The sequence below is a fragment of the Gymnoscopelus braueri genome, assembly GCF_963280865.1.
Source record: "Gymnoscopelus braueri genome assembly, chromosome: 11".
NCBI classification, from domain to species: Eukaryota; Metazoa; Chordata; class Actinopteri; order Myctophiformes; family Myctophidae; genus Gymnoscopelus; species Gymnoscopelus braueri.
Genome location: NC_137613.1, coordinates 6,490,190 through 6,562,278, shown reverse-complemented (window position 1 = coordinate 6,562,278; position 72,089 = coordinate 6,490,190). Strand labels below are relative to the sequence as shown.

The following is a 72,089-nucleotide window of genomic DNA, read 5'->3' as shown; positions in this document are numbered from 1 at the left end:
TCTAGTTGAGGAGAGAAGAGAGAAATGACTCAACCAAGAAGGAGCCGATTCTGACCGCACTCAGCCTGTACACACACACGCACACGCACACACACACACACACACACACACACACACACACACACACAAACAAAGTAGACAAAAGGTTAAAACAGCACATTTCAACAAGGCCGTTCAAAGTGCTTAATAAAAGAATACAGGGAAGAGAAATGTGGGCACCATCTTTAGTAGGGGTTAAGTGTCTTGATCAGTGACACTTAAGACACATTGCTGAGAGCCAGTGGTAACTAAATACATTTACTCAAGTTTTATACTTTATTTTGCTGGAGTACTCAGAATTACTACATGGGGGGCACCAAACCTTTCTGTGATAGATTTTTTTTTTTTACATTAACTCTTTGACTGCGGACGACGCGATAACGCGTCAAGTGCTACTTTGTCCAGTTGGCCGTCGACGCGCTCGACGCGCTGGACGCGCGTTCATTGTTTAATCTCTGATTGCGCTATGCTGCTTAATATTCAATGTTATTCTCGAGATCCACTTACTTCACGGACATCTGCATCCGGTTTCATGACCTGGATTCCGTTTCCGGTTTTTGATTCTTTTCCCCAGTCATTTTCGTCCAAAATAGGTAAATAAACGGTCTTTCACACGGTATGACGGACAAACGGACAGTTTCTCTTCTATAATCTATGGTCTGGGTGACGATCAGTCATCGCCGTCGTATATCACAACGTAATTTTCGCCGATCAAAACAATGGGGGGGACGTCACATCCGTTTTCATGTTTTTCCTTGTCTAATCTATGAAGAAGGGTGAGAGAGACCCAACGACATGATCAAAGCTGTCATGTGCTGCGCTCTAGTGGCGGAATTGTGCTGGGTCTTTACATTATGTGTCCTTAAATTATTTTCATGAGAAAAATTCAAAATATAAAAATAAAAAAACACGAAAATTGCTGGCACTGGGGGAGTACTTTATGAAAATACTCTGGCAGTCAAAGAGTTAACCACTTGAACCCTAGCATCCCTATTCTGAGGAGAACTTTAGCCAAAGATAGCAGATCTACAAGCCTCACAACGCCTCGCACTTGCGGCTATTTTTGGCAAAGAGGTTTTGGTGTAGAGGGAAAAAAAGTAAAAAGTGAGCCTGTGTTATTAAATAAAAACGGGCGATAATGGCCAAAACTCAATTCAACTCATTTCAGTTTTACTTCTTTTTTTAAATATACTGTAGAGACAGACACAAAGGAGGAGTGTATGACAAGGCCAAGGCAGGGAGAAGTTTCAGGGGTTCTGGGACACATCAGGGGCAAGGCACAGCAAATTAAGTTCTCTATTTCCGAGTCAGTCAAGTCTGCCTCTGTGATAATCAGGTCTCTTTTTTTTTTATAGACACTAGGAACATGTTGGTTCTCAGCACATACTTTCAAATTGGGGATATTTACAAGACTTATTTTCAAATTATTCGATTTGGGTGCAAAATCTTGCATTAAAAAGCCATTTAAGCATATGGAAGTATTGAATAAGTAAAATAACCTTTCCAATCAATTCCCCATACTTGAATTGTGCAGAAAAGTGTGCTCATAGGTCTCTACACAATAATGGCTCAAAAGTTGATAATATATTTGTTGTAATAATTTGCGTGTGATAATATAGGGGTCCACATATTCAATGCATGATAACTACCACTAAGCTACTAGTCTGCAATGGTTATCATGCACAATTGTAAGGTAGAATTTGCCGAAATGTACAGCAAGTAAAAAAACTACTCATACCTAGCTTTGCCCACCACCCATTTGAGAACCATGGCTCAATTCTAGGGCCCTGCCTCATGTTATCACATTAACATAATAGTGTTTCTGACTGTATCTCTAGAGTTATAACCACATGTTACCACTCAAATTAAAGCTTAGAATGGTGAGCAGTTTTCTATAGCCATTAGGAACATGTTGGTTGCCACTGCCGACGGGACAGTGCTCGAGGTAGTCGAGGACCAGTAGTGGAAAAAGTAATCAAATGTTTTACTTAAGTAAAAGTATTAATACTGTAATGTAGAAATACTCTGTTACAAGTAAAAGTCCGGAATTCAAAATGAACTTGAGTAAAAGTACAAAAGTATTGGCATAAAAATGTAGCAAAAGTAGAAAGTACTCATTATGCAGAATGTCCCATTTCACAAGTTTTCCAATGAATAAAATGTATAAAAATCTTTTGAAAATAGCAGATCTACAAGCTCACAATGCGTCGCTTGTAGATCTAATATTTTCAAATGGCCGAAATGTATATAGGGCTGAAGTGGTTAATGTATAGGGCTGAAGTGGTTAATGTATATTTGGAATAATACTCAAAGTATACATTATTTTTTACAAATTGCAAATGATATATTTATAAATAGCTTATATTTGTACAAATCATAGCACATGTATTTAAATGCCAACTTACAAGTTACAAGTAAGTTTGCAGATAGGAAAATACATTTGTGAAAATGTTCTTAAAAAAGCGGGACGTTTGTCTCAAAATTATGTAACAGGAAAAAGTAATGTATGCGTGTGCTGGTCTACTCACAAATGCAGACTCAACAATTGACACGCAGAATTGATGATTTACACATAATATTGTTTGTGCACACACAAGTACCGTATAATACATTTTTGTAAAAATTGCAAATTCAAATACATGTAATAGTACAGTAGGATTATATTAATCAGTAAATAGTTTAAGCCTCATACATGATATTATTGATCAGTATAAACTCACCTACTCAAGTAGAAGTCTCTAGTTGAGGAGATACGAGAGAAATGACTCAACCAGGAAGGAGCGACAACCAAGAAGGAGCCGATTCTGACCACACTAAGCCTGTACACACCCCCACACACACGCACACGCACACACACACACACACACACACACACACACAGTAGACAAAAGGTTAAAACGGCACATTTCAACAACAAGGCCGTTCAAAGAGCTTAATAAAACAATACAGGGAAGGTGGGCACTAGGTAAAACTGGGCACCATCTTTATTAGGGGTTAAGTGTTGAGAGCCAGTGGTAACTAAATACATTTACTCAAGTACTGCACTATGCTTTACTGGAGTATTTCCAATTTTCAGTACTTTTACTTCTACTCCACTATATCTCAAAGGCAAATATTGTACTTTTACTCAACTACAATTATTTTAAAACTTTAGTTACTAGTTACTTTGAAGATTTTGATTATTATTAACACACATTAAGTGGTTAAATGTCTGAGAATACACATTAACATGAATCCAACACATCACTGATGATAGTGCTGTCATACAGCACAGTTCTGTCAAACTCACAAATCCAGCGACTTCTGAACCGTCAGAAACACTTAAACCTACTCGGCCGGCATGGAAAAGGTTTGATTGATTGATTGAAATTTGTATTAGGCAAAATAATGTAAAACAACACAGTTACATTTATAATGCTTTTGTCTAAAAGGTCCGGCCAAAAAAGTCCTTGCGGACTTGTTTCCGTTGGGGTCCTTGAGTTAATTTCATAGACATATATAGTAGCAACCAAACAGTTCAAAAATCAACATGAAAATACAGATAATACATAAAAAATACCACTATGTACAAAAAAAGCATTTAAAAAATACATGTACAAAAAAAGGGGGGGGGGGAAGCATGGAAAAATAAAAATTATATACAAAAAAAAAGCATGAGGAAATACAAAATATGTACAAAAAGAGGAGGGGGGGGGGTCGTCTGTCTACAGGGAAACTGGTACTAGCTCCTCTTTCGGCCTCCAGAAAGATGGGTTTTTAGGGCTGTTTTGAATGAGCCCAGCGAACTGCATTTTTTGAGGGATGGGGTTAGACTATTCCATTCCCTGGTGGCTGTGCTATAGAAGGAGAATTTGCCCATGTTTGTTTTATGGGTGGGTGGTACCAGATTGTTGTTTACGCTCCCTCTAGTTTCGTGGCTGTGGGTGTCACTAACTTTTTCGAGGTATTTATACAGATATGCGGGTATAGGGGGCATATCGGGCAAATCTGCATTTACAATTTTGAAGACCAGACCCATTTTTAGTTGTTTAACCCTGTCTTCCACCCTGCACTGTAGTACGCCTAAATCTGCTGGTATTCATCCACGCGGCTCACCCATCTGACCACTTAACATGGGTGGGCTCTGATCTGGAAAATGTTGGTAACCACTTGTCTAGATATTCACACAATTGAAATGACAAAGCCTTGATTTACAAAGCCTCAATTCTCCAGATCTGCATGGAGCAAAGGCAGATCTACGGCCCAGATAGTTTCAAGACCCTGTTGTTAGGAATGCAGAGTGAATAGAACCCAATAGCACAGCTACAACAAACAGAAGAGTTCAATCAAAGTATGTATTAATACATGCAGAAAAGGCAAGCCTACAACCGGAGAATTCAGACAGTAAGGTTGTCCATAATGCAAAGAGGGCAAGTCGATTTGTCTCTGCTCCATTTTGTTTTGACAGGCCTAAGTTCGCCGCTGTGCATATCGGCATCATCTTGTTTTGACAAGGTGAAGTTAACGGTTGTGCGTGTGGGTGCAAAATATATGAAACTGCAGATAACAGCTTCTTCTTTATGACCACATCCTCTGCTCTCATGAGAGCACTAGTTATGGAGACAGAATGCGCTGCAAGCTGCAATGGAGCTGTGAGTGGGTACTTGTGTTGTTGTGGAGCATTTCCTATAACAAAGTATAGATAGCCTACAGTAGTGTCATTGCTGTAACTTGTCATCTGGAATGTGATGCTGTTGCTGCAGGGTGAACTATGGGTATCATATAGTATAATGGATGTCTTATTATAGCCCTCCCACCCAAAATCACCACCAGCTGCTTCTGAATAGGACAGTAGCTTACTGTACTAGGAAGTAGGATAGAAAGATGTATAATAGTACAGTAGGATGTTATTAATCAGTACATATTTTAAGCTTCATACATGATATTATTGATCAGTATAAACTCACCTGCCCAAGTAGAAGTCTCTAGTTGAGGAGAGAAGAGAGAAATGACTCAACCAGGAAGGAGCCGATTCTGACCGCACTCAGCCTGCGCACACACACACACACACACACACACACACACACACACACACACACACACACACACACACACACACACACACACACACACACACACACACACACACACACACACACACACACACACACACACACTAGACCTAAGGTTAAAACAGCACATTTCAACAACAAGGCCGTTCAAAGAGCTTTATAAAACAATACAGGGAAGGTGGGCACTAGGGAAAACTGGGCACCATCTTTATTAGGGGTTAAGTCCTCAGAATTACTACAGGGGGGCCACCAAAAAGTTGTGTGGTAGATTTTTTTTACATTAACCACTTGAACCCTAGCATCCCTATTCTGAGGAGAACTTTAGCCAAAAATAGCAGATCTACAAGCTCACAATGCCTCGCACTTGCGAGGCGTTGAGAGCTTAGATCGGCTATTTTTGGCAAAGAGGTTTTGGTGTAGAGGGAAAAGAAGAGCAGACTAAGTAAAAAGTGAAAGGTCATGTTTACTAAGTATTGACGGTTTAAGTGGTTAAATGTAACAAAATACACATTAACATGAATCCAACACAACACTGATGATGCTGTCATACAGCACAGTGCTGTCAAACTCACAAATCCAGCGACCTCTGAACCGTCAGAAACACCTAAACCTACGCGACCAGCATGGAAAGGGTGTCTTTCACTATAGTCCGCCTAAATGTGCTGATATTCATCCATGTGGCTCACCCACCTGACCACTTAACATGGGTGGGCTCTGATCCGGAAAATGTTGGTAACCACTTGTCTAAATATTCACACAATTGAAATGACAAAGCCTTGATTTCCAAAGCCTCAATTCTGCAGATCTGCATGGAGCAGATAGTTTCAATCAGAATCAGAATCAGAATCAGTTTTATTGTCACATTACAGGTTTACAAGGTAAAAAAGTGGGTGAAATTCTTTTTTGTACATCGTTCCCATCGCAACGTTAGTTTCCATAGAAAGAAGAGGGGGGGGGGGGAGAAGAAGAGGGTGGGGGGTAAGTGGGAAGGAGATCAAAACAAGAGAGCAACAGAAGGCCAGACAAGTTATCTACATATTTACAAATTACCTGAGATAATAAAAACTAAAAAAAACTAAACTAAGGTGCCTGAGCATAGCAGCAATGTATTGTATACTGTGCATGTTATACTTATACTGTGCATGATAGACAATGGACGTTAAGGTGCTTAGAGGAAAAGGAGCACAATAAAAAAGACCAAAAAAAGTCAGTGCGTTATACAAGGGATTAAGGTGCAAAGGGTCAGTGCGTGTCCACCTAGAGTGGACCGACCCTAGTATAATCCGCAGGTAGCTCCATGAGGGAGTGCAACAAAAAGTCATTTGTACCTGGTGTAGTCCACAGGTGTGTCCGAGGGGGGGGCTAAAGTCCAAGTCATTGTCCCTGGTATAATCCACAGGTGTGTTCAGGAAGAGCCAGAAAAGTCTGCGCTGCCTGTTGTCAGGCTGCTGAACAAGGCCTATGCCTCATTCAGGCTTATGCCCCATTCAGCATTCTGACAGCAGCCGGATTGAAACTACACCAGTACCTGGTAGTGGAACTCTTGATACTGCGGTAGAGCCCCTTGCCCGGTCGCGGTCGTTGTAGGGGGTTGAACAGTCTGTGACTTGGGTGGTGCTTGTCCTTGATGATGCGCTTGGCTTTGACCACGCACCGCTTTTTGTACAGTTCCTGGAGCGCTGGGAGCTCGATTCCCATTATCCGCTCTGCCGATCGCACTACTCGTTGTAGGCTGATCTTTTCTCGGGCAGTGCAGTTCCCGTACCAGGCCGTGACACAGCCTGTTAGGATGCCTTCGACAGAACTGTTGTAGTACAGCCTGAGGATGCGACGTCCTACTCCGAGCTTCTTCAGGCGGCGGAGCCAGTACAGTCGCTGCTGAGCCTTTTTCCTCACGTGTGTGGAGTGCGTCTCCCATTTGAGGTCCTCCTCGATGTGTACTCCGAGGAACTTGAACTCGCTGACCCTTTCCACTGCAGCACCGTCGATGAGGATGGGCGCATGGTCTCTCCGCGGCCTCCTGAAGTCCACGATCAGTTCTTTGGTCTTGTCGACGTTAAGAGAGAGGTTGTTCTCCCGGCACCAGCGTGCTAGTGATTTGATCTCCTCTCTGTAGTCAGACTCGTCGTTGTTGACGATTCGGCCTATCACTGTCGTGTCGTCCGCGTACTTTATGATGGTGTTGGAGACATGTGTGGCTATGCAGTCATACGTGTACAGGGAGTAGAGGAGAGGGCTCAGCACGCATCCCTGGGGTGCTCCGGTGTTGAGGGTCCGGGGGTCGGATGTGATGCTGCCCATTCTCACCACCTGATGTCGGTTGGACAAGAAGTCCTGTATCCAGTCGCACATGCTTGGGTGTAGCCCTAGGTCTCTGAGCTTTTTGTCAAGTATTGCTGGGACAATGGTGTTGAATGCTGAGCTGTAGTCCACGAACAGCATACGTACATATTTGTCCTTCAGCAGCTTGTTGTCCATGTGCGAGAGGACGGTGTGGAGAGCCATGGCAATAGCGTCGTCAGTGGATCTGTTTTTGCGGTATGCATACTGCCACGGATCCAGCGAGGCAGGTAGCGTGGAGCTGATGTATTCCCTCACCAGTTTCTCGAAACACTTGCTGACGATCGGGGTGAGAGCAACAGGTCTCCAGTCGTTCAGGCATGTCACTTTGGCCTTTTTGGGAATGGGCACAATGGTTGACATTTTGAACCCTGCAGGGACCACAGCCAGGGAGAGGGAGAGGTTAAAGATGTCAGCGAAGACACCCGCCAGCTGGTCTGCACATGTCTTAAGGACCCGGCCTGGAATCCCATCAGGTCCGGCTGCCTTGTGGATGTTGACCCGTGTGAAGGCTGTACGCACTTCTCTCTCCGAGATGGTTAGAGGGTTCACCTCTGCTGGTGCTGCTGATGGCCCCGCTTGGCTGCCGCGGTTGGAGCTGATCTCAAACCGGCCGTAGAAAGTGTTCAGTTCGTTGGGGAGGCAGGCAGGCGGGTTCACCTCGCTTCTGGTTCTTGTTTTGCAGTCTGTCAAGGTGTGTACCGCCTGCCATGTGCTCCTGATGTCGCCATTGCTGAGTTTGTCTTGCATCTTTTTTGTGTAGGCCTTTTTCGCCTTCCTGATGGCGCTGTTTAGGGCCGCGCGCGTCGTGTTGCGCGTTTCCACGTCGCCAGATTTGAAACCAGCATCCCGTTCATGCAGATGTGCACGTACTCCGCTGTCCATCCATGGTTTCTGATTGGGATAGATCCGAACTGTCTTTTTTGGGACTATGTCATCTATGCACTTGCTGATAAAGCCAGTGACTGAGTCTGAGAGTTCGTTGATGTTATTCCCAGCGGCGTTCTTAAACATCCCCCAGTCAGTCTGGTAGAAGCAGGATTGTAGCATAGCGTCTGTGTCCTCAGACCAGATTCGGATTTCCTTCTCAACGACCGGCTCCCTTTTTAGCCTCTGTTTGTAGGCAGGTAGCAGCTGGATGGCGTCGTGGTCAGAGCTTCCTAGCGGTGGGCGTCGGAGGGCTTTGTATCCATCCTTGAAGGGCGTGTAGCAGTGGTCAAGAATATTGTCACCACGGGTACTGCAGGCGACATGCTGGTGGAATTTGGGAAAGACCTTTTTTAAGTCTGTCCGGTTGAAGTCGCCTAGGCAGATGACTGCGCAGTCCGGGTGGCGATTTTCTTGTGCACTGATCGCCTGGTGTAATTCCCTCATAGCTGTGTCCTTATTAGCTCCAGGATGAATGTAAACAACGGCTACAATCACAATGCTGAAGTCGCGTGGTAGGTAGAAAGGACGGCAGGCTATGATTAAAAGTTCAAGGTCTGGTGAGCAGTGACTATCTAGGATTTTAACATCTTTGCACCAGTTGTTGTTGATCAAGGCACAAACTCCCCCCCCACGTTGCTTACCGCTCAGTACAGGGTCTCTGTCCTTCCTATACGCGGTGAAGCCAGGAGGAGTGATGGAAGAATCAGATGCTAACTCCGTTAGCCACGTCTCTGTTAGCACAACAATACAAGTGCTCCTCGTCTCTGCGTTGTATTTAACGCGCGCTAGTAAGTCGTCCATAGTGGTCACAGTTCTTGATTCACACAGAGATCTAACGTTCGCTAGCAGGATTGAAGGCAGTGCAGGTTTATATCCACGTTTTGTTGTTCTTACGAGTAGACCTGCTCTTGTCCCTCGTCGTCCAGGTCTTTTTCGCCGCCTCGGGTAACTTTTTGTTCCAGCCGGAACAAAGGGAACCCCTCCCCCCACCCAGCCGAGTGGAAGGTTTTCGGCAAAAAAGTCCGGAATTCTGTGTGTAATCGCTGTGCTGATGTCCATAAGTGCTTGTCTGTCATAACTCCTTAGACACGCGACGGTGTAGGGAAAAAAGAGAAGGCTAAAAAATACTAAAAAGATGGAAAAACGTTGCGATGTTACGGAGCGCGTACGGATGCGGCCGTCCTTCATGGCGCTCCCAGTACATATGTGATATTATATCATAGCCAACCTGGAAGGCCATTGTGGTACAGTCAGGAGAGGAGAGAGGTATGTTTCCTGGTCAAAAGTGACATTCACACTGAGCAGCACTATAACTATAACGATAACTATAACTATATCGTTCACCATTATATATATGCTTTTCAGTCGGTGTGAACTCTGCCATCCGCTTGACTTAGAGCGATTTTAAAACTGTATATTTTTTAACTATATGCCTTAGGCGGCATAACATCGACTAAATATACAGTCTATTAGAGAGACACAATTAAGTCTCTATTGCAGTTTAAAAGATTTTTAAACAATTTAAATGCACATTCTTGATGTTTGTGCCGATCTGCACCTTTGGTTCAGGAGAGTCACCACATTGTGAAATTGCATTAAACTAATGGTGCCTTATAGGATAGTAGGACAGTAGGTTACTGCACTAGGAAGGATAGAAAGATTAATAATAGTACAGTAGAATGTTATTAATCAGTAAATATTTTATGCTTCATACATGATATTGATCAGTATAAACTCACCTGCGCAGGTAGACGTCTCTATGATTGAGGAGATACGAGAGAAGTAAAGAGACAAAATTAGGAAGGAGCCGTTTTTTTTCTTTCTAATCCACACACACACACACACACACACACACACACACACACACACACACACACAAAAAAGGTTAAAACAGCACATTTTAACAACAAGGAAGTTCAAAGTGCTTTACATAAAAGCATTAAGACAGCAAAATAAACACATTATGAAACATTTGAAAAGTAAAAAATTATAAAAAATAAAACGGAACGGATTCAGCTATAATTCCGGTGGATCATCTGTTTCATCGGCTTCTGCATGTTCTCACCATCTTCCTCAGTCACTCCAGCCACCTGCATGTCCTCTCTCACTGAAACCTCCTCTTTGGCTTTCCTCTTCTCCTCTTGCCTGGCAGCTCCATCTTCACCATCCGTCTCCCAATGTAGCCCTCGTCCCTCCTCTGCACATACTGTAAGAGTGGCCCTTACAGAGTATTTGTGCCAAATTTCATCCCTGTATCACAACCTGAAAGATAATATTACTATCTGCTCCGCTACGGTGACGGCTATCTTGAAAAAATGGTCGCCATCTTGGATATTTGAGTGGCCAGCACCTTTTTCCATAAGAGTGACCGTACCCGAGTATTTGTGGCACATTTCATGCGTGCATCACAATGTGAATGATTCTTATGAAATATGCCTTTAGTTCCACGTGTGTCATCAGGCCTGTCTCTCATCTTATGCAACTGCTTGGCAATATAGAGCCAGTATTATTGCCCAGCCCAACCAATGTTAATTTTGACAGCAAATTATTATTTAGTCTTAGTCTTTTGAATAACACATCATTTAGTTTTAGTCCTATTCTAGTCTTCTGAAATTGATCAGTCTTAGTCGACTAAATATCTAAATCTTAGTCTTTCAGTCTATATGTCAACAAAATTAACACTGTGCCCAACACACACTGTGCCCAACACAGCGTCTCCACTCTGCACTGTGTGTAGACTGTAGAGAGAAGGGAAGTGGGCCGCGCCCCCCAAGCCTTTATAACATTCCCTGATACATTATAAGCACTGTGACTGAGCTGCACATAGTAAACTAGAAAAAGTGCTCCTCGGAGCACAGGTCTCCGCCAGGTCAGGTAGGTTATTGTGGCCTCCTGGTGGCGCTACAATAGGCCAATGTCAAAAGGGTGCCATTTGTTCTTAGGTCTTGCACGGCAATCGGACACTGCTTTCATGATTTGAGGCATTTTGTTCGAAAAAAAATGTTTTGCTAAATTAGACCTGCTGGTGGCGCTATAACAGACCAATGTTAAAAGGTAGCATGTGTTCCTCAACATAGTGTGAATGTGCGCGCAAAGTTTGACCGCAATCGGCCGCTGCATTCATGATTTGCGGCATTTTGTTCTAAACATGCAAACTTTAGATGTGAATCTTAGCCAATCGGGATGGAATATGAAAAATTAAACAGATCCATCTTGATCACATGACTATAGACATCATGTGTACCGATTTGCGTGAAATTTGGATAAAATCGGAAGGAGTAATGTAAAGAAATATGTTTTACATAAGTCGGCCTCCTGGTGGCGCTATAAAGGCAGATGTGAAAAATGCAGGGCAAAGGTTTTTCTTTGACCTCTAGGGAGTGCACATACAAAATTTTACACAGATTGGTGCAGTTATAGGTAAAAACACGAATCGGGCTGTTATAGCGCCACCATGAGGCTGATTAGAAAAATCTCAAGTGGAATTTCTTCCTCTATGAAAAACTGCCACCCATTCAGCTGCTCAACCGTTAAGCCAGGTGTGATCCACAAATAAACAAAATAACATAAGTAACCAAATCAGATATTAAACCTCTAGTCTTTCTCTACCCCCCCCCCCCCCCCCCTCTCTCTCTTATCTGTTTGTTGGATAGTCAAATATATGCTTCAGAGTGAAGCAGGAACATTAGTTTGAACCCACAACCTTTGGATCATGTAGACATTGGTCCCAACAAAGTGAGCTACTACTCTATGCTGCCTGCACCTTGCCCTTTCCTTCTGCTCTGAGTAACAAACAACAATGCAAACAAAATACACAATATGAAGTTTAATTTTTTTTTTTTTTAACTTATTGTTTGTTGTGAAAATCTTTTACACATTCTGAACACTTTTGAAAGTTTTAAACAAATCTTTTAAAACCCTCAATACATAGGAAAACGTGACCTTTGGCTCCATTTTCTCTCTACACCAAACCTCTTTGCAGAAAGTATCAGATCTACAAGCTGACAACGCGCCGATGTGTTGTCAGTTTGTAGATCTGCTTTTTTCTGCTAACGTTCCCCCCAGAATACAGATGCTAGGGTTCAAGTGGTTAATGTAAAAAAAGGACCCCCTAGGGGTCCCGGACCCCCTGTTGTAGACCCATGATGTAGTAGACAATTTATGAAAAACATAAATACAGAGGGTGAGTGCAGCCTTTGTTTCTCAACAAACCCGTATTAATATCTACTGTATAGGATGTGAAACTTGCAACTAATAATAAAAGAAAATGCCAAATTAATAAACTGCTTCAACTGCTTTGATCACTGCTGCTCTCTTTCATCAATCTATTGTCTCAGACCGCTGACAATTATATTCCTCTCCATAAACTGTCTAGAGTAAAGCATTGCCCATTCATCAATCCACTTATTAGAATATAAAGAGGAATGTACAGTGGTTGGCAGGGTGTGACTATGAACTCACATAACCTTGCAGAGTCATAAAACACTCAGTGTGAGAGAAGCTGTGTGAACAATAATGCAATAGAGAGGAGTCTGTTAACTCAGTTAATGAATGAATTTATGCTGAAATGTAATGTGATGAAAGTAACGTTAGGTGACCACTTTTGAGAAGTGGGTCGATCAAGGCATTACATGCCAGGGCCAACTTTTTGTCCCGGTACAGGCCTGGATAGTGCAAAATACCATATAACAAAACACATGCCTTTATTGGTCCAACTGTCTCCTGACATTCATCACATGTCCTATAGGGAAATCATACATTTTCCACAGGTAGCCTATACTGCCTGGTGAAAGCCTGGTGACGGGAGGTTACAAACATTCTGATCATGTACAATGTACATGAAGTCAGAATGTTTACAATATCTCTTGTGGGAGACTGCTGGTTCCCACTGTTCTGACACACAGCTCCCCAAGGATTCTGTAGGCTAGACTGGACTGGAGTAGGCTATATCTAATAAAAAACATTCATTTCTTTGTGCATTCAATAGAATCATATCATATCGTATTGTCTACTGTGCTTTGGGTTGGGCTAATGTCATGACAGAAAAAAAGCCTCTTCATAACAGCCCCTGGGCATTAGAGCAAGAGAGAGGGAGGGGTGGCAAGCAAGAGAAAGGGCGAGGGAGAGCGTGCACATATTTTACAGTCCGTAATACACACACTGGGCAACTGATTGATTGATTGATTGAATAGTTTAAAAGTTTGCAAAAACAAGGCACGATGGTACAGATTTATACAAATGAATGCTAAAAGGATAACCCAGCCCTCAGGGCTTGTTTCCATTAAGATCCTCTGTATTCAACTCATCGAGACATTTAAAGACAAACAATAATATACAATACAAATCCCTGTGCATTTTTAAGTCTGCTAGAGCAGCCATTCCCAAATGGTGGGTGGCAGACACACATTGACAAACATGTCAGAAAAAATGCCAGAGTATATACGTATAGACTAGAGCCTACAAGGCTACAGAGAGACAACTTAACTTGTTTGGTGAGGATAGATTACAATAGGCTACAAATGAATGAAGCTGCCATCCCACACACAGTCAGCTGCTCAACCCCTAGCCAGGTATGCTCCACAAATAAACACAAAAACATAAGTAAAGTAACCTCTAGTCTCATCTCCCCCATCTCTCTATCTCCCCCCCCCCCCTCCTCTCTCTCTCTCTCTCTCTCTCTCTCTCTCTCTCTCCCTCTGTGATCGTTGGCTAGGTGACCATATATAGTCAGCAGCACACGTTCGTAGCGCCCATTCATGCACTTACACATGTATTAAGCAATACAGGCAACCTGTGTGTGTGTGTGTGTGTGTGTGTGTGTGTGTGTGTGTGTGGTGTGTGTGTGTGTGTGTGTGTGAGAGTGAGAGAGAGAGAGAGAGACTGTGACTGAGTGTGAGTGAGTGAGTGAGTGAGTGAGTGAGTGAGAGAGAATTAACAGACGTAAAAGAACACCTTTGTGACTCTCACTCCCTCAACCAAAACTTGTTCAATAAAAATTACATAAATATTAAATACTGTTCACGCTACACAGAGAGTGTACCAATGGAACCGTAAGGGTCCATTGGTACAGGTACAGGTTTTGTAGGTGTAACCAGGACACTACAGGCCCAGAACAGCATACCAGACTACTGTACGCCACCCTGTCAGTTTCACCCAGAGAATGAATCAACCCATTAAGACCGGGGAAAGCATCCGTGTCATTTTTACATTTCTCTGGCCACGCTATGAGCTATGAGATATCTGCTATTTTTTTTTAAATAGTGAACATTTGTGCAAATCTTTGAATATATATATTTTCAAAGTGAACATTTGTAACTCAAATCTTTGCTTCTGGTGAAGTAAAAAAAAAAAAAAACATATGCTGTAATATCAGTGGTTCTCACACTTTTTCATGTCAAGGACCCCCAAAAGGACATGTATTTGTCCACGGATCCCCATCTGAAAAGATTGTTTTTCAAGGAATCCCCCCGCTTTAAAAAATATATATATTCAAAGATTTTTTTAAAGTTTCACAATAAAAATAGCCGAAGAAATCTAAAATGACACAGATGCGTTCCCGGACTTAATGGATTAAGCAATTGAGAGGGTTTGCTTTACCTTGATTATTGGCAACACACCAGTGGTGAGGTCAGGAAGGAGGCGGAGCAGAGTTCATCAAGCATCACGGTAAAGCACACCCTCCTGTGTAACATTGCGATTATATAACAGTTATCATAAAAATAAAACTTATCAAAATTCATATTGCGGGACATTTCTCTTTAAAAATAACTATAAATAGGCTATGTTGCTTTTGGAGTAGAGGTGGAATAGAGCAGTGGTTCTCAAACTGTGGGTCAGGACCCCCAGGGTGGTCTCCAAATGATTTTGGGGGGTCCCCAGATGATTTTCAATATCGTTTTCTCAACAGTACACAAACCAACAGTTACAGTATAAGTGTGTATAGGGTATCTGCACAATTTAAGGACCTTTAAATACTTTTTAATACGTCTAAAATTAAAATAAATGAGACCATTACTGCATCAAAAGCAATCAACAAACTATACTATACAAATTGTCAGATATTGGCCAAATATCAAATGTCAAATATTAAGACAGAGGCAAACATTTTGAAAACAGCCGATCTACAAACTCACAATGCCTTGTAGATCGCTTGTAGATGTAGATTTTCACATTATCATCTATAGGGGCGGCAGTGGCTCAGGGGTAGAGTTAGTGTCGACGTGTCCTTGGGCAAGACACTGAACCCTACATTGGCCCCAATGAGTCGGTAGGCGCTAGCTTGCCACCATTGGTGTGAGAATGTGGTGACTTGTTCACCGCCAGCCAAGTCAAACTACTCAACTCCTAAACCTACAGGGTGGGGGGTCCCCAGCTCAAATATGATTGAGGGGAGGGCTGGAAAGTTTGAGAACCACTGGATTAGAGGCAGAATATCAAGGCACATTAATCATGTAAAAAATGTATTATAACACGTTACTGTTACTACCCAACTGGTGGTCGCATAGATACAGCATCCACGTTAGCTTGCCTACGGCACCTCCACACACTTACGTTTGTAAGTGTCGTTTCTGGATGTTAGTCTTCAAAATATGCTTCAGAGTACTACTATTGTATGCTGCCTGCACCTTCCCCTCTCCTTCTGCTCCAAGTAACAAACTACGATACAAACAAAATGTGAAGTTAGAATTATTATTTTTTAAATGGTTGTGAAAATCTTTTACAAATTCTGAATACTTTTGAAAGTGTTACACAAATCTTTTAAACCCTCAATACATAGGAACACGTGACCTTTGGCTCTGTACTTGGTCCACTCCTTTGTCTCTCTACACCTCTTTGCCGAAAATAGCAGATCTACAAGCTGACGTGTCAACACTTTGTCAGCTTGTAGATCTTCTATTTTCTGCTAAACGTTCCCCCCAGAATACAGATGCTAGGTTCAAGTGGTTAATGTAAGAAAAGGACCCCCTAGGGGTCCCGGACCCCCTGTTAAAGATCCATGATGTAGTAGACAATTTATGAAACACAGAGGAATACAGAGGGTGAGTGTGTAGCCTTTGTTTTATTCATAAAAATAAAGACATGAATTTATTGTATAGGATGTGAAACTTGCAACTAATAGAAAATGCCAAATTAATAAACTGCTTCAACTGTTCAGAGCTCTCTTTCATCAATCTATCGTCTCAGACTGCTGACAATGACATTCCTCTCCATAAACTGTCTAGAGTAAAGCATTGCCCATTCATCAATCCACTTATTAGAACATAAAGCAGATTCATGTTTTGTCGGCTCAAAATCATTCCTTTGATTTCTGCGAGGCTAAGCGGCGACTTTTGGTTCCCATCTCCCGGACAGCGTAGTTTACATCCCATAGCCAGAGGAGATGTTGGGCTGTACTAGTAGCCAATAACTATAAATAGGTTTAAATTCTTACATCACTAATTCTGACAAAAAGGGTAGATCCACTTGATCTACCCTCGTCTCAAGCACCTTGCAGAGCCTCCTCTCCTCTCTTTCAGCTCCTCTAGAAGCAAATTACAACGTGGGACGTTGTAATTTCGTTGTAATATGTAACATAATTAGGGTTAATTTAAACACTTATTTATTTTTTTTTACTTTACTTGAAAATTCTGGGGCTGTGAGATATGGAGATACCTCAATATTTATGCCAAATATCTCAATAGCTAATATACTGTATGACATTTTATTTTTATAGCGAACTAAAGACAGTTGCTTCCCCCACTCAAACTCACTTGCCCATCGGGCAACCTGAAAGCAAACGACACTTGCCCAAACGTTTTCTTTACTTGCCACGGGCAGTCGGGCAACCGTTAGTGTCAACCCCTGGATGATTAAACTGTGGCTGGTAAATGCCACAAAGCACCAGAGGATTTCTAGAAGGGACAATGTTACCCAGAACATTACTGCGGCTGCTGTTCTCATGGCATGTCAGGCCAGGCTTCTGCAGGTGGATTGGTGGTGTAGGCGCCTCCAGGAATCACATACTGTCCTGTCCCTTGCTGAGGAGGGGTCTGGACTGGGTTCAATCCTCCAGTAGAGCCAACACTGTAGTTTACATACTGTGAGAACACAGGGTGCTGCTCTGGAGCTCGGTGAATACCTGCAGGTCCAGTTCCGTACGGATGCCCATGTGTGAAGTAAGGGTTCTGGGTACCAGTTCCGGATGGATACCCATGTGTGAAATACGGGTTGTGGGTGAGTTGACTGTAAGGATAAACGGGCGTCCCATAGTAGCCTGCTGCTGGCAGGGAGACACTGGGGTTTAACATGGCTACGGTGGGCTGGTTGATGCTGTAATCAGAACCAGGAAACTGCTGGCTAGCGGGGTTTGGGCTGACCGCGGTGATGGAACCGATATTAAAAGGAGAGGCCGTGGTGTTATAGATACAGGCCTGTGATGCTAGAGCAGGGTTTGTATTAACGGCGCTGGGTTCACCCACACTGAAGTTCTGATTACAGTCCAGCTGTGGGCTGGAGGCAACAGGAAGGTCTTCCCCCGCTGCAGCAGGGTGGGCTGCTCTGTAGTAGCTTTCCGGAGGCTGGTCATAATCGATGACGTCGGCGGCCTGGCTTTCCGACGTGAACTGCCGGTCGGCGTAGCTCGTGACGATGTTGTCGACAGGCTTCGGGGACGTTTGCGTCCTGGGCTCAGTGAACCAAGGCTCAGAAGATGCAGCCGAGACTGGACTTAATGGAGGAGATTCAAGGTTGAAGTTGGAGGACGCTAATATTTTAAGTGAGTTCAAGACCAGCTCCAATTTTCTCCCATCGGGAGACTTTGAAATTCTTCTCCGTTTGTTGCCCGTCTCTCCATCTTCATTTGAGGACACGTCATCCAAACCATGTTTCACTGCCTTTCTCATTTCTGGGGGGGGGGGGGGGGGGGGGGAACAGACACGTTCAGATACAACATAGATATGTTCAGATACATACAGTACCAGACTGTCACACACCAGGAGACACAAGCACGTCAAACATTACTTCCATACAGATACGACTGCAGAGGATATTTAAATTGTCTGTAACACATTTCTGCCACTTAATAAAAACCCCTCTGGGAGTCGGGGAGTCAATTCCATTTAAAGTAACCTCTGCTTTTCTATGATAGTAAGACATCAGGGTTATCAGGAAAACAAAACAAGTTGTGTTCCAGTAGGCGTCAGTATCTACCAGTATGTCCAGAGAAACAGCTGTGGGTGTGGTCTTCCTGTTTCACCTCCTGTTTAATGGTGACTGGAAACAACAGAGAGACAATTAGACATGGTTTTATATTCAACATTCTACAGTATGTGTCGGGGGAGTAATGTTGACCTCACACACCTGTTATGGTGGAGTTGTGAGTGTTCATGGTTGCCACACGCTCTGGGTGTGGTCTGTCTGACATGTGCTCTGTGACCGGCTCAGTCTTCACTATGTTGTCCGTCTCTTCTGAATTGGGAACAAGGATGGTTAAAGATTATGAACGTCAACAGTGGTCTCTAGCTGGGACATATCTGTGTGTGTGTGATGGTTGGTTCAGTATACCGTTATCTGTGCTCTTGTCTGCCTCTGGTGGCCTGCATGACTCCAGTATGTGGATGCCTACAGACAACAATCAGACCACTACAGTTACAACACCACACATTCACAGAGCTGTGGATGGACATTGTCATTTTTACTGACACCGATATGGTACAATATGGTCCACCTAGGGTTGCCAACCGTCCCGTAAAATACGGAATCGTTCCTTATTTGGAAACTAAAAGACGTGTTCCGTATTGAACTGTTACGGGACGCACTATGTTCGGTATTTTGGGGTCGTGGAATGACGGCGCGATTTTTATATGAGAGAGAGTATTTCTCACTCACACTCACACACACAAACGAGACGGGGCAGCCGCCCGTCCTGTCTCTTCTCTGTGTGAGTGAGAGCTCAGTCCGGGTGTCAGTCAGTGTTGTTGCCAGGTATAGTGAGAGAAATGAGCCAGCCGACCTACAAAAACAAGCCAAAAACAAGCCAAATTTTGTTCCAGGGAAGTTGCGGGAAATAAGTAGACTTGGCAACGCTGGCTATGAAGCCATTGTCTGGGAGTGCGCTCAGCAGCTCATTGGCTCATTACTCATAACACGACCAATGAGAGTTAGCGCTTTCACGTTGCTAGGATACGTTCTGCCCTAGGCTGCGCTGCCTCACTGTGACATGGTTCAGCGCGCACGGTGGACTGGTTGACATCAAGTGTCACAGTTCTTCATTACTAAAACATCTCCTGAGATCGATTCGGTATGGGATATTACATCTTATTTATCTGGTTGTGTTTTTTAGCAAGATGTCAGTATTTCTATTTACCTGCCCTGGCAGCCTACATATTGGCTGCTGATGGGCATAGTCTAGGCTATTTCAGTAGACTAATATGGTTGATTGTTTATTAATGTTGAGTTTTTCAAGTCTAATAAATAAACATTCATTTAATATATATTAATCAATATAATTAAATAGTGTGCCCATTTAAAGGGTCTACACCATGAAAATCACTTTTTTCTTGTTTTTTTGTATTTTTTGGAGTCCCCAGTGTCTCTTGTACCCAAAAAAAAATGTTTTCTTTAAATTCAGTCATTCCTTCTCATTTCATGGATTTCCAGAATGGGCGTGTCTGAACAGGCGATCTCAGAATGGCAATGTTTATGATGTCACAAACATTTTTGATGGCAAACCCAATGTTAAATGAAAAGTGCCCGAATCGCTCCAAAACTTTTTCTACCCCCCCTAAGTGGGGGTCTACGAACAAATACTATATTTTGGCTCCGCCCCCCGGAAGTGGGTGAAACAGGCACCTCAAACACTTGGTGGAATTGTTCAAAAATGTTCAAAGTGTTTTTTTTTTCGATTTTGTATTTTTCTTAGATGCTTCTTTTTATGCAGAATTTTTCCTTTTTTTTTTTTTTAATATTTTTTTTTATTAACTAAATGTATTAACTGAACAGAATTGCTCAGTAGCCCCCCCCAGCCCAAGAGGACGTTTTGGTATTGCAGCTGAAAGTGCTGTATAAGCCAGAGACAATTGACTTGGGATGAGTATATCTGAGTGATGATTTAGGCTCAAACCTTTTGAAAAAGGTTTGAGGGACATACACCATATGATATTAAATAAAAAAATAAAAAATTAAATTCATGGTGTAGCTCCTTTAAAGAATAACTCTTATATATATTAATCAATATAATTAAATAGTGTGCCCATTTAAAGAATAACCCTTATATATATTAATCAATATAATTAAATAGTGTGCCCATTTAAAGAATAACTCTTATGTTGTTATGCTCATCTGGAAAACGGAATTCTTCATAATGGATTAACAGTTAATAAATACATTAATAATATAATTAATATATAATAATTCAATATAATTAATATAAATTTCATAGATTTTTTTATTTAGATTTCATAGATTTCTATGCATTTCAAGAGTTTGGGGGGCTGGCTCCCCCAAAATAATTAAATAACCCTAACAACCCTAACCCTAAAACCGAATTAAAGTATCAAAAAACTCCCCAAAAAAAGAATTAAATAACCCTAACAACCCTAACCCTAAAACCGGAATAAAGTATAAAAAAAAATCCCAAATCCGCGCAAAACCGCAAAAAAAATCACGCGCGCACGTGTGATTTTTTTTGCACAACCGACACAACCGACGCAATGGAAAAACGGGACACAGAACAGAGGAGAAGCACTTTAAGCGCATTAACAGGAATCACACCCTGTCCTGCTCCCTGCTGAGGGGGAGTCTGGACCAATCTTTATGGATTGCGAGTAAATATCCCCTTTTTTGTTTCGAACTTTTAAGAAAAATATATATACATTTCAAAAGATTTAAAAAAGTTTAAACAAAAAAAGAAAAATCGCCACTTTATCAATTAAAAACAATTCCAAAATGTTTCTAAAGTATTTAATAAAGCTTGCAACGCGGCATGAAGCGATGCGTTGTGAGCTTGTAGATCTGCTTTTTTCACTAGTTTGGGTCCTGGGCAAATTTATTTTTTATTATTTTAGGATGTTTTGGGAACCACTGGTATATCTCTGCTGTTCGGCCGGAACCAGCTAAATCCAAAATGGTAATTGTTCAGGAAATGAAAAACAAAATATCAATTTTTCAGAAAATGAAGAAAACCTTATATTTTTAAAACAAAGCAATACTGCCTCATCAAACTTGGTATTGTGACTTTATATATTATCAGATACTTGCATGTGTCATTATATTATCACCACTTTACCCAAATCCAGTGCAAGTGGAGTTAGGAGGTTTTGGCCATCATTGATAAGAACAGCTGGCAATGGATCTCAAAGCTCACAACACATCACAACGCATTGTGAGCTTGGAGATCAGCTATTTATGGTGAGCGCCATCCTCATATACTATAGATCAAGCTGAATTCTGTACTTAAACAACTTTTATTTTAACATGCATTGTAAACAACCATGGATCTAACTGTTACCACTGTTGTTCTTCTACAGTTGAGTGCAACAAACAATTCTGCCTCAATACTCAATCATGTATTTAACAAAAGCGATCATGGCACACCAACAATAAAAAAATGGCATATAAATACAAAATACATTCATGAAAAATAGAATCTTTAGCCTATCAAATCTGTAGCCTACTGCACTAACAATAACAACCACAGTTGAATTTACCTATCATATACCTATCAACATTTTATTATCACTGTAGTGTGTTGTGTGTTGCGTGTGTGTGGTGGGTGTTTCTTAGTGCTTTAGATTGTCATAAAAGCTGTGAAAGTCTTTTGGCATGATCTCCTTGAGCTCTTGGAGATGTTTGAAACAAACTCCTGCACACACTCATTCTCTGTCCATTAACATTTAAAAAGAAAACACGAGCAGATGACCTTTGTGAAGACACCCTTCTCCTCTTTACTGGGGTGACATCTATCAAACCTTGCACATACATTCTCTTCTCTTCCCAGTTTATGTTCTCCCAAAAGCATTGAAAAATCTTCTCCCTGTCTGCCTCATACAGAGCAGAGCTTCTCGAGAGCCTGAGAGGAGGGGGGAGTTGTTTGTTTTTGACGGACAGTTTGAGGGTCCAATGGAGTTAGGAGTTTTCGTCAGAGGCGCTTTTTAATACTTTTCATATGTTATTATTAAAAAAAAAATTACACAGATGTAGAGGGGGTTCAAAAGCGTTGATTTATGAAAAAAAAAAAAAAAACTGAAAAAGGAGTTAGCTGGTCCCGGCTGGACACTGACGATATGGGAATCACAGGTGAATGATATCATGATTCATGATTATTCATAAGGTCTTGCTGATGTAATCACGCATAATTTTTTTTGACAGGAAGTAATTAAAATTTCATTTTTAGGGACTTTAGGGGGGAAACAAAGTTTAAGAACTACTGTACCTTCATTGAATGAAGCCACACGAACACGATGATACGAGTCCTTGTCAAGCAGTATAACCTTGACAAGAGAAAATAGGTAAAACATAAACATTATAGTTGAGACAGACAATACAAGTTTAAAAATGTATCAGGCTGTCACTCATAAGGAGAAAAGTCACATATTTTGTTCTCTCTAATCTACACAATGTTATTAAGATGCCCGGAGTTGTCCTGACAGGTCAGTGTATGGACAACAATTTATTCACAACCACAAGTAGCCCCTGCCCTGCATAATGTGTAGCTTAATAACAAGACCTCCACTTGAATTAGTAAATAGCCATTTCAGCAGAAAATACGGAGGTAAAACCTCTGCCTCATTTCTTCTGATTTCAGCGACGTTCCAAATTTGAGTTGGTATTTTTGCCCTTTGAACCTGTAGGTGGGCACCAGGGACATCTGGGCACCTCGGTGTAAAATTGTCTATTTTGTCCAAAATGTTGACATTTTTTATATTTGGAAAATGTTTTAAAGTATTTCTACAATTATATTTCAACAATTGCTACAAATTGCTACAAAACCAGTATATCCAGTCATTTTGGGGCATAAACACGAAGTTGAAGATTAAAATTAAGTCTGATAATGATGTACCGTGCATGTTCACATCATGTATACTTTACATTACTTAAGACCATTTTTTCAAATATAAATTTATTTTAACATTTTGGTCAAAATAGGCAATTTTACATCGAGATGCCTAGATGTCCCTAGTGCCCACCTATCCTGTATCCGTATAGTTCCATTACAGTTTCACCACCACCTGTAGCACAACGGTGAACCCACAGCAGAGATTAACTTCATGGAAAAGTAACAAACAGTATCAAACTAAGTTACCTCAGCATCCATTTGGTAAAGCTGTTCCTGCTCAGCAATTCTGTTGACCATAACCTCAAAGTCATCCATCTTGTCTTTCTCACTCAAGTCCTCCAGATTCCAGATTCCAGCCATCATCTTGGGGTACTTCTCCCACTAACACAAACATAACGGCAGACATTTCAGACTGTAGCTCAACACTGCCACTGCATTATTTGAATAATACAAATATATTCCAATATGCTTATTGGTTAATTTAATGAAGATTTTTTTAAAGACAATGTTATGTAAATAAATGTAACCAACCACTTGGTGAGTTAGCATGACTTGAATTAGACATGACCAAGACAAGAGTCTTGAATCAGAGACAAAGTTGCAAAGCATTATAAAAGGTTTAAAACAGGGGTTTTGAACATTTTGTCAGGCCAAGGACCCCCTTAGATGAGAGAGAGACAAAGCAGGGACCCCCCATATTGAATACAATTATTTTGCATATTAAAGGTTTTCATACATTTCATAAATGCATGTCCCACCCGGTTATTCAATACCTGTCGTACCCGTCTGTCTGTCTGTGTCCCTTTCATGCCCATATATAGGTATGTCTTTGTTTTTCTGCCTGTGTCCCTTTTATGCCCATGTGTGCGTGTTTGGCATGCTAAAATAAGGAGTCAAGGCCGCGAATGCTTTTAAGATTTTAAGAAGTTTGGCACTGAATGAGTTAATGGGTTAAAACCAAATATTATACCAAGCAGGTGCATAGGCCTTCTAATATAAGGTCAGCTTACTGTAGTAAAAATGGTCATACTGTATGTGAGAAGTACCGGAGAGGACACTGACCATGTACTTGAGCTGATGATCGAGGCTGATGATGTGTCCAATAATGTTTTGCAGCTGGAAAGTCTTTAGACAGCTACAACACAAATAAAATGGGGCCAGTCGCTCATTCTTAGATATGTCTCCACACTGACACTCCAGCACTGAGCCCAGACCTGAAAAAAACACACACACACACACACACACACACACACACAGGTTGAGGTGAGAACTCCATTCAGGTGACTAAAGACTCTTTCCCCAAGTCCACTGAAAGCCGTTAATCCACTGGTAAGGTTTCATGTTGGCATAATAATGTTTACACGCAAAGATCATCAACAATTGACCAAGTACATTTCTCATTCTATTAACGACGTCCACTTTCAGTTGAGGCTCAACATGGACATGATGATTTATGATGACTTGAATGAAGGCTTGAATTGACTTGTGGGCGTGTGACTTGGAGTAAAAAAACTCATTTGAAGCCCAATAGTCAGGTGTTGGGCCTCGACTTTGGCTCATTGACTTGGGACTTACTTAAGACTGATGATGTAAAACGTACTTGATACTCGATTCTAAAATACTTCAATCCTTGCAGACACCACTGCAGCCAAATCTCGACACCGCAAAGCAGTTTTCATTTGTGCACAAAGGTCAAACAAACACTCACCTACGACTCGCTTTCTCTCAGCTTCTGACAGCTTCACATTGAGGAAGAGGGACACACGGCTGGCAATCATTTCCCCTGTGTGTGTGAGTGACAGACAGACAAGTCAACCGATAGACCAGTGTTGATTTCGTCGACTAAAACTATGACGAAAATTGTTCTTCGACTACCTTTTTTCACTGACAAAAACTAAGCTACGACGACTAAAACTAAGACTACGGTAAATATATTGACATTTCGTCAACAAATAAAAACTACACTAAAATGTTAACGAGGGACGAGTGGAGAAGAGATCCAGTATAACTAAAAGTAATTTTACGTTTGGTTGCGCTCGGGTGTTGCACTCTGAAAATAGCCAATCTACAAGCTCACAACGCGTCGTGCTGCGACGCGTTGTGAGCTTGTAGATCGGCTATTTTCAGCATGCAACCAAGTGTAAAATCTGCCATTACGACGCCATCAAGGCACCGCCAAAATACATTTTAGTCGACTAAATCAACTGTAGATTTAGTCAACTATAATCTCATGATATTTTGTCGACTAAAACTAGACAAAAACTAAAACATTTCAGATGACTAAAATATGACTAAAACTAAATCAAAATGTGGTGTCAAAATCAACACTGCGATAGACACAAACCTACACAGAAAGTAATCCATAAAATAAACATAAATAAATGCAGTGATTCAATCCACACACACACATACCTGCCGAGTTGCTTTGACACACCGGTGGCTCTGGGTCCAAGAACGTCTGTCTGTCTGAACACGCCAGTGGCTTCTGTGTTTCCTCTAGTTTGATGCCTCTTCTGTCCCTCGGTTCTTCTGGGTTCTGTGGTTGAATACCACCGGGGTCTTGAGGTGCCGACTGGTACCAGGGTGCTGAGGAGGAGTACTGAGGAGCCCAGGGTTGTGTGTCACAATCCCGGGGAGCCTGCTGCCACGTACCAGGGATCTGAGGAGCCCATGGCTGGGCCATAGGGTCGTGGGGAGCCCATGGCTGGGCCATAGGGTCATGGGGAGCCCATGGCTGGGTCATGAGGTCATGGGGAGCCCTTGACTGGGTCATAGGGTCATGGGGAGCCCATGGCTGGGTTCTTCTGGGGTCCTCATAACTCTCTGGCTGAACATCACAGCTCTGTGGGCTTTCTGGCTGGGTGTCAGGGGGTAAGATGTGCATCGGTGAGGATTGTGAGCCTTGATTTATTCCATTACCTACAGTATGGATAGAGGAAAGGTTGGTGGATGAGTGCAAATAAACGATGGTCAGAAACAGATGGAGATGAGGAACTGACAACAAGTGGATGGATATGAATAAGGCATCATCACTTCAAATGACATTTCAGTACATCTTGTGATAGAAAATGTTCATTCTGTTTAAAAGCATACAGTACATGTGTAAAACTCATAATCTTTTACAAGGATGCTACCCATCTAACACAGGGGTACTGTAGGCAAAGTAAGGCATAATATTTATTTAAATAAAATGTATGTTTTTAATGTAGTCAATTAAATTAAGTCCCCTCACATCTGTGTGCAAATTAAAATCCTGCACATAATTCTACATTCATTCAAACTCTGAACTCTGACTGGGGAGGGAGTCTGGGAGATAGCTGGGTTATTCTAATGATCATTAGGATGTCCTGATGTGAAAGAAAATATTTCAAAAGAAGAAACAAATCAGGTTGTTATGAATATGGGAATCAAAATCTGTTAGAAATATTTTATTTTGATGTGGTGTCATCATAATAAAATGTAATATTGATACGGCACACTGACTATCAAGAAAATAAAAACATGGCACTTCATGTCAAAAAGTTTGCCGACACCTGTTTGTGCAACATACCATGTTAAGATTAACCTCACTCCGTCAAATGGAAGAAGCTTGCGACACACATTTTGTTTCACAGCGTACTTGCATCTGAGACTTCGGGCGCAGAATCGATGACAGACGGAGTTTCATTTTTTCAAGCTACTAGGCAGGTGATTGGATGATCCCGCCCCTAGCAGCCGCTGATTGGTTCGTATGCGCAGCGGTTCGGGCAGCTTTACTCTGTGAGCAATCCCAGACCCTCCTTCCTGAAACCAAATGCAATGCAATGCATGAGATTTCCGGAGGGAGGGGGTGTTTACCAGGCTATGTTAAGATGACCACAGGTCACGTTCATACTGTCCTTCAGAAAAGCGTTTTGATTTTTATTCATAAAAAAGGTGGACAGTGTGAACCAAGTTTGTGTTTCAACCAAGTAAGTAGTGCCTGTATTTGTATAAAAGATTACAACGAGGTAAATGTTTTGAAGAATGTTGCATATTATACTGACATGCCCAAAACAGATACGCCAGGGTTAAAATGGTTGAAAAAGTAATACTGACCCTGTGTAGGTTTGGAGATGGAGACAGTTTGGGATGTATCTTCAGTTAGGCAGCTCTTGGATGTATCTTCAGTTAGGCAGCTCTTAGATGTATCTTCAGTTAGGCAGCTCTTGGACAGTTCAGTTAATTCCGCCACAGTCTTGGAGATGAGAATCATTTTGAGGTCTTCGTTCATTTTAAGAGAAACATCCGTCGTTTTGCTTGTGACTCGTGCTTTCAAAGGGGATTTGGCAGTAGCTTTCGGGGACTGGCTCGTGGATGACCTCATCACCGTCACCTTTAAAATGGCAAACAATATTATGTTAGTCACTGCTTATTTAACACCTTTCAAGTTAGAACATGATATCATTATAGTATTCCCTCCATTTCAAATACTGCTACAGCTTTTCAGAATCATGTTTACAAACAGTACATCTTGGGAAATGGCTGTTTAAATATGAGAGTTCTGAACCTCTACAATGCGAGTCATTTTAGATTTCAGTTTTTCAGAAAACTTCAGGTCTAAAGGCTTCAGGTCTAAAGGGGTTTAATCTTTATTTTGTTTATACATTTCATACACGGTCAAATTTGAACTTTATTGGAAAGCATTGAATCTCCAAGTTGTATAATCACAATAACATACTGCTATGCTAGGTGGTGGTTAACAACAGTTGATAATAGATTGAGGAATTAAATCGCTAGTTATGTCCACAATTACCTCATTTTGCCATGTTTTAAGTCTCTGAATTCTAACCTCAAAATATGGAATAGCTTAAATGCCCCAATACCCAGTAATGTGATCTATAAGCATTCCTGGTCACTATATCAATACAGTAATGGTCACTGCACTCCAGTAGCCAAGCAATCAGCTAAGTGGTAAAACATTTAAGTTAAAAGAAATGACCTTCAATCTTCCCCATCCCTCATCTCTCTCCACCTGTTGGGCCAGGTCTCTCAGCTCTCTAGGACGATCATTAGGTTCCACACTGCTTGGCCAATCACGGACCATACGAGGACGCGCCTTTTTCTGCAAAAACACAAAGTAGAGAGTGAGTCACTGTTTAGTTTGAATCAGTAACCATGTACGAGTGTTTCTCTCTTGTTACTCATTCAAACACACTTGCAAGCGGGCACAAACCAACCACCGACATTACAGAGTCTCAGGCTGAATGAGCAACTTTCCTCCAGTGAGTTCCCCCTTTATGCCTAGGGGTCACCAGGTGTCACATAAAAGATGGACTCCCTCCTCCCCAGTCCCCAAACAAACAGTCAGTCCACACAGGTTTAAAATTCCCAAAATCAAGCATTTAGTTTATATTTGAGATAAAAATCAGTGTAAAAATCATGTATCACTTTATTTCACCATGTCACTTTTTGCACTTTTCTAAGTAAAATAATTTTATTAATTAAGAGCCTCTATGTTCATTTTTTCAGTGTGTGAGCGTTTTTGTTGTTTATGGACTTTCATGTTGGCCTGTCGCACCAGTCTTCAGCCCTGGTAAGCCTCGAGTTTAGAGCGGCAAACTTCCCTACCTCTTTTACCTAACATAAAGGAAACAAAAACACAAGTATCTTACCTAATAAAAACTGACAGTAAAACAGAACTAATAACAAAGAGGTCACCCACCCCTACACTCCCAAGGCATTACATTATCCAGAACTTTAACCCATGGTAGTTCTAGCACAAGAGTGCTGGAGGAAGACATCTAATCAACTGAAGGCAGGAAGCTTTATAGTCCAGTCAATGAAGACAGGAGCCAATCACCTGCGAGGTTCAACCTACTAGTTAGTTACCAGTCAGTCATCATTCACACCAGCTGGTGCTCAATCAGTCACTCACCACCACCATTCATTCACACACACACACCAATGATGGGAGAGGACAGGCATGGGGCAAAACAGTACCAGCAAATACACGTATGACCATAGACATATAAAGGTAGACGCCTCCTCTGGCTGTGAAGCATCTGCACTGTATGGCGGGCGCGCTTCCGCTTCTGGGGTGCAGCTGGAAATTTCCGTGTGCGTCACAGAAGGGGGCGTTCAGTAGGCCAATTAGAGGCAGGTGGGGGCGGGACAACTAGATTCTGACAAGTCCTGGAAAAGACGCGCTGTGATTGGCCAGTAGTCAACACGCTGTGATTGGCCAGTGCCCGTGCCCCCCGTAAATATGGCGGCCACCATACCAAACAGGTCGCTCCAACGAACTGCAGAGGCCAATGAGGTATCTAGGTTTCTATATCTATGCGTATGACCCTATGGCATACATGGGCTACTGCCTGGCGGCCCCCACCTTCACTTATTGCAGCCCGCAGGTTAATATCGGAATACTGATATATTATTGATTTCAGCTGTTACAATTCCAAAACATGACCCGCTTTAATTACTTCAGTTTAGTAGCTTAATGACTAGTATTAAAATTCTATTGTCTTTTTTATGTCCAATGTATTTGTATTTAAGTTAATAAAGTAACAAATAAGTATAACAAAATGCATTTGAAATTAAATAAAAACGTTACTTTTCAGGATTCCAATTCAAAAATAGCAAAACATTATTCAGGATTCCAATAAAAAAATTGCAAATATAGCCGATCTACAAGCTCAAAACGTGTCGCACTGCGATTCTTTTTGAGCTTGTAGATCTGCTATTTTTGCGACATAGAATGACAAAGTAGGGCAGTAATTAAGAAAAAAGTTAAAATACGGAGATAAGAGGTTTCTGTGCAATGTGGCCCTCTGGAGTGAGTGTGGAAATATAGTTGCCCTCTCCATCATCAAAGTTGCATCACCCCTGCCCTAGGGTCATAACAATGCACAAAGCATACAATGTAGTGACACAGTACAGTTAAGCAACAACATAGATCTTGTCTGTCATTAATGTGCAGCTCTAGGTCGGGCCAAGTCCAGCCAAAACAAGCCTCAACCTTCCACAGGCTGTTTAGGGGTTTTACTGCTCAATAACTTTGTGCTCTTTTTGCCATAGTTACTGGCGAATCCTCAAGCAGGTCCCATTTCTCTAATACGTAAACTGCACTTTATCTAAACCTAAATGACCATACTGTACTGTCTAAAAACATCATTATCTGCTCACAGCATGTGCATGCAAAGTTTTACGGCAACCGGACACTACGTTCATTTTGTTCAAAACAGGCCACTCCTGCAAACTTTAGAAGACAATCTTAGCCAATCAGGATAGAATATGAAAAATCACATGACTATAGAGGTAATGTAAATGGTAAATGGTGCATTTATATAATGTAGCGCCTTTATCCAAAGCGCTTTACAATGTGTATTACATTCACACACCGATGGCGGAGGAAACCATGCAAGGCACCAACCTGCTCATCGGGAACAATGAGGGGTTCAGTGTCTTGCTCAAGGACACTTCGACACCAACTAATCGAACTGGAAACCTTCCGGTTCCCAAGAGGCAGCTCTACCTCCTGAGCCACTGCCGCCCCTTTGTGTACAGTACCGATTTGCGTGATGTTTCGACAAAATCTGTGTTTTGCATGAAGTATATTCTTCACTGCCGACAACCCATATGAAGTATCTCTTCCACGGCCTTAAAGGCTCTATTGAGTTGCCAACAACGCCATATTGTAGATAAGTTTGTTGTTCCAGAGATGAGAATGAATGGTTGTAGAATGAATGGAGTCATCACTAGTCAGTGAGGTGTCTTTGCTTCCAGTTTATTACAGCAGCCAACCATCTCCACAGCCTAACGGCCGGGAGTCGCACACACACTACAAGCTTACATGTCATAGTCTATATAGCAGTGGTCACATTGAATAAGGGGCTGGGGGTCAGCCTCCAAAGGTGAGACCCCGCCCAGACAAACAATAGATCCCCCTTTTAGTCCCTGGTTCAATTTGCAACTGTATAGGCAGGAAAGGGGGATGGGGAACACATGCTCTCTCTCCCAGGTAAGCAACAAAGAGAATGTTAATAGTACCCCCACACCCCGGTCAGCCAACAGCTGTCTCAATCCGCTCTTCTGTCTGTATGCTCCCTGTGAAATATGGCTTACATGTATATCATGTTATTAAATATACTCCAGACCCCCCATGGGAGACATTAAAACGTCTTCCACAAACACGTATATTTCAAAAGAACCACAAAGAACCCGCCCCCCATGAAAAGCGACCGGAACACCAACTAGGACAAAAAGAAACATTCAGGAAAACTAAAACAGCACACAACATCAACACAGAAAAATGCACATACAAAAACCAAGATGACATAGTACAGCGACACGGTGAATTACATCAAATAGACACATCCCCCAAAACTAATTAGCGTGCAGGATCCCTCTGTTAGCCTTTTAAACTCCAGGATAAAACATTACACAGCCCCCACCCAGTGGAAGCTGACAGCACACAGTCAAATCACGCCCACCAAGCGATAGCACCACCCCCCAAGATCAATGTCCCCCCCGCCTAGTCACCAAAATATACTCAAAGATAGCCTAATACTTATCCCTAAGTTTTACACCGTACCATCAAGCATATATGACAACTACCACGGAAGTGCCTACACGGAGAAAAGAAGGCAGTGTACCCCCCAATGAAACAATAATCCACAAAGTAAACTCACATTAAACACAGGAGACCAGAAAGTAAAAAAATACCCTCGCATCACTTCCCCTGGCAGCCATAGCCCCATAGTTTAACCCACCCTTATCACAAAAACATAACCCCAGGTCCCATATGCGCAGTGTTCCGCTCGATAATGCCTCTCTTGTAGTCTCCCTCAATGTCATCTTCTCACCCCAGCCGTGCTCCAGCACCGTACCCAGATTGTCCAACAGATAGCTGCATTTTAACAACAGAGCGCTCCACTAGCGACCGCTGAAGACGTATTACCACACTCTCCACGAAGAACCCCTTCATCGCAAGTTCTCCGCTCTGCCGGCACCCGCTGTCCTCTCCCCACAACATACCCGCTACGAAGAACCCCGTCCATCCATAAGTTCCCCGCACCGCCGTCAGCACCGCAGCGCGCTCCTTTAGCGATCGCAGAAGATATGTTGTGCAGCCAGATGAGTCGTGCAGCCGTCCTAGATCTGGTCATGAGATCCTCTCCTTGTAGATTCTCGAAAAGTTGTCGTCATGTCGTGCCGATGTCCAAGACGAACCTCCACGGTGGTCCCCCCACGTCTCAGGAAGAAAACACGATCCGTCCACCCACCGCAAGGCAAAGACTCAGACATCACCGCCCGCCGCCGCACGTTCTTTCGACGCCTGGCTTAGCATCCCTGGAGACTTGCGCCCCCAAGAAACAAACCAACGCGACTGCCGACTTTGACGCCATATGAAGTATATTCTTCACTGCCGACAACCCATATGAAGTATCTCTTCCACGGCCTTAAAGGCTCTATTGAGTTGCCAACAACGCCATATTGTAGATAAGTTTGTTGTTCCAGAGATGAGAATGAATGGTTGTAGAATGAATGGAGTCATCACTAGTCAGTGAGGTGTCTTTGCTTCCAGTTTATTACAGCAGCCAACCATCTCCACAGCCTAACGGCCGGGAGTCGCACACACACTACAAGCTTACATGTCATAGTCTATATAGCAGTGGTCACATTGAATAAGGGGCTGGGGGTCAGCCTCCAAAGGTGAGACCCCGCCCAGACAAACAATAGATCCCCCTTTTAGTCCCTGGTTCGATTTGCAACTGTATAGGCAGGAAAGGGGGATGGGGAACACATGCTCTCTCTCCCAGGTAAGCAACAAAGAGAATGTTAATAGTACCCCCACACCCCGGTCAGCCAACAGCTGTCTCAATCCGCTCTTCTGTCTGTATGCTCCCTGTGAAATATGGCTTACATGTATATCATGTTATTAAATATACTCCATGCAAAAACCGACCTCCTGGTGGTACTATAACAGGCTAATGTGAGAAATTTGGGGCAGAGGTTTTTACTTGGCCTTGCAAGGAGTATGCGTGCACAGTTTCATGCTAATCTGTCCAACGGTGCCGGAGATTAGCTGCTCACAGACAGACGGACGGACGGACGGACGGACGGACGGATGGACGGACAGACGGACACACACAGACAAAATTACAAAGAGTTTCCTTGCCACCACCACCGGCTCAGATACTCACTATGTAGTTGTAGCGGTGTTTGGCAGATATGATGTGAGACATGTGTTGGGAACGGATGATGTCTCTGGAACAGCAGTGACAACGGAAATAGTTGAGGGCGTTGTTCTCCATCGGCCACATGTCTGTCATCATGCTCAGCCCTGGACCACAGTGTCACACAACAGTCACATAGTAAACACAACGGAAAGTAGAAGATGATAGTGAATTATTATCACATTATCTGAACCAAAACAAGAGAGGGCATAATAACGTTGTGGATACTGGGTGTAGCTATATCAATAAGCTGCTAGGTGTGCAGTTTCTGAACCAAACATAAATGATGACATGATACATTGCTAAGCTGATTAGTTAATTACTAAAATGATACATTGATTAGCTCAATTTATCATTTCACCTGTACAATGAAATATTCATGTGAAGATATCTCAGGCTGAGTAAAGCCTGATTTCGGCATGAGACACCACCATACGATGAGGTATAAATCAGACTTAAGTCTGAGCCAGGGTTGCATTGCTCATGGGACGGCTTTGCAGGCCGTGCAGGAACCTATTTGACCAGGCGCACGCGCAGGCACACGCATAGATTTAAAACAACTTTAAATTCACACCTCAACAAAGTTTACAAAGGCTCCCGACTCACACCAGGTGAATTAACATAGGAATGAGCCTATAGATGCATATCAATTGTCCATTGTGTTGTGCCAGGGTTTTTAATCATTTATTTATAGAAAAAAATTGAATTATTTTTCCGTTTATTTTTTAACATTGAAGTGAATGGATTTTTTTTTTATTTTTTTTTATATCTCCTAATTCGTTAGGGTTAGGGTTATAAATGTATACTCAAAAATTAGAGAAACATTTTAGGAATTCAAAAACAAAATAAAAAATAATAATTAAAAGGGGAGAATTCTCCCCTTTGGCGGTGAATGTGGCGACGTGCGCGTCACGTCATTAAAATACAGTACAACCACGTTCCAATTCAGCATTGCAACACTCGTCTGAGCAGGACAAACTAAACACATCCATTCAAGTATGCATGCAATGGACATACGATCATCACCTAAAATAAGCTATCTAGCTCAATATCGCACTATAATAAACTCTCTCATAATGTCATAAACCAAATATTTCAAGACATAGTTAGTAGGAACATTTAAGACAATACAAAAAATGCTGACCAATGACTGGCTCTGTTCTTTCAGTGTTGTTGAGGTAGTGCCACAGGGCTGTGTTTGTAACTGTGGGGTCCATTTCCTCTGGAGTGACCTGGGGGTGACAGTGACACCTGCTGGTCGGTGCCTGAACTTGGTGCTGCTGGAGTTCAGCACTGAATGGCTCGTCCTGGACGTCAGAGATGAGTGCACTTGGCCGGGGCTGACAGTCAGATGTGGACGGAGGGGTTCGAAGGCCCTGGGGAGGCGTGGGGCTGACCTGGACGCTGTGGGTCATCTCAGAAGCAGCTGGGGCGTCTGCAGGTTGTGGAGGAGCTTTTGGTTGGAGTCCATGCAAAGTGTCTTGTTCAGCAACGAGCTCCTTCTCTTTCCTTAAGTCTGTCAACACACACAGAACATACAGTAATGGATTCAAACACCTACTAAGAATACTAAGATGTGATTATCTTAGTTGTGCAGTTACTTAACTTCCTGTACAAACCCTTCAAACTTCAAACTCCATTTGAATCATGATAGACTCATTGAAAACACCGTCCTTGGTTCTGGTGACTCATACCGCCCTCCTAAAACTTTTTCACTTATTTTGTATTAATAAAAAGAATGACACTAGTAATACTTAAACAACCGTGCCATAATTCACAAATTAACTAATGCAGCTGTATTCTTTCTCTCTCCTTCTCTCAAACATTTGCCTACAAGCTTACAACGCGTCACTTTGTGGCTCCTTGTAAGCTTCTAGATCTGCTATTTCTGCTTTTTTTTTTACATTTGAAAATGTATGAACATATCAACAATCATTGTGATCAGACGATTATGTAATAATTGTGACAATAACAGGTCTATACCGTGGAGGACTCTCCCGTCGGGTTCATGGACACGGGGATCTTTCTCAGGTACAGCTTCCTGTTCCAGGGTGGAGTGTGGTGGGGTGTGATTGACATCTCTCCTGACCAATGGCCAGACCCCTTGCAGGACGTCCGGCCAGTCGGCTGGCGCTGCGTCTTCTTCCCTCCTTTTCTGCCTTTTCCTCTCCGACGTCCCGCTCTCCGTCTCCGAGCCGAGGTCTAGAGCTGTGTCACCATAACAACATTTAAGTTGACCATTCATTAGTCACACAAATAATTGAGATTAACGATTTAATTGTGTTTTTTGGTTGAACATATGAATACAATTTCAATTTCTGTTTGTTTTTTTAGGCTTCATAATCACAAATTGCACAGGGAAGAAATGACAAATAACTTAAATATACAGAGAAATTACTGACAAATGTAATCATTTTATACAAAAATATATATATACATTGCAGAAATCGCAATTCAATCCAATCCAAAAATTCAATCCAAAAATAGCAGAAATAATAGATCTACAAAGCTTACAACATATGACGTGTTGTAAGCTTGTAGAACTACTATTTCTGCTATTTTTGGAAAAAAAGAAAATGATAATTAATTTTTCAACGCGGAAACGATTGTGACGATTATGCAAAATAATTGCTTTTATCTCAAATAATTGCGATTAGGCGATTACATAATAACATGTAACAGGCCTACCGAGGTCTCTCCCGACCCTCCTTGGCGTGGCGTCCTCTCTAGTCGCACCGCTTTCCGTTTCGTCCTCTTCTCCTGCGTCGCCCTTTCTTTTACGGGACGTGTCCTGAACCCCCGACCTCTGCCTTCTTCCCGTCACCTTCACAGCCTCAGCCATAGCCATCACTCCTGTCACCTTCACAGCCTCAGCCATCACTCCTGTCACCTTCACAGCCTCAGCCATCACTCCTGTCACCTTCACAGCCTCAGCCATCACTCCTGTCACCTTCACAGCCTCAGCCATCACTCCTGTCACCTTCACAGCCTCAGCCATCACTCCTGCAGTGGTGGAAAAAGTACTCAAATGTTTTACTTAGTTAAAGTATCAATACTGCAATGTAGAAGTACTCTGTTGCAAGTAAAAGTCCGGAAAAGTACAAAATCTATCCAAATGTATTTAAAATACCAAAAGTAAAAGTACTAAAATGTTTGAAAATAGCAGATCTACAAGCTCACAACGCGTCGCATCGCGACGCGTTGTAGATCGGCTATTTTCAAATTGCCTATGTATAAAATAGGGCTAAAGTGGTTAATGTATGTTTTACAATGCAATAATATATATCTGAAAAGTAATTAGTAACTAAAGTTTTCAAATGTTTTAGTGGAGTAAAAGTACAATATTTTCCTCTGAGATGTAGTGGAGTAGAAGTACAAGTATAGACAATTGGAAATACTCCAGTAAAGTAAAAGTACCTAGAGTAAATGTACTTAGTTACTTTACACCACTCCTGTCATCTTCAAAGCCTCACCCATCACTCGGTCCTTTTCAGCGGCCGGCCTCTGGACCCACTCAGCACATGGTTCAGAGTGGGTTTCTTCTTCTTTGCCTTTTTCAGGGTCTTGTTCTTCTGTACTTTGTGTCAGAGTGTCTGTGTCTGCTCTACGTTCCACAGAGGTGTTCTGAGTGGGACACTTCTTCTCCTCCTCAGGTTTATGGACGCAGGAATCATCCACAGGCACTGCTTCCTTTTCCACTGGAACGGGCTGTGGAGTGAGACCCTTCACATCTGGATGCTGTGGAGTTTCTGCTGGGACTGAGAAACAACACAAAGGTAATACAGGCAACTGACAAAAAAGCAAAAAAAACCTCAGTAAATAAGGTGTAATAAGGAGCAGGGTTCATCAGATTAGCTTCGCTTCATGTTTTTGTTTCACCATTTGTCACATGGTTGCAGGTGGAAATCAGAAGACACGGCGCTATGGCGACCGGGCGGACTTGGTGGACTAGACAGACACCCACACAGTTCAAGGTCAAAGCGTTATTGTCCCGTTAAGAGATGTTGAAGTAAAAATCTCATTCAAAGTGAGCACTGTCTCAGCGTGTAAATGGTAAATGGTGCATTTATATAGCGCTTCTATCCGAAGCGCTTTACATTGATTGTGCCATTAACCCATTCACACACACATTCATACACCGATGGCGGAGGAAACCATGCAAGGCACCAACCTGCTCATCGGGAGCAATTAGGGGTTCAGCATCTTGCTCAAGGACACTTCGACACTAACTCTAGGGGAGTGCCCCAGCCCGGGATCGAACTGGGAACCTTGCGGTTTTCCAGTTCACTCTACCCGGCCACTCTACCCCTGAGCCACTGCCGCCCCTAGCGTGTAGTTATGAGGAGGAAGAGGTGCTCTAATCCACCTTCAAGTATGAAATCAAATCAATTCCAAAACTACCATTTAAAAAATACACTTATTTGTAAAAAATATAGAAAACATTAAAGCTACATTAAAGCTTTTTTGGTGAATAAAATGTTATTTTGACAAATCTGTATGGTAGAGTATGTTAATATTAAATAACTACCACAACTTCACTGGTTGTATTTCTTTTCTCTCCCTGCTCTTCTATTGACACATTTAGATCCTGCAGTGACCTCTACTGGTTGATAAGTGGTACTGCCTGAAATAGATGTGCTCTATTAGCTCAGTGGTAAAAATGTCAGAACCTGTATTCCAATGTCCGGTAGCACACGAAAATTGCAGAGTGCAGCTTTAACTGACCACACTTAAGCCTGTTTTATACGAGTGGCGGTTTCACACAGTGAAAATAGCTGCTTTACGGTCTCACAACGTGTCGCATCACGATGCGCTGTGAGCTTGTCTGCTTTTTTCGCTGCCCAACACCAGCCTAGAGCAGAGTACATAAAGAGGGTATTTTTGAGAATTTTCGCCTACAATGACATGCGTAAAATAGGGATGCCAGGGTTAATGTTGTTTTAAACAGCTGAAAGGTTACTGCGTGAGGGCTTTAAATAAGACCCTGTGGACCGAAACATTTCACAAATAATGATGACATGCCCAAAATGTTGTTAATTAGCTTCTATAAGAGTGTAACATTGTTACTGTGCAGGTCCAGCTCATCACACATGAACACTATACCTGTTGATATATAGGCCTCTTTTCCACCGGGGTTCAACCGGTTCCGTTCTTTTTTCTCGCCTAATTCTGAACCAGTTCAGAGTGTTTCCACTGAAAATGAATTGGTTCAGAATCCTAAAAGTTGGTTCGGTTCGGTTTTTCTTGCCCTGAACTGGAAACCCAAGTGGGCGTGTCACTATTCTACAGGTTGTAAGATGCAGATAAGATATAAACAATGGCAAAAGCAAGCAAAAAATCATCATAAAAAAAAGAACTGTAACCGCCACTGAAGATTGAATTTCCCCTGGCCAGGCCTGGAATCGAACCTGGGGCAAACTGGGGACTCCTGCTGCCTAACTACAATGGTGCTTTAAACTGGTGGAAACGGCCGGTTCCGTGAAAGCACCACGGTTCCAAGGATCTAGAACGGAACCAGCTCTAGAAACCAAAGTTATTTTGGTGTAAAAGGTTCAAGAGGCTACAGTGGTACTCACCCAGCTGAGGAGATGTGAGGCTGTCCTGCAGCTCATCAAGTGAGACCATGTTTGGCTCTATATGCATAAATAAACTCAACAACAGAACATGTCAGAATAAAACACAAACGTTATTTAGCTAATGAAGCGTTACATGAAAACCACTGACCTTCATGTTGCCAGTCTTTGCGGAAGAGCTCGTCAAGAATCTGGCAGACTGTTAAAGGATCATTAGAAACCATTAGAACAGTGTAGGACATTGGTTCTCAAAGTGGGGTCCGTGAGGGAGTTCTAGGGGGTCCCCAGCTAAATGAGGGATAGTTAGGAACCAAATGGACCCTTGTGGCTCTGTAACTCTGAGAGTGTACAAATGGACCCTTGTGGCTCTGTAACTCTGAGAGTGTACATTTGTTCACTCTCAGAGTTAAATTAACATTGAATGTATTACTATATTGTAAATTAACATTTACAATATAAATTGGGGTCTCAGAGATAGAAATGCCATTAACTGGGGGTCCGTAGCGTAAGGCATGTCAAACTTGGGGGTCCTTGAAATTAAAATGGTTGAAAATCACTGCTAGAGCCGTACAAATCTTCTGTTATGGGGGTCCCTGCCATATCTTTTCAAATGGGGGTCCACGGGGCGGGCTAATATGTGTCAATTTGGGGGTCCTTGACATGAAAAAGTTTGAGAACCACTGGTGTAGGACAGAGGGGTGGAGGTGGGCCACTCGCTGACAAGCCCCCTATATAGTCTCTGTCGGGTGGAAACCTCATATGTCCAAAACTGTTACTTTTCAGAATTCAAGTTCAACAACGGCAAAAGTAGCAGATCTACAAGCTACAAAACGCGTCGATCTACGCAGCGTTTCGAGCTTGAGGATCTGCTGCTTTTGAGGCTTTTGTGGGGGAAAGTAAGAGCATTAATTGACAAAAAAAAACACAAAAGGTTAGAATATGGAGATGGGAGGTTTCTGCCCCGACAGCAACGATATGTTTGATGCAGTGTTGGTTCCGTCGACTAAAACTATGACGAAAAATGTTGGTCGACTTTTTTCACTGACGAAAACTAAATAAAAACTAAATAAAAACTAAGCTATGATGACTAAAACTAAGACTAAATATATTGACAATTTCGTCAACAAATAAAAACTAGACTAGAGTGAGGGACGAGTGTAGAAGAGATCCAGTAGAACTAAGACAAGTCATTTTATGTTGTTTGCGCTCGGGTGTTGCGCTGTGAAAATAGCAGATTTACAAGCTCACAACGTGTCGCGATGCGACGCGTTGTGAGCTTGTAGATCGGCTATTTTCAGCATGCAACCAAGTGTAAAATCAGCCATTACGACGTCATCAAGGCACCCACAAAATACATTTTAGTCGAGTAAATCAACTGTAGATTTAGTCGACTAAAATCTTATGATATTTAGTAGACTAAAACTAGACTAAAAGTAAAACATTTCAGATTACTAAAATATGACTAAAACTAAATGGAATTTTATTCAAAAGACTATGACTAAAACTAAATAAAGACTGGTTTGATGACATGGTCAGTACTCACCATGCTGATAGTCGTCACTGAGCATGTAGAAAATGCTGCACGGGAGATCAATTATCTGAAAGAAATACAATAAATGTGTCAAGTTTTACAGCACTGACTGCAATACATCCCACCCAGCCTCACATAAGGATCAATGACTTCCAATGTGCTTTATTTGCCATTTTACCTTGATCACCATGTGTTCAGCTCCTTGAGCGTTCTCCTCCTGCCAGGCCAAAGATGTCAGGACCTCTTCACACTCGCTTCCATTCCAGGCAGATGGTAATCGAGCAGGACTCTGGTGCATCTAGAGCACAGATTGAAGTAGAAAGACCCATGGAGTCATTTTACGACAATAATGACAGTGTGTGTTGAGGACATTTCTTTTTACAAATAAAATGTGCAAGGTTTCTTTGAAGTTGCTATTATACTGTAGGTGCTACCCGGTTAAAACAAATATTGTGAAGTTTAACACATTGAGTGCCAGGGTTTTTTTAAAACAGGGTACAGTCAGTGCCTGGATTTTTTACAAATTTTGAACCTTTTTCAAGTAGTCACAAAATATTTTCAGTGATCACCGTCCTCACGGTGATCACCTCATTACACACATAGAGGTCTCGTACAATCGGGGGGAAAAAATTAAAAACATTTGGTAATCCGTTCCATAGTTGCAGCCAGTTGAAAATAGTCAAAAATAGTCAAAATACATAGTAAAAAAAAAGGACACAGGAGCCGAGATACAGGCTTTTGAAGTCATAAGTTAACCAGGAAGTGGATTAAAGTCTAAATCTTCGAAAAATGATATCTCCTGGTGCTGTGAAGGGGAACATTTTTTTATTTTTTTTCCCCCCAAAAAAACTGTTATAACCGTTTTTGGCACACCTCGTTTGGATTATGAAAAACGGCCCGGACCGTTTTTGGCACTCAATGTGTTAAGACTGACACACTTCTGCTCAGGAATATGTTCCTCTAATCTCCATTCTGTTGGTACTATAGGACCTGGTGACCTAGAAGTTGTCCGTTCCAATTTTCAATGATAAAATTATCTTGCCAACTCTGACCTAACACTATGACTTTCTTGCTAAGCATAACTGTTGGTGCAACAGAGCTAAATGTACGCTTGTGAGAGAGAGCATACTGTAAGTGATGATACAAACGGGGTCTTTTTTAATGCACATTCAACTTCAACTCACAATTTTACTCAACTCAAGATGAATGAACAGAAACAAAGGACTCACCAGAGTGTGTTTGATGTGTCTTGGATCACACAGGTGGGCTTTGAAGTCGGAGGCAGGGAACGTACACTTACAAACCAGGCACAGGTAATGAGGCGTGCAGTTAGTGCGGGCGCTGACGCACATCACGACATGAAGCAGACCTTTACCAAAGAAAATGCTACGTTCATTATTGATCAAGGACAACAGTCACTTGTGTTTGCAACTGTGTGACAAAGTACATTTTCATTAACAATAACTACTATACAAAAAAATGGCATCACAAAGTGATTATACTGTAGTACCGATACCAAATGATTGAGCCCAACTCACCGATGACTGGTTCAGCCCGCTGTTCTTTCTTGATGTACTGGCATTCAGTCAGGATAGAACTGTATAACACTGAGATGAAAGCAAGCTTCTATTAAGCTTTACAATACAACACAATACTGCTTCATCAAAGTTGGTACGGTGACTTCATACATTGCCAAAATGTGTCCTTATATTATCATCACTTTACACAAATACAGCTCAATGGAGTTAGGAGGTTTTTGAACATTAATGCGGAAATAGTTTTTTTTTCTCCGTCTGACTTCGTCATTCTCCACAAGTTGGAGTTAGATGGTTTGAGGATCCAATGGAGTTAGGAGGTTTAGCCAGAAGAGCTTTTTATATATTATATTGGTTCAATATTTGTAAAACCCACACATATACCTAAAGGGTGTTCAATCAATAGCACTAGTTTAAAAATGTTTTCTGTTTTCTGCCTGACAGCGACAATATAAAAGTAGAATAATAATGAATCATACCTCGTCCTTTCTCTACTTCATCTGCTGTGATTGTAGAACAGAGGGTTAAGAATAAACAAGATGCATTAATGTCACATACAGTACATGTGGACAACAACAGACCATGAGATAACAGGGTTTACTGTAGTACCTTCTGTCACAAAGATAGTCTTCATTTTCTGTAGACAGACAGAAGGAAAGAACACACACACACACACACACACACACACACACACACACACACACACACACACACACACACACACACGCACGTACGTACACACACACACACACACGCGTACACACACACACACACGCACACGCACACGTTATTGGAAGGTTCTGATGAAGTAAATTCATTAATATTCTAACTTGTGGAACATAATAAAATAATTACGTCTCACCTGCTTGTGTTCTCCTCCTTTCACGTGAGAAAAGTATTGCCATGTGGTCTGGAATTTCATATTGCAGACCTGATGGGGAGTTAAAATAAATGTGTATCAGCATCATTAGTCCATTGGGTTATCTTACACTGTGCTTCATACGTTCATAGGAGTATAGAAAGAGCCAAGCAAGTACAGGGTGGTGATGATGTCAATGACGATAGAGAATTCATATTCACCTGGCAGCTCAGTACGCAAAACATTACTGGATGCTTTGCTGCGCAAAAAAAAGATAAAAGGAAAGAAATATGCAGATATTAGAGAACTAGATAATAACACCAGTGTTGATTTTGACAGCACATTTTGATTTAGTTTTAGTCAGTCCTTTGAATAAAATTCCATTTAGTTTTAGTCATATTTTAGTCATCTGAAATGTTTTACTGTTAGTCTGGTTTTAGTCGACTATAAAATCATAAGATTATAGTGGACTAAAACTACAGTTGATTTAGTCGACTAAAATGTATTTTGTCGGTGCCTTGATGGCGTCATAATGGCTGATTTTACACTTGGTTGCATGCTGAAAATAGCCGATCTACAAGCCCATGCTCTGAAAATAGCAGATCTTCGAGCTCATAACGCGTTGCGCTGCGACGCGTTATGAGCTTGAAGATCTGCTATTTTCAGAGCGCAACACCCAAGCGCAAACAAGCATAAAATGACTTGTCTTTCAGTTCTGCTGGATCTCTTCTCCACTAGATCCCTCACTAACATTTGAGTCTAGTTTTTATTTGTTGACGAAATTGTCAATATGTTTAATAGTTTTAGTCATAGGTTAGTTTTTATTTAGTTTTCGTCAGTGAAAAAAGGTAGTCGACCAACATTTTAGTCGACAAAATTAACACTGAATAACACAATACATGAAAATTAACAGAGATGATTAAAACAACACAACACAACACAACACAACACAACACAACACAACACAACACAACACAACACAACACAACACAACACACACCTTCCAGCTTAGAGACTGCAGTTGGAGGCTCTGTATTGGTGGGATGCTGTGCTGTCATTTCACCACCAGGGGGCTCAGCAGTAGCTTTAAAATGATAAACAGAAAAGGAAAATTACAACTGAGTCAGTCCAACGGTTCTACTAAAACACACTGACTGGCATGATGACAAACAGAGGGGAAAGGGGTTTAACGTTGACACTGTTAGAAAGAATGCTTCCAATTCATGTTTTCCCACATTTTATCTTGGCATATTGCTGAGCCTGCAAGCTTACCACATTTAGCTGAGCTAGACTGATGGTGGGGTGTCTCTGACTCCGAGGGTCCCTGAGCACCCAGGGGTGTCTCTGACTCTGAGGGTCCCTGAGCACCCAGGGGTGTCTCTGACTGCGAGGGTCCCTTAACAGCCAAGGGTGTCTCTGACTCCGGGGGTCCCTGAGCACCCAGGGGTGTCTCTGACTGTGAGGGTCCCTTAAGACCCGCCGGTGTTGTTGACTCCGAAGGGCCCTGAACACCCAGGGGTGTCTCTGACTGCGAGGGTCTCTGAGCACCCAGGGGTGTTGGTGACTGCGAGGGTCCCTGAACACCCACCGGTGTTGTTGACTCCGAAGGGCCCTGAGCACCCGGAGGTGTCTGTGACTCCGAGGGTCCCTGAGCACCCATGGGTGTCTGTGACTCCGAGGGTCCCTGAACACCCATGGGTGTCTCTGACTGTGAGGGTCCCTGAACAGCCAGGGGCGTCTCTGACTCCGAAGGGCCATGAGCACCCAGGGGTGTCTGTGACTCCGAGGGTCCCTGAACACCCAGGGGTGTCTGTGACTCAGAGGGTCCCTGAGCAGCTGGGAACGTCTGTGGCTGTGATGAACCCTGAATAGCTGGATTATTATGAAATTATTAGAATGCATCAAAACTATGAGCATTTATCTATCATTTATTTATCTTTTTTGTTTATTTATCTTGAGATTTTTAGAGGAAACATTTAGGGTGCGTTCGGAAATTACGCACCGGAGCACACTCGCCTATTAGTTTGTATTGGCCAGTGCGCTCAGTGCTGTATTTTCGAACGCACCCTTAGTCACAGAGTAAAACTATGAGCATTATAATATTCAATGATCCTGGCTCCCTATGAAGCCGATGTCTATAATGCATTATAAACATGCTTATAATGTATTATAATCTGCTTAACACAGTATAGTTATAGTTATAAGAACTCAAATATATTAATACCTGTGAAGGTACTGTTGGTACTCAGTACTCAGTATTAATACCTGTGAAGGTACTGTTGGTACTCAGTACTCAGTATTAATACCTGTGAAGGTACTGTTGGTACTCAGTACTCAGTATTAATACCTGTGAAGGTACTGTTGGTACTCAGTACTCAGTATTAATTCCTGTGAAGGTACTGTTGGTACTCAGTACTCAGTATTAATACCTGTGAAGGTACTGTTGGTACTCAGTACTCAGTATTAATACCTGTGAAGGTACTGTTGGTACTCAGTACTCAGTATTAATACCTGTGAAGGTACTGTTGGTACTCAGTACTCAGTATTAATACCTGTGAAGGTACTGTTGGTACTCAGTACTCACCCAGCTGAGGAGATTGTTGATTGACAGTGAGGCTGTCCTGCAGCTCATCCAGTGTGACCACCATGTTTGGAACTATGCATACACACCAACACAGAACACGTCATTATAAAACACAAACCTTATTTAGCTAATGAAGTGTTATATTAAAACCACTAACCTTCATGTTGCCAGTCTTTGCGGAAGTACGTGTTGAGAATCTGGCAGACTGTAAAAGAATCATTAAAAAAGCATTTAGATATACGTAGTACAAGACAGTGGGGTGGAGGTGGGCCTTTAGATATACGTAGTACAGGACAGTGGGGTGGAGGTGGGCCTTTAGATATACGTAGTACAGGACAGTGGGGCGGAGGTGGGCCACGCCCTGACAAGCCTGACATCATTTGATGGCAAAGGCCAGTACTCACCGTGCGAATAGTCGTTACTGAGCATGGCAAAAATCCTGTTTGGGAGCTCAATTATCTGGAAGGGAAGAAGAAAGGAAGAAAGAAAGAAAGAGAGAAAGAAAGAAAAAAAAAAGTGTGAAGTTGCAGTAATTCTGGTCTCTATACTGCCTCTCCCTGGTCAGCCGGGGTGCCTGATGGAGGGGAAAGGAACTGGTTGGAATAACGTGTTCCTTCCACGCGCTACGTCCTACCGGGGAAACTCCTCCCCTGTCGGGTGATAAGAATCGGCCTGCTCACTCCTCATGCATTGAAGGAAGCATGAGGTCAGTTCAGGGCTCTCCCCCGGCTGGCAGAGGGAGAGTAGCGCCCAGGATTACTTAGGCAATTGGCACTGTGTGAAAAAATGGGTTACAAAAACCGTGGAATAAGAGCTTAAAAACTTAAGTGTCAAGTTTTAGTGGACTGACTGGCTGCAATACATCAAGGATCGCCCGACAACCTCACATTTGCTTTGTCTGCCATTTTACCTTGAGCACCATGGTTCCAGCTCCTTGAGCGTTCTCCTGCTTCCAGGCCAGTGATGTCAGGACCCTTTCACTCACATGTGGATTTGTGACTGAATTGATATTCTGGTGCGTCTAGAACACAAAAGACAACACATACAAAGTCCCGTGGTTAGGTATTATTGTCCCACCATAATGATGACAGGTTGTCAAGGAGATTCTTTCTTACAAATAAATGTGTGAGGTTTCTTTGAAGTTGCTACATACAGTAGATACAGAAGATTACCTAGATCTGTGTTTCTCAAAGTGGGGTCCAGGGACCCCCAGGGGTCTTTGAGGGGGTGCCCAGCAAAATGATTGATAGTTAGGAACCAAATGGACCCTTATGGAGCTATAACTCTGAGAGTGTACAAATGGAACAGAACGGACCTGTAAGGGTCCATTTGGTTCCATTTTGCCCTCGAGTGGGTTCCGGGAGGTCCCCAGCAAAATGAGTTGATATCAATATCAGTTTAACCACTTTAACGCTAATATATACAAACGGCTATTTTCAAAAATGTTTGAATATCTTTCATTTTGGTGGGATGATCTTTTCATCTTTTTCATCATTTTTAACACCACAAATCTTGTATGGGGGTCCTTGGCACAAAAGATTTTCAGATGGGGGTCCGCGGCCAAATCCACATTCATTTAGGGGTCCCTTGGCATGAAAACGTTTCAGAGGTGGAAGACATACTCAGATATTTTACTTTAGTAAAAGTAGCAATACCACAATATAAAAACTACCACAATATAAAAACACTCTTTTACAAGTAAAAGGCCTGTGTTCATAATGTTACTTGAGTAAAAGTAAAAAAGCATTGGCCTCAACATATACTTAAAGTACCAAAAGTAAAAGTACTAAAATGTTTGAAAATAGCCTAGGTATAAAATTTATATCTGCAAAGTAACTAGTAGCTTAAGTTTTCAAATAATTGTAGTGGAGTAAAAGTACAATATTTGCCTCTGAGATGTAGTGGAGTAGAAGTAAAAGTGTTGCAAATTGGAAATACTCTAGTAAAGTAAAAAGTAACTCAAAATTGTAAAGTAAAGTACTTTACTGCCACTGACCCAGCAGATGTGGTTCTGAGAGGACTCACCAGAGTCTCCTGGATGTGTATAGGATGACACATATGGGCTCTGAAGTAGGAGGCGAGGAACGCACAGCGGCAGACGCTGCACACGCTCAGAGGAACGCCGTCACCTCGGCTGCTGACACACGTCACAATATGAAGCAGACCTGGACAAAAGAAAACGCTCCATTCATTATTAATGAAGGAAAAGAGTCATTTGAGTTTTTTCATTTGTTTTTCTTTTCGTGGAAGCACAGTGAAACACCCAGTGATTACCAACTATCAGGGGATTGAGCATAATGGAGATACATATTCTATGGCTACCTCAAAAGGTAAGAAAATCGAAAAAATCACTGGCAGTGGGTGCACGCAGCCAGAAATAAGTCTGACAGTGAAAGAGTTAAATGGCATCATATCACATACCTGTCTGCAGTGATTCTACAGATAATGGAGCCCAACTCACCGATGACTGGTTCTGCCCGCTGTGTGCTCTTGAGGTACGATAGTATCTCTTGACACGTGGAAATATCGTAGAGCACTGAGGTGAAAGGAAAGCTTCAATTGAGTTCAATTTAAAGTCTACAGTCAATGACAAAAGAATGACAGAATTATGATCGTCTGCTATAGTTTAAGCAGCACTCCTCCACTATCACATGAAATCCTCTCCACAGCATCTCTGATAACCCAACATATGAAACAAGTAATACATAAAAACAATAATAAATCATACCTCGTCCTTTCTCCAGTTCACCTGCTGTGATTGTAGAACAGAGGGTTAAGAATAAACAAGATGCATCAATGTCACATACAGTACATGTGGACAACAACAGACCATGAGATAAGCAAGGGATAATTGATCACATAATCACATAATCATCAATTATCCCGCTTTTGGGGAACCGAAGTCTGACGTAATTTACACATCCTACCTGGGTCGCGTTTTTTCCCCCCCGTTCTGAATTCCCATAGACGTGTGTAATATAGTGTCAAATAAGAACTGTGTTCCAAAAATAAACAAATGACCCCGGTGGTTTTACTCTTATGGATATGAAGCATCAACTGACGGTGAGAAAACGCTAATGTTACTTCCGCCGAATTAGTAAAATCTTCGCCAGAAACGGACTGTTTCAAATATGAGTGACTGACTATCATAAACGATACAGAGTCACCTCCCTGACAATATCGCCGAGACGGTTTGTTAATTTTTGGACCTCAATTCTTATATGAGACGATTCTATGATGACCCAATGTTATTCTCCATAGAGAAATGACTTTACGACCCAGGGGATGGACGAGTGACGTCAGGACTTCTGTACTACTTCATAAATAAATAAATAAATTGACCCAAAAGTAACAACAAAACGAAGTATTTCCTTGCTTACGGAAAAAGTATTCACTGGGCGGACACGGTCGCCTTGGAAAACAAGGAAGTGTAGTAGATCAAATACAATACATTTTTGGTTACTGCATCGTCTATTTCTCGCTTCAAATGTTTTCGAAAACATTCTTGAGAGCAATCTTTAGCTGCAAATGACACGGTGTGTTTGTTTACATGGCTGTCATTTTGGATACAGCATAAAGTCAAGCAGCGCAGGTTGATATGAGCAGGTGCTCTGAGTCTTTGATTAGACAGGTTGGTATGAGCAGGTGCTCTGAGTCTTTGATTAGACAGGTTGATATGAGCAGGTGCTCTGAGTCTTTGATTAGACAGGTTGATATGAGCAGGTGCTCTGAGTCTTTGATTAGACAGGTTGATATGAGCAGGTGCTCTGAGTCTTTGATTAGACAGGTTGATATGAGCAGGTGCTCTGAGTCTTTGATTAGACAGGTTGATATGAGCAGGTGCTCTGAGTCTTTGATTAGACAGGTTGATATGAGCAGGTGCTCTGAGTCTTTGATTAGACAGGTTGATATGAGCAGGTGCTCTGAGTCTTTGATTAGACAGGTTGATATGAGCAGGTGCTCTGAGTCTTTGATTAGACAGGTTGATATGAGCAGGTGCTCTGAGTCTTTGATTAGACAGGTTGATATGAGCAGGTGCTCTGAGTATTTGATTAGACATCGGTCTGTTATTGAGCTCATCGGTCATTATCCAGAAATAACACACAGCTGAATTCAACCAAGCCGTGTAATAACAAGGTATACTGTATTACCTTCTGTCACAAAGATCGTCTTCATTCTCTGTGGACAGACAGACAGACAGGTTTTTGAGCGGGGTATACAGTATATAAAGCAGTGCTTCTCAAACTTTTTCATGTCAAGGACCCCCAAAATGATATGCATCAACCCCCATCTCTAATATTTTGTTCCAGGGACCCCCCAAAAGCAAGGATTTGAGTTAAAAATGTTCGCTCAAAGATATATATATCTTCTACATCTACAAGCTCATAGCGCGGCAGTGTGCCGTGCTATGAGCTTGTAGATCTGCTATTTTTGAATAGCCAAAGTATAAAAGGTAAAACTTATTGTGATGCTATATTAACACATTTTGCTGGGGACCCCCTGGAACCCCCCCAAGGACCCCAGGTCCTCAATTTAAGAACCAATGATATAAAGTACGGTACATTCTTATGCACTCTACTGTACTGTATGCGTTTCTTTTTCTATATTTGCATTCTCTCTTCCCTACTTCTCTTTTTTCTTTGCAATAGTGCGAGCCTCCACAAACAAGAATGTCACCCACTTTTAACTGTGACGTGACAATAACGTTGGTGGATAGATGGATGGATGGATGGAGGAATCAGATCATTTCATTCATATTCATAACTTGTGAACATATGAAAATATGTCTCACCTGCTTGTGCTTCCGTCCTTGAACGTGAGCACAATAATCCTTTTTGTTCTCCACCGTCCAATTGCAGACCTCAAAATAAATTCACATCAGCATCATTTTTCTTTAGTCCACTGGATTATCTTACATTATTGTACTTCACAGAATTATAGAGAGAGGCAAGCAGTTACAGTGTGGTGATTGATTGATTTATTGATTGATTGAATACTTTATTAGTCAGAAATAGGATGATGCCAAGATTACGGTGGTGAGAATAGAATTCATATTCACCTGGCAGCTCAGTACGCCAAATCCTGGTGACTTTCCTGTCAAATAAAATACAAACAGGGCTGTTATGATTATGAACATGTAGGGCTGTCATAAGGCTGTCATGATTATGACATTTTACATGTCGACTAATTGTCACACAAATAATTGCGATTAACGGTTTAATTGTGTTTTTGTCGTTGAACATATGAATAACAAATTACATTTGGATTTTTAGGCTTTGCAGTTGTACAGGGCAGACATGGCAAATGACCTAAATACACAAAGAAATGACTGACATATTATTTAATAACTTTATACTTTAAAAAAAACTCACTAAATAAATTCACAGGAGGAAGAAAGAAGAGAATCTCAGATGATAGAAGACATTTTGTTTGTGCAAAAAAAAAGGCTCACTTTCTTCTTTCTTTTTCTGCTTCTTTTTGCTTTTGTAGGTTTCTCTGGCCTCTGCCACTGCCTTATCTGTTGAAACGTCACTCTGTCTCATGGTGGACACTGGGTCGTGAAGGGGGGTGATGCTGTTGTTCTGCTTCTCTGTTGAAACGTCACTCTGTCTCATGGTGGACACTGGGTTGTGATGTGGGGAGCTGCTGGTGTTCTGCTTCTCTGTTGAAACATCACCCTGTCTACTGGTGGACACTGGGTTGTGATGTGGGGAGCTGCTGGTGTTCTGTTTCTCTGTTGAAACATCACTCTGACAGAGTTCTGTCTGCTCGCCAGGGACGTGAACTGAAAAAAGAACACAGCTGTGATGATTTTGACAGCAAACTTTGATTTAGTTTTTGAGTAAAATAGAGTTTTAGTCATCTGAAATGTTTCAGTTTTTGTCCCGTTTTAGTCAACTAAATCTACAGTTGATTCAGTCGACTAAAATGTATTCTGGCGGTGCCTTGATGGCAGCAATGGCTGTCAGCAATGGCTGATTTTACACTTGGTTGCATGCTGAAAATAGCCGATCTACAAGCTCACAACTTGTTGTGTGAGCTTGTAGATCTGCTATTTTCAGAGCGCAACACCCGAGCGCAACCAAGCATAAAATGACTTGCCCTCCATGTCTCGTCTGTCAGACTGGAGATAGACTCTTCAGATATCTTCCCAAATCTGAGTGTGTTGCTGGGATAGAGAAAAGTCGCTAACCAAGTTGATTTTCTCCTGATTCCTTTAAATATAAGACATTTTAGTATGAAAATCTAGTAAATGTTATGTGTCTTGTGACGATTAGGTCCAATATTTAGTTCAGTGACCATGGGGCTAAAGAATGGTTCAGAAGCTGTGTTCTTCCATTGGAATGAATAGACTCCAACCTGCTTCCGCTCTCCTAAAAAGGCGTCCACCTACGTCACGCAGATACGGGAAGTAAACCGGAGATGGTATGTCTTGCTATTTCCGTCTTGGGTGGTACTCACCCTGCTGAGGAGATGTGTGGCTGACCTGCAGCTCGTCAAGTGTGACGATGTTTGGATCTATATTACATACACACGGAAACATAACATGTCATAATAAAACACAAGCATTATTTAGCTGATGAACTGTTATATTATAAAACCACTAACCTTCAGGTTGCCAGTCTTTGCATAAGTACTCATCAAGCGTCTTGCAGACTGTCAAATAATCATTAAGAAACCGTTAAATGGTGTAAAGGTGGGCCTCAGATAGTCCCTCCCTGACAAGTTCCAATATGTTTGATAACATATGGTCAGTTATACTCACCATGCTGATAGTCATCGTTGAGCATGCCAAAGATCCTGCTTGGGAGATCAATTATCTGGAAAATAAAACGTGTCAGGTTTTACAGCACTGACTGCAATACATCGCAAAACACACAATGTGCTTTGTTTGCCATTTTACCTTCAGCATCATGTGAGCATTCTCCTCCTCCCTGACCTGGGGTTTTAGGACCCCTTCACTCACAACTGGTAACTGAGCAGCATTCTGGTGCACCTATCCAAGAGAACAAAGTAGAAACCTCTAGTTTGTTAAAACCGAGGACATTACATTACATTGCAGTCATTTAGCAGATGCTTTTATTCAAAGCGACTTACAATAAGTGCATTCAACATAGGTAGGGAACGAAACTACTAATCACCAGAAGTCTTAAGTGCATTCTCTTCTCAAACAAGCAACCAAGAGTACACCTAGCGCTAAGGTAAAAGTGCAATACATCAGCTAACTACTTTTTTAAACGGATGAGACAAATAGGAAAATCAAATGAGCAAGAGATAAAACCAATAAGTGTATCAAATAAACAAGATCCAATAAAACAAGAGCTCGTACAAATAATTGTCAACAAGTAGGCAAGGCTAAGAGGAAGGGTCAGGGTAGTGTTTCCTAGAGGTGGGTTTTCAGCCTGCGGCGAAAGATGGGCAGTGACTCTGCTGTCCTGACATCAGTGGGGAGTTCATTCCACCACTGTGGGGCCAGAACAGAGATCGTTCAGAAGGACCACTGAGCGACGGGGAAACCAGTCGCCTCGAGGCGGCAGACCGAAGTGGTCGGGAAGGGGTGTAGGCTTGATAGCCTGGAGGTAGGAAGGAGCTGTTCTTTTCACTGCCCTATAGGCTAGCACCAGGGTCTTAAACTGGATGCGAGCCGCTACGGGGAGCCAGTGTAGAGAACGGAGAAGGATAGTTGTGTGGGAGAACTTGGGGCGGTTGAACACCAGACGAGCTGCAGCTTTCTGAACAAGTCTACCTAGGAAGGTGTGCTCCTCAGAGCGCAGAGATGGTACGACAGATGGTGTGCAAATAACTGTCAGTTGTACAATCAATCAGTCAGTCAGTCAGTCAGTCAGTCAGTCAGTCAGTCAGTCAGTCAGTCAGTCAGTCAAGGACATTCCAGGCCAGTCCCAGGGTCCGGCAAAATGTTAAATTAATAAAATGTGATCTTACACATGGGGGTCTCTTTGATATACAGTAGTAATAGACTTTAAATCAAATCAAAACATACAAACACACATTATACACAACCAGAACTGGACAGAAACAAAGGACTCACCACAGTGTGTTTGATGTGTGTTTGATCACCCAGATGGGCTCTGAACTTGGAGCCGGGGAAGGTAGACTGGCAGACGCAGCACACACACAGAGGCATGCTATTAGCACGGCTGCAGACGCACGTCACAACATGATGAAGACCTATCCCAGAGGATATGCTCCATTCATTATTATACATATATGATGAAGACCTATCCCAGAGGAAATGATCCATTCATTATTATACATATATGATGGAGACCTATCCCAGAGGAAACGCTCCATTCATTATTATACATATTATACATATATGAAGGAGACCTATCCCAGAGGAAACGCTCCATTCATTATTATACATATTATACATATATGATGGAGACCTATCCCAGAGGAAATGCTCCATTCATTATTATTGAAGACAAGAGTCATTTGTGTTTGCAAACTGTGGAACAAGATTACCTTTTCATTACAATAAGTACAAAACAAATGTAGCAAAATGTAGCTCTTGAATGGCATCATACTGGCATAATATATTTATTCCACATAATGCAGTAACTACTGTAACTCACCTTTGACCCCATGTCTTTTCTTGATGTACTGGCATTCATTCAAGATAGTACTGTAGTACACTAAGATGAGAGAAAGCTTCAGTTAAGATAGTACTGTAGTACACTAAGATGAGAGAAAGCTTCAGTTAAGATAGTACTGTAGTACACTAAGATGAGAGAAAGCTTCAGTTAAGATAGTACTGTAGTACACTAAGATGAGAGAGAAAGCTTCAGTTAAGATAGTACTGTAGTTCACGATCAATAAAATAAAATCGACTACCTTTTTTCACTGAGGAAAACGAAATATAAACTAAATAAAAACTAAGCTACGACGACTAAAACTAAGACTAAATATATTGACAATTTCGTCAACAAATAAAAACTTGACTAAAATGTTAGTGAGGAACTAGTGGAGAAGAGATCCAGTAGAACTAAAAGACAAGGCATTTTATGTTTGGTTGCGCTCAGGTGTTGCGCTCTGAAAATAGCAGATCAACAAGCTCACAACGAGTCGCATTGTGAGCTTGTAGATCGGCTATTTTCAGTAAGCAACCGAGTAATCAGCCATTACGACCCATCAAGGCACCGCCAAAATACATCTGAGTCGACTAAATCAACTCTAGATTTAGTCAACTATAATCTTATGATATTTAGTCAACTAAAACTAGACTAACAGTAAAACATTTCAGATGACTAAAATATGACTAAAAAACAAAATCAAAATGCAACATATCAACACTACATATGATTGTCTGCTAGTTTACAAGAGCTTGGTTTGAAATCCTCTCCAACATATAGAACAAGTATAATAATAATAAATCATACCTCGTCCATTCTCCAGTTCATCTGCTGTGATTGTAGAACAGAGGGTTAAGAATAAACAAGATGCATTAATGTCACATACAGTACATGTGGACAACAACAGACCATGAGATAACAGGGTTTACTGTAGTACCTTCTGTCACAAAGATAGTCTTCATTTTCTGTGGACGGACAGACAGACAGACAGACAGACAGACAGACAGACAGACAGACAGACAGACATTTTATTAGGACACATTTAATCAAGTTCTGGGCAAGTAAATTCATTAATATTCTAACTTGTGAACAACATATGAAAATATGTCTCACCTGCTTGTGTTCCTCTCCTTTCACGTGATTAGAATATTGCGATGTGGTTTCGAATTTCATACTGCAGACCTGACCGGGCAGACAAAATTAATGAATATCAGCATCATCTTTACTTATTTTACATTGTACTTTATCATCGTTTTAGAAAGAGGCAAGTATACAGTGTTGGTGATGATGTCAAGATTATGGTGGTGAGATTAGAATTCATATTCACCTGGCAGCTCAGTATGTAATAGTAGTATATGTCTGGATGCAAAACAACAAAATACAAAAAGAAAAGAAAGAAATATGAGTATGTGGATAAAGAACCAGATGGTAACACAAGACATGAAACACAGATGTTTAACCCATTAAGACCGGGAACGCATCTGTGTCATTTCAAGATTTCTTTGGCTATTCAAAAATAGCAGATCTACAAGCTGCAGTATTTTTTATATATATATATACACACACACACACACACACACACACACACACACACACACACACACACACACACACACACACACACACACACACACACACACACACACACACACACACACACACACACACACACACACACACACACACACACACACACACACACACACACAGATTAGCAAAATCTTTCAACATTTTTCAGAACTTTTCAGATCTTTGTGGGGTCCTCTTTCCTGACCTGAAAATGTATTTTTATTTATTTTATACATAACCACAGAAGAACGTACAGCATGCCCCTTGTTTCATTCGGGTGGTTGCGATGCGGCTCACATCATTTTTTATGTTAATAATTGCAGTCTGCAGCTGAATATATATGAATAGAGCTTCCATAGTGAAAAAGTGGCCTGTCAATGACGCTTTCAGGAGTGCCACGCTATGAGCTTGTAGATCTACTATTTAAAAATAAATCCCTGGCACAAAATATTTTTGAGATGGGGGTCCGCAGCCAAATACATATCATTTTGGGGGTCCTTGACATGAACAAGTTTGAGAACCACTGCTATAGTGTGCACACAGATTATAGATTTTTGGCCGGTGAAAACGCCCCTATATGTGAGGTTTGGACATTGCACCCCCCCAACCCTGCGCTGTGATTGGCCACCAGTGTACCCCCCTAACCCTGCACCGTGATTGGCCAATCACAGTCTATTCAGGACTGTGATTGGCTAGTGAAACATGACACATGTGCATAGCCCTATAAATAGGACTATGCACTATACACATTTATGTTTAGGGGTGTACAATGGTTGGTCCACAATATTACTTTTCTTTAAGTGAACTTCCATCACTGTGATGACCACTGTGACCACACCGCCCACTTCACACTGGGTGTGATTTTTTAAATTATACTGTTTAGACTGATGATAGGTTCTTGGTTTACCTATGATCCTAGATCATACTATTTCTATGCATTTGACGTACTACCTGGTGTTTTCCTTGTTTACTGTAAATCGCTCTGGATTAAGAGCATCTGCTAAACACCTAAATTGTTGATTGTAAATTGATGAAGCAGCTTACCACCACGTGTGGCCGCACTGGATGCAGACTGGTGCTGGGGCGTCTGTGACCAAGATGGTCTCTTAGCAACCAGGGGTGTCTGTGTCTGCGAGGGTCTCTTAACAGCAATGGGTGTCTGTGGTTGCGATGGTCCCTTAGAAGCCAAGGGTGTCTGTGACTGTGATGGTCTCTTAGCAACCAGGGGTGTCTGTGACTGTAAGGGTCTCTTAGCAACCAGGGGTGTCTGTGGTTGCGAGGGTCCCTTAGCAGCCAGGTGTGACTGCGAGGGTCTGAGAACAATCCGGGGCTCCTGGGGAAAATAATCAAGCCATTAAAAACAGTAAAGCGGTTGCTTGTTTGACACTAGTGATGGCTGCCACTAGATACTGTTGTACTGACGTGTTAAACTTACAAAAAACAAGAACTCTGGATTCGTCTGGGCCGCAGGACAATTTCTCAGCTCTATCAAAAAATCCCTTGTGTAGGAAATTCTTCCTAAAGGGGAAAGGAAGTTATTATAAGTGCTTATAATACATAATACAATTATTGTGTATATTACAACTATGACATTATAATAATACACTATGATCCTTGCAAAAAATTATGAAGTATTACATTTTTAATACTTGACGATATAAGTCTTTATAAAATGCTTTATTATCAACTATAATCAATAAATGATTATTGATCATAGTTACAAAGCAATGAAAGCATTATGAATAATTATGAGTGCTTGAAACTATAATTCTACAGTGTTATAAGGATACCATGAATGGAGAAAGTGTTTTATAAACCAGACACAATTCTGATGGCTGTATCAGTGTCGATTTTGACAGCAAATTTTGATTTAGTTTTGGTCATAGTCTTTTGAAAAGAAATCCATTTTGTTTTAGTCATATTTTAGTCATCTGAAAGGCTTTAGTTTTTGTCTAGTTTTAGTCGACTAAATATCATAAAATTATAGTCGCTTAATCTACAGTTGATTTAGTCCACTAAAATGTATGTTGCCGTGCCTTGATGGCTGATTTTACACATGGTTGCATGCTGAAAATAGCCGATCCATATATTTAGTCTTAGTTTTAGTCATCGTAGCTTAGTTTTTATTTCGTTTTAGTCAGTGAAAAAAAATCAATTCCTCATAGTTTTAATGGACGAAATCAACACTGGGCTGTACCCCTCAATCAAATGTACAGCAGTAAGAAAGAAGAGAACGTCAGATGATCTGTGTTTATGAAGTCATTTTCTTGTATGCTACAAAAAAAGCTCACTTTTTGGAGAGGTGCTGCTGAGGTTCAACTGGTCAGGGACATGAACTGAAAAACATACAGACAACACTGAAAAAAAAGACAAGGATTCTTAGAAGAATAGGTTCTGAGAGGAACAGGGAACCTTAAACTTTACATAGAACACATGAGACAAACCATATTCCTTCAGTCTAATACTTACACAGCTTGCAGTGGTGGAAAGTAACTAAGTACATGTACTTAAGTACTGTACTTAAGTACAACTTTGAGGTCGTTTTACTTCACTGGAGTATTTCCAATTTTCAGTACTTTTACTTCTACTCCACTACATCTCAGAGGCAAATATTGTACTTTTACTCCACTACAATTATTTGAAAACTTGAGTTACTAGTTACCATTATAAAACATACATTAACCACTTCAGCCCTATATACATTTCGGCCATTTGAAAATAGCCGATCTACAAGCTCAAAATGCTTGTAGATCAGCCATTTTCAAAAGATTTTGATACAGTTTGAAAACTTGAAATGGGACATTCTGCGTGATGAGTACTTTTACTTTTGGTACATCATATTATTCCTTCAGTGTAATACTTACCCAGCTTGTCTCCTGGTGTGATGCTGGTCATCAAGCTGCTCTCCTTGCGTTCCTTCCTCCAGTTTTCCAGCATCTTCAAGGCTACACATGGTCAGTGAGGGTTACATGGTTACATATAGGGACATGTTTTTTTTAAATATAATTTCCTCTGCACTGTAATTCTATTATCTTATTTTGGTTTCATTTAAAACAAAACACAAATAATTGTACTAAATGCTTTTATACGGATTGTGATGTTGTTATTTAATGCTCCGTGTCATAATATCTTAATGCTTTTGAACCAAAGGTTACTGGACATTCAACACGTTCACAAACACACATTAGATATACCAGTCCACGTAAGAGCATAAGACATTTAGGGTGCTTCTTGAGGACACACTACATAGTGACTGCACCTGCTTCATGTAACACTATGTTTATTTGCATCTGTGACATTGTAATGTGATTCAAATGTTTGTTATTGTTTCTCATTATGTATGTATTTTATATGTTGTTATCAGGGCGTCCATGAAAAAGAGAGCTTGCTCTCAATGGGCTTCCCTGAATAAATAAAGGAAAAAGAAAGAAAGAAAAATAATGTTTTGTGTAAAGCACTCTGAATTGCCTCCTCTAAGCTCTATTAAAAATAAATTCAATGCCCTGAACGTGACCAACAGGAGGAATAATAATGTGAATAGTGTTTCTGACTCTGGAACTAAAACTAAAACTAAATAAAAACATACCCTCTGCGTAGTAAGTATCTTCCACTGATGAGAACAAAGCAGGCTTCAGGACCACTTTCTATAAACACAAGGCCTTACAATTATTAAAACTGACATACAGTGCACTACCAGAGCATCTTAGGAAATGTATTTCTGATGATCATTTACTTCTAGAGTGTTACTGTACTTCATTACCTTCATATCAGTGATGGTCGTTCCATGGATTTCTTCCATCTGTTTAGCTAAATCCCGCATCATGTTGTGAAACATGTGATTGTAGGTGTAGGAACTGTAGAACTGCAGAGTAGAGGGATGCCATGCATTCTGGAGACACAAACCACACCCAGGTCAATGTAGTAGGCTACCCAACAACACTCGTACAAGGCCTTAAAATCTCCTCGGTTTGCTCATTTGAAAGACTGGACTGTGGTCTGGTGACACATGAAGAAAGGCACAGGTGGTCATCGAGATCAAATGAATGGAAATTCAGGCATTAGTTTCCAATCGTCGCTGTTGTGCAGAAACCTTGCATCTAAACTTTGACCATTTGTTGAAACCTATAACCTATAATAACAGGCCCAAAATAGGAACACCAGTTTGAAAGGTTTAAAGTAACAAGGAGTAAATAAGTCAAGTTAAAGGGATATTTCAATGAAAAAAAATGTTTGGGGTCATTTTATAGTCTACTCTGGCTTTTGTGAGCCCTCCTCCTTGGCAGAGGTAATAATTACTGAAACTACAGTACATTAAGTCTAGCATCAAAGCCACGCCCCCTAAGTACATTAGTATATTTCCATCATCAGTTAATTGATTTTAAAAAGTCTACTGGACTTTTCGACTATGCATGCACCTCATGGTACCACAACACCACTAAGGCCTTAAAACAAGGCTCCAGACATCCCAAAACAAACTAGTAAGGCTACTTCTTGGCCTTACACCTACAACTCATCTAACCCATGCTCACTTTGCAAGGGTCGGATGGCTCAGGGTAGAGGACAGAGTACAGCAACTTGCAATGGGCCTGGTCTACAAGATACACTACACCACAAAGACACCCATGTACCTGTCAAACTACTCAAAAAATTTAAATGTCCACAATCATAATACCAGAGGTAGCGCCACTAATCACGTTCAACCCAGATTTGGCACTAAAAAAGGGTTTGAATTCGTTCTCCTACTATGCAACAAAAAATGTGGAATGCCCTACCAAAAGCCACGAAGGAGTGTAAAACCCTACTTTCCTTCAAAACCACTAATTTTGGGGGTCCTTGACATGAAAAGCTTTGAGAACCACTGTCTTATTGAGCATGTTGACTGGAGCGTTTCCTTTCTTTTTTTTATAAACAATCAAGAGTGTAGCAAAATTACAATGTATCGGTGGATGTGATAGAAGCTGAGGAGATGTCTGATGATCTTAGAGTCGGTTAGAGTGAGTTTGCAGACGGTGCAGAGATATAAGCGTCTGTCAGTCTGCTCCTCACAGCTGCATTCCACCAGGTGCTCCAGACCTGCAGGGATGAAAAGCACTGTTTGATTTCGTCGACTAAAACTATGACGATTTTTTTTTTCACCGACTACCTTTTCTCACTTACGAAAACGAAATATAAACTAAGCTATGATGACTAAAAACTATGACTAAATATATTTTCGTCAACAAATAAAAACTAGATTAAAATGTTAGTGAGGGACGAGTGGAGAAGAGATCCAGTAGAACTAAAAGACAAGTCATCATGGTTGCGCGCGGGTGTCACAGACTGAAAGTAGCTGATCTACAAGCTCACAACGCGTCGCAGCGCGACGCGTTGTGAGCTTGTAGATCAGCTATTTTCAGCATGCAGCCAAGTGAAAATCAGCCATTTCGATGGCATCACTAAATCAACTGTAGTTTTAGTCGACTAAAATCTTTATGATATTTAGTCGACTAAAACTAGACTAAAAGTAAAACATTTCGGGTGACTAAAATATGACTAAAACTAAACAGAATTTCATTCAAAAGACTAAATGACTAAAACTAAATCAAAATTAGCTTAATCTTCTTAGCTAAATCAAAATCAATACTGGATGCAAAGCACTGACCTAGAAGAGGATGCTTCCTGTTGGCGGTTCCCAGGTATGTCTGTATCAACATCTTTTTTGGCCTTGCAGCTGTGGATAGATGGATCACAAATATTATGATGATAAAGAAGGGATCTATTTATTATTTTCACTGAAGGGTTCAATTAAACTGCATAGATTACAATTACAATTTAGGCATTTAGAAAACTCTAACCCTAACCCTGACCCTAAGAGTAAACGGCATGAACCGTATTCACCAAACGACAGGATAAAGAGTCACATGAGTAGAATGGAAAAGAGAACAGTAGTGCTTCTAGGAAAACTAGGATATCTGGTAAACATCAATGCTAGCATCTGTCTAAACAACATCTTATCTAAATATTATATTATTCTTAACTTAATTTGTGTTCAAGCCAATAAAATAAACACAAATAAACATGTTTTTGTGTCATATCTGCCTAGTATAACTAGTACAGTATAGCATAGTATACAAGCATGGAGGAGTACTAGGAGGTGAGGTAGAGCCTGAAGAGGTGAGTTTTCAGACTGCAGTGGAAAACGGGGAGCGAGTCTGTCTGCAGTTCTGACTGCAATGGAGAGTTTATTCCACAGCTTGGGAGCCAGGAGGGAGAAGAGTCTGGGAGGCGAGGAGCGTTGTCCAGGGTGTTTTAGTCAAGAGAGAAGAGTCTGGGACGCGTGGAGCGTTGTCCAGGGTGTTTTAGAGAAGGGAGAAGAGTCTGGGACGTGTGGAGCGTTGTCCAGGGTGTTTTAGAGAAGGGAGAAGAGTCTGGGACGTGTGGAGTGTTGTCCAGGGTGTTTTAGAGAAGGGAGAAGAGTCTGGGACGTGTGGAGCGTTGTCCAGGGTGTTTTAGAGAAGGGAGAAGAGTCTAGGACGTGTGGAGCGTTGTCCAGGGTGTTTTAGAGAAGGGAGAAGAGTCTGGGACGTGTGGAGCGTTGTCCAGGGTGTTTTAGAGAAGGGAGAAGAGTCTGGGACGTGTGGAGCGCTGTCCAGGGTGTTTTAGAGAAGGGAGAAGAGTCTGGGACGCGTGGAGCGTTGTCCAGGGTGTTTTAGAGAAGGGAGAAGAGTCTAGGACGTGTGGAGCGTTGTCCAGGGTGTTTTAGAGAAGGGAGAAGAGTCTGGGACGCGTGGAGCGTTGTCCAGGGTGTTTTAGGGGAAGGCTTGTAAAGCATTCCTGTGTTAGCTATTCTAAGTGTGCAGGCTGGGGTATGGGATTGGATCAAATCCTAAAGGTTAACAGGGCTTTGTACTAGTGGCTGCTGGCAGCAACCGGAAGCCATTGAGGGGAACACAAAATAATAAATGATGAGGCGACCCATGGAGAAGCCATGGACCAGCTCATCAACTGACCTGTGGTCCTCTTCAGTCCCAGAAGGTAGGGGTTGTGACTCAGAGTCTGCATCGCTGTCAAAGAGTGAGAAGAATCGTGAATTTGTAACCGCTCCAGAATTCAAGTGTTTTAGTCCGTAAGCAGAAGGACACTTTGGTAGAAGTTTGGGTTCTGTAATGAATTACCTCGTCATGGTGTAAACTAATCCAATTGGCGAGATATCTTGTTCCATTGTGCTGTTTCTTTTTTAAATTAATAATCCAAAAATAGTCTCCTCATTTACTTACATCGCACAGCTCTCAAAGTCACAAATGCAAACAAAGCAGATTTAGTTTTTGTAATGAAAAATGTCAACTTGATGTCGATTTAGACATTTGTATTGGAAAGTAAACCCGGACTGTATCCAACTATCCATAGAATAGTAAAAATCAACAGGAAGTTGACATAAGAAATAAAATAAAAACACAAATACTGGGTTTTGGTTACATATTGGTCAAGTCAATGAGGAAACTTTTTTTTATTATTATTATTTCCAATCAATGGCGCTAGATATCTCACCAATCATGACAAGGTACTGTAACTACACAACCCAAACCTCTACCACAAGTGACCTTGTGCTTTAACATCCAAGTAAATAATATAACTTCAAAATCTGGGATCTGTGTTCTACATTATTTTAGAGTGACAGTCTATTTTACAGTTAAATAGAAAAAGTGCTCCTCGGAGCACAGGTCTCCACCAGGTCAGGTAGGTTATTGTGGGCCAGCAATGTTGATGGAATATGAAAATTCGTTCATGATTTGAGGCACTATGCAAAACATAGTCTCGGCCACGCCTTCGGCCTGGCGGAGACAATAAATACAGTTTCTGACAACTTTTGTTGCATTCCATAATATCCTATAGGTCACTACATTATTTCTGAGAAGAAGCACTTCCCCATAGAGTAGACAACAGATGTAATGACAACAGAGCTACGAGTTACGTCACCAAACAGAATGTATGTACATAGTATTTTACACTTTAGCTCTGTAGGCAAAGTCAATATAATAAAACAGAGGGCAGCAGCATGTACCTTTGACATAACTGGTTCCTTTCACCGTATCAAACAAATCTCTAGGCATGTCCACAACCTGTACACAACACAGAAAAGATGGAATAAAACAGAAACCATCAACCACACTGTTCCTTCTGGTTACAACATCAAAGACATTATTTTGCCCATGTTGGATTTGGAAAATGAATTGTTTCAGGAATCTATTATGTTAATAACACCTTTAATAACATTTTGGGACGGTAAAATGTCATCTCTGCTAATTTATGTTAGTTTTGTGGTGACCTGTAAGTTGATTGCGCTGATAGTTTCCATTATTAGCAGGACTAATCCCCTATGGCTTCAGGGGTGATCAGCAGACACAAGTGAAAATATTGTTTGCAAAGTTACGTCTTGAGATAACAACGCATCCGCCGTCGCATCGTGACGCCTTGTGAGATTTGTAAATCTTTTTGAAAATAAAATATTTGGCCTATAATGACATCCAGTGCTATCATGTTGAAAGTGGTTAACCCAGAGCTATGCTCTCACAGTCAGACAAAGTGATGAGCTCTCTGACCTGTGATAGGGATTTTTCCATATGACTATATGCCCTGCCTGCACACAGTTACATGCACACAACATTATACTGATTACACACATACACATTATAGATAGCAGAAACAATAAACATAATGTAAAAAAAAAAGTACAATCACGTATACTATGCAGCGCTCTGATCAAATTCAAGTGTTCTGTGCATTGCCAACAGACCTGCATCCTCCCAGCGTGCAGCTCCCAGTTCTTCTTTGTGTCCCTGTGGGCTGCGGTATCCACACACAGCTCTATATGATTGTTGTGAATCCAGGAGAACCTCAGTATGTCTGGGTTGGTGTAGTTCTGGGAATTATAGGAAAGATAAATCTCAATTACAAAGAGCATTTATGCAAGATGATGTGTATCTCTGTAGCGTGATTTGGGACCGCACTGGGGATTTGGGGAAACCACAACCCCGGAGCCGATCTACAAGCTCACGATGCGTCGCATCGCAAGGCTTGTAGATCGGCTATTTTCAAATGGCCAAAATATATATAGGGCTGAAGTGGTTAATGTATGTTTTGTAATAATAATACAAACGAGTAACTAACGTTTTCTAATAATTGTAATGGAGTAAAGGTAAAATATTTGTCTCTGAGATGTAGTGGAGTAGAAGTAAAAGTACAGAAAAATGGATATACTCCAGTAAAGTAAAAATACCTAAAACATTATTATAGAGTAGCGTATTTTAACCATCATCATCATCAGCTCGAGACGAGAGAGAGAGAGAGAGAGAGAGAGAGAGAAAGAGAGCACGGCCATTCAAGCAATTATTAACCTATATAACAGATTGGCGTATTTTCACAACAACAGTTGACAGTGAACGGATGCACAAGACCGCCGTCTCCATCTATTTCTCTGTGGTTTCCCCAAATCCCGCATCTCTGTATACGGTGGTGGTCAACACTTACGTAGTAGTTGCGGCAGTGCTCAGTAGAGGTGAAATGTTCACTTATGTCAGAGACTGATTCCTCACAGGCGTGACACAGGTAGAACAGGGAGCCAGACTCTGAACTCATGTACAGAGTCACCAGAGACGGCAGGCCTGCAGGGAGGGAGACAAATACAGAAAATAAAACCACATTCCTGTGTGTTACAATGAAGAACAGTAGGATGTGCTGCTTAAAGGGAATTAAATGTCATTTTCCAGCCAGGAACAAGTGGAAAACCACCACACAATGCAGGGGTTCTCTACAGGACAACAAGCAAATGGTGATGCAAAAAATATACAGTATACTTATATTTAATTTTTAATTTTATATATATATATATATATATATATATATATATATATATATATATATATGTACCGTATATATATATATATATTTAGAGGATACCTAGTATAGGTGTAATACTTATTTATTCTCTATTTTTGCGTTTACAGGAAGTAGTGCTAAAAAAAACGGACAGCGCCTCGGAAGGCAACGGGAGTCTGACACCGAACTCAGTGTTGGTGAAAACTAAACTAAGACCAGGAGACCTGGTTCTGCCAGACCCAGAAGGAACACATTCCTAGTAGGCAACACACCTACAAACCATTTTATAAGTTAAAAGTATAAATCATTTTAGGCATTTTGTGTGTGTGTAACATTTTGTGTATAGGGGTATTTGGTTGTAGATTTGGTTTGCTGGTGTGTAGGCTAGACCAGCAAACCTTCCAGTCTGATTACATTCACCTGTCCCTTGTCAGTCAGTGCACAGAATATGGGCAGATGGGCTTTGAATCCAGCATTTCATAAGTTTAGGTCATTTACTATGCTGCTTGTGTAGTAATAAACCTCTGAAATAAGTTATGTAGAACAACAAAATTGCCTAAAAGTAATCCAACGGACAACAGCAGTAAGTTTCACTGCTGGTTCAAATGGTAGCAAGTCCAGACCTGCTCTGTTGCCCCTGGTGGTTGAAATCTGAAGCGTTCCTGAATGGCTAGGGAGGAAAAGAGGGAGAGACCGACAGACAAAGCCTCCTGTAGGCCGACCCCCTGGGTCTGGCAAATACAGAGTTCCAGGAGGGTGAAAGGTTAACCCCAATAAGGATACAAATGTAATCAGACGGCCCGGTGCAGTATTTTGGCTAAGCACTTCTCCTTTCCCAGTAAACACCAATGCAGATGGCTCCTTATCTTCCTTGTTTACGTTCCCTGCTAGAACACTCCATTCAGGCATAATCAGAACAATGTGTAGTAATAATTATAATAATCCAGTCATACGGTATAACGGTAATAATCAAATTAGATGAATAATTATTCAATATTAGTAAATCAATAATTAGACAGGAATATAAATGTGATTTTCCGTTACAGTCACCAGAACCAAGGACTGGGGGTTTTCAATGAATCTAACATGGTTAAAATGTCGTCTGAAGTTACAATGGGTTTGTAGGAAGGGGGAGTGTCAGATAAAATGAATATCAAATATCTAAATAATGAACCAAGGAACTTAAAAACTGTCTGGGGTGTTCACAAAATTCAGAGTAGACGTTAAAATGACCCCAAACATGTTTGAAAGTGAAATATCCCTCTTAATCATTAAGACCGGGAACGAATCTGTGTATGATTTTTAGATTTCTTTTGCTATTCAAAAATAGCAGATCTACAAGCTCATAGTGTGGCACCGAGTGCACTATCTGCTATTTAATTTTCTTGTATATTTCTTGTATATCTGCTATTTTTTTATCGTGAAAATTTGTACAAACCTTTATATACATGATTATTGTTTTTCCAAAGCGAACATTTTTAACTCAAATCTTTGCTTCTGGGGATTCTACAAATGTCTTCTAATCCAAATAGTTTTTTTTTTTTTTTTTAACTTATGTTGCTATATATCAGTGGTTCTCAAACATGTTTCATGTCAAGGACCCGCAAAATGATACGTATTTGTCCACGGATGTGTATTTGTCAGCACACAGTACTAACCTAAATATGGGTCTCTTGGGGACTGCCGCAGAGAGGGAATGTGGTCCAAATAGACTGGAAGAGAGTTAAGACAAGGAGAAACATCAGCATCAATGCACAATATTAAAACAATAGACCGTTTGCTTGCGTCAATAAGTTTGTGATTAACCACCTAAAAAGGTAGGGTAAGTGATATTGTTTTGTTAAAAGGTTAAAGCACTATATTGTGATAGTAATCATTGCTATAGAGTGTTTGATCAGTCACAGGGGTGTGTGTGTGTGTGTGTGTGTGTGTGTGTGTGTGTGTGTGTGTGTGTGTGTGTGTGTGTGTGTGTGTGTGTGTGTGTGTGTGTGTGTGTGTGCGCGTCCCCGTCCCCCGTCTCCCCAGCTCTTAAAAACGTTTTCAGGTAGGTCACAACATTTCAGCCAATCGGGAAAGAGCACCCATTTATCAGCTTCATTGTTATAGTGTTCCAGTTCCAATTTTGTATCTGCTCATTTCTTAGTGTCATCACTTCCAATTTCACTTGTTTAATCTGTATCCTGTCTGAATTCTCTATCCTGATTGGATACAATTGGTATCCCGACCTGAAAATGTATTTTCTGTTTACTAAAGAGCTGGAGACACATGGAGAGTCTCCTGTTACTGAACAAACACTCTATATCGATGAGTACTATCAGAACATAGAGCTATTTAACACTTATTTTAACCAAAGAAAACCACTTACCCTCTCTCTCTAAATGTTAAAAACAAATGTTTGTAAAGGGATAGGATCTTACCCGACTTAACACCATCTGAACACCAGGAGGAAAAGAGCATCCAGAGAGAAAACAAACAGATCAGAGGTGAATTCAAATAATAATAATAATAATAGTAATAGTAATAGTAATAGTAATAGTAATAATAGTAATAGTAATAATAGTAATAGTAATAGTAGTAATAATCCACACTCCTTGGTGGTATTTGTTACTGTATATCTGCATACACATACTGCATACTCCTCAGTGAGGAGCATTGGGGAGCTACGGGGACAGCGCCTCTGGGAGCAGTTAGGGGTTAAGCGTCTTGCTCAGGAACACATTGCTGAGGCCTGGAATCAAACCTGGGACCTCTGGCTTCCTATAGGCTGGGCTCTTTAACCATTCAACTATGGCCGCCCCATTACGTTGAATATAGGCCTGTCTGATGCCTGGACTCAGACTGACTGCACTCCATAATGATGGAATTGACTGAAAATGGAAAATAAGAGCCCTGCATGTACTGTAACTGTGTAGAAGTATGTGCCTGCATGCACGTACAGCTGGACAATTTGGCTCCATTGAGACATACCAACCAGTCAAATGGGATAAAACATGCACCCAGATGCAGGGTTTAAATCTGCTACTAGTGACAGGCCGGCTAGGGAGGATCGACAGGATCTAAGGACTGTCTAGGAACTAGACAGGATGGCTTACAACAACCTATGACCCTTAGCTCCATATCTCTGTGAGGCCCTCTGCTCCCTACTTCATTGCTAGTGCAGACAACCAATTATTTCAGTGTTCAGATTGTTGTATTAAAGTATAACTATGTTTATTGTTACTTATATTATTACTTTTATATTGAATGTGTCTTTTAGTAACATGGAGTTCTGACAATAGACTGTTTATGCCTCGCTGGCTGCTCGCTCAGTCAAGGCCACCTTTTGACTCACTTTGTGTGTGTGTGTGTGTGTGTGTGTGCAAAATGTGTTCATGTTAACTTGATCGAGGCAGGAGCCAACATCTGCTATTTTTGAAAAATCTTGAAAATGTGTGCATATCTTTGAATATATATATATTTGTAAAAAAAAAACATTTTTAACGTATATATGCTATTTTTGAATAGCCAAAGCTAAGTGGTTGAAATGATTGTGACGCTATGTTAACTAATTGCTGCTATTATCAGTGAGTCAGTGACTATTGTCACCCTCCCCGCCCGGCTTCCCTCCCCCGAACACGGGACACATTGTGTTGGTATGGTCACTCCACAAAGCCTGATGCAGCGCGGTGGATTCCATCCTCCGCCGGTGGTGAGCAGACACTTTAGCACTGTGCCACCAGAGTGAACCCTTTATCAAATGTATAAGAGAGGGCCTTACCTTTCTGAAATACTTTTCCCTTGTTCTGTGGGTAGAGAACAGCAGACAGGTTCAGTAATGACTAGTGAAAGAGCTCACAACACGTCACATCTTTCAGATCTGCTATTTTCACTTACTTCTTTTTTTACAGTTTTTTTTTAATTAATTAAAATTAAAATTAAAAAATTAATTAAAAAAATTATAATAATACCAAAAAATATATATATCTCCCCGCCCGTGGAGGGTGATTACATACCTTTCTATGTTTCTTAGTCTTCAGATGTTCGTGAAAGAAATTTGGATTGGGGTGATTCCAGTCCTCAAGGCAAATCTGACAGGAAACAAACAATGCTCTATTATCAGCTTTACAGGAATTGAATAATAGTCAGGGCTCCAGTCACCCAGAATGTGATAGAACCTGACATGCTACACTTCTTCATTGTGTTTTTATATTGAATGTGTCTTTTAGTAACATGGAGTTCTGACAATACACTGTTTATGCCTTGATGGCTGCTCGCTCGCTCAGTCAAGGCCACCTTTTGACTCACTTTGGGGAATTGATAAGAGAATCACTGCCGTGCCATATTCCCTCCTCCCTTAAGATTCCTTTGGGAGGGGCGATGATAACTCTCTCATGTGTGTGTGTGTGTGTCTGTGTAGAATGTGTTCATGTTAACTTGATGGAGGCAGGAGACAACATCAACTTATCATCCGTGTGAACGTAGGGCTGTCACCATTATGACATTTAATTGTCCCACAAATAATTGCGATAAACGATTGAATTGCGTTTTTGTCGTTGAACACTGGAACATATTATGAATAAAAATTACATTTCTTTTAGGCTTTGAAGTTGCACAGGGAAGACATGACAAATGACCTAGTAATTATACAAAGAAATGACTGACCAATTTAATAAGTTTATACTTTATAAAAACATGAATAGCAGATCTACAAAAACATGAATAGCAGATCTACAAGCTCACAACGCATCGCATTGCGATGCATTGTGAGCTTGTAGATCTGCTATTTCCACTACTTTTTGAAAATGTTTGAAAAAATATGAAAACTTTTCAACATTATCTCAAGTAATTGTGATTAGACGATTATGTGCTAATTGTGACAGGCCTACGTATTGAATAAAACCACAGAAAAACAGCTCATTGTTTATTTCCCATAATGTTGTAGTGTTAATCAAAATAGCTATTTTAGAAAAGATCTTGATATTTTTTTTAATCTCAAATCTTTGCTTCTGGATCCAAATGTTGTACTTTTACTCCACTACAATCATTAGAAAACTTTAGTTACTAGTTACTTTGTAGATTACTATTACAGCAGATCTACAAGCTCACAATGCGACGCATTGTGAGCTTGTAGATCTGCTATTTTCCAAAGACTTGCATCCGTTTTATACATTTGTAAACTTGTGAAATGGGACATTCTTCTGCATAATAATCACTTTCAACTTTTGGTACTTTAATAGCCCTGAAACATGACAGTCATTGCGCCACTTGTTCCTGGTATTAGAAATTTCTCCATTTACAACCCGTATATCTACATAAACGTTCAGATTTCAAATATAAAGTGCTTACCCCATGGACATGGATGTAACAAGTTAAAACGGGAGGGTGTAAGTACCCGTATCTTCCGCATTGTTCAATAAAAAGCATTTTTATTCCATCGGCGGCCATATTTTCATAGAGTTATAGTGTATCAGAGTGCAATACACCTTCCAACCGATAGGGTCGCGTTGTTAAAAGATATGGAGACAATTCTGAGAAAATGGCCACCGATCGGATTAAAAAGCTTTTTATTGAACAATACGGAAGATACAGGTACTTAGACCCAAGCTTTTTAACTTGTTACATCCGTGGCCGTGGGGTCAGGACTTTATATTTGAAATCTGAACGTTTATGTAGATCAAAAACCAGGAACAAGTTGCGCCATGACGCTTGTGATAGACGCGCGGCATGTGAACCATGGCTAGTACTTTTTAAGTACATTTTGATGCCAATACTTTTGTACTTTTTACTTCCGGACTTTTACTTGTAACAGAGTATTTCTACTAAATTGCAGTATTGATACTTTTACTTAAGTAAAACATTTTGAGTACCTTTTCCTCCACTGCTGAGGAAGGAAAGTGACAACAACCCTGTAGTTAAAGAGTGTTTTATAGTTCATATCTGACAGTGTTAGTTAAAGACACTGTTAGTTAGTTAATGTTAGTTAAAGTGTTTTATAGTTCCTACCTGACAGTGTAGTCCTGGAGGATGAAACATGCTGAAACACCACACTTATAAACTGTTTATATGGGTTTATATCAAACTAAATCACTGATCAGTGCTTTAGTTTAGAGCTGCTGATCAGAGAGTTAAAAACATCCTGTGGTTCTTCTTCTACTACTTCAGCTTTTTCCTTCTTGTTTTGGTGTTGTTGTAGCCACAGGTTGTACCGTTAAAGAAGTGCAATGCTGCCTCCTACAGGAACACTGTGGAACTCTTTGGAAGACAGACCTGTAGAGTGGAGAAGGTGGGGGGTCCTTGAGTAGGTTCCAGGGGGTCCCCAACAAAATGATTGATAGTTAGGAACCAAATGGACCCTTCTATGTCTGTAACTCCCTCAGAGAGTGTACAAATGGAACCAAATGGACCCTTAAGGGTCTG

The 72,089-nt window shown here is 41.3% G+C and overlaps 1 protein-coding gene across 1 annotated transcript; it reads right to left on the bottom strand.

The window, feature by feature from the left end:
* Positions 1-16,176: 16,176 nt before the first annotated feature.
* LOC308094883 (uncharacterized protein) lies at positions 16,177-71,803 on the bottom strand. The gene is made up of 65 exons (XM_080441706.1): positions 71,676-71,803; positions 69,686-69,760; positions 69,451-69,475; positions 68,111-68,125; positions 67,352-67,405; positions 65,346-65,479; positions 64,612-64,737; positions 63,880-63,937; positions 62,828-62,881; positions 61,480-61,548; positions 60,772-60,911; positions 59,599-59,727; positions 59,425-59,482; positions 58,703-58,783; positions 58,130-58,174; positions 57,274-57,356; positions 56,883-57,171; positions 55,597-55,628; positions 55,383-55,451; positions 55,207-55,234; positions 55,077-55,100; positions 54,273-54,332; positions 53,726-53,865; positions 52,580-52,672; positions 52,442-52,496; positions 52,285-52,332; positions 52,138-52,194; positions 51,128-51,460; positions 50,735-50,769; positions 50,468-50,536; positions 49,827-49,854; positions 48,404-48,427; positions 48,137-48,211; positions 47,701-47,840; positions 46,586-46,696; positions 46,080-46,134; positions 45,833-45,880; positions 45,676-45,747; positions 44,364-44,963; positions 44,092-44,175; positions 43,313-43,350; positions 43,095-43,163; positions 42,842-42,869; positions 42,712-42,735; positions 42,236-42,304; positions 41,927-42,066; positions 40,876-40,995; positions 40,710-40,764; positions 39,318-39,365; positions 37,067-37,351; positions 36,282-36,596; positions 35,577-35,801; positions 34,738-35,109; positions 33,561-33,700; positions 28,355-28,477; positions 27,472-27,748; positions 25,807-26,313; positions 25,103-25,177; positions 24,457-24,608; positions 23,641-23,775; positions 22,771-22,828; positions 18,903-18,959; positions 18,699-18,806; positions 18,549-18,611; positions 16,177-18,243 (listed from the first exon to the last, which is right to left on the bottom strand). The coding sequence occupies exons 1-65, from the start codon at positions 71,703-71,705 to the stop codon at positions 17,297-17,299; spliced, it is 8,175 nt and encodes a 2,724-aa protein (XP_080297832.1). The 5' UTR covers positions 71,706-71,803; the 3' UTR covers positions 16,177-17,296.
* Between the last annotated feature and the right edge of the window lie 286 nt (positions 71,804-72,089).

What these genes read in the sequence shown, in the direction of transcription:
- LOC308094883 (XM_080441706.1), bottom strand. Translation starts at nt 71,705, where the DNA reads ATGTTTCATCCTCCAGGACTACACTGTCAG. An exon ending in CGACGGGAGAGTCCTCCACG is followed by an intron (nt 35,110 to 35,576) that starts GTATAGACCTGT and finishes GTGTGTTGACAG; the next exon opens with ACTTAAGGAAAGAGAAGGAG. An exon ending in AAGAACAGAGCCAGTCATTG is followed by an intron (nt 33,701 to 34,737) that starts GTCAGCATTTTT and finishes ACTGTGGTCCAG; the next exon opens with GGCTGAGCATGATGACAGAC.